This window comes from Perna viridis, chromosome 9 (genome assembly GCF_037379345.1).
Source record: "Perna viridis isolate PV_CMFRI_1.1 ecotype Kerala chromosome 9, ASM3737934v1, whole genome shotgun sequence".
NCBI lineage: Eukaryota > Metazoa > Mollusca > Bivalvia > Mytilida > Mytilidae > Perna > Perna viridis.
Genome location: NC_142453.1, coordinates 42581650 through 42642597, shown reverse-complemented (window position 1 = coordinate 42642597; position 60948 = coordinate 42581650). Strand labels below are relative to the sequence as shown.

Here is a 60948-nt window from a genome sequence, read left to right as displayed (position 1 = left end):
AACTGTCAAAGAAGGTCTACATCCTTAGCAGAATACTTGTTACTCCCATAGCGGTATTAATTCAATGTGGATCCTGAACAATTCGAAAGATTTTTTGCAGACAATTCAAGACTATCATCTGAATATTATAGCATTAAAACCTATGATTTTTCAACACTGTATACTTCTATTCCCCATACTCAGTTAAATTTTCTCGACTTAAAAACATTATATATCGTTGTTTTTTTTCCAAAAAAGATGGTACACCTAGATACAAATATATAGTTCTTGGTAAAGATTCCTCATACTTCGTAAGACATTAGTCCAAATCATCTTCAAAATATACAGAGAAAGATGTTTACAAAATGCTGGAATTTTTAATTGACAACATATTTGTCCAGTGTGGTGAACGTGTTTTCCAACAAATGATTGGCATTCTAGTAGGAACAAATTGTGCTCCTTTATTTGCTGACATTTTCCTTCATTGTTATGAGGCTGACTTTATAGCTGATCTGATCCGAAAGAAAAATATCGTTTAGCAAAGATCCTTTAATCTCAATTTCCGCTATATAGATGACGTATTATCTTTAAACAATCCTTATATCAGGAATTTGATACTCGCATCTACCACAAAGAACTTGAGATAAAGGATACTACGGATACTACAGACAATGTGAATTAAGCCTCATATCTTGACCTACAGTTAGAATTCGATGGTAAAGGAAAACTTTTGATCAAACTTTACGACAAACGTGATTTTTCATTCAAAATTTTTCAACTTTCCTTTCATCTATGGCAACATCCCTTTAGCACCTGCGTATGGAGTATTCATATCACAACTCATACGTTATGCCAGAGCTTGTCGAAACTACGCAGACTTTTTGTATCGAGCCAGAACTCAATAAAATAGGCTTCTAGAACAGGGTTATGTTGTTACAAGATTGAAGTCATCACTACAGAAGTTTTATGGTCATCATCATGAACTCATGAAAAGTTATGGTGTATCCATCTGCACCATGAAAACTGAATTATTTAACGGGTCATGCTTTGCCATTCCTCTTTTTTCAACCCCGGACTTGACTTTTTATAAGCAACTCGGTGGGTGTTTCTAGAAAAGCAGAGGACGCTTACCCTACTGGTACATCTGGTCCATGCTCTCAGTTTTTAGTTCTGTATTAACAGTTCGTTTCCATTCCTCTGGAATAGCACATACTAATTTCTAATATCTATGAACAATTTTGTCAATATCATAGCTTTTACATACATTTTGAACAATGGCATTAACTGGCAAAAACCCAGTTTTTACTTCATAGGACATGGCTTTCAAAGATACAATACCAGCTAAAATAAAATCCTTGTAAACAATTGCTTTGTCATCACTACGTATTTTAGGATTTCTGTAAAGGGGCTAGTCATAAATGTTTTCAATACTTAAATCAAAATAAATCTTATCTTTTCAAAAATACATAGCGTGAAACATTTCTTCATACACAACAGGATTGTGACGCAACTCACAATTAGGTACTTTCAAACACAATATATTCATATCTAATCCCATATCATTATATCATAGAAGCAGAATATCAAAAATAATGTTTCCATGACACATTATAATGTTCATGTATTAATTTACCTAAAAACTTAAATCTAAAGGCAAACATTTCACAATTCATACCAGTTGACTATAAACAACCATTATCTTTCAAGTCAATAATACTCTTATATTTTACAAGATGTGCCTTTTGACTTCAGATAAAATTGACACATAATCTTGTCACCTCTTTGTTACCCCAAACAGGTAAAGGTATCACAAACAAAGCATACCAACATTTTGAAATCATTAATGAATTTGCAACAATAACTCTGTCTTGTGTTGTTGAATATTTTTTTGACCACATATGCAATAAACGCTTCAATTTGTCTTTTTTTTATTTCCAATTCTTTTCTTCACTAAGCGTCTTGTCATTACCAATAAAAACACATAAAAGCTGAATTTTTTAACACCATACTCAGTTTTATCTAAATCAGACAGCAAACCACTGCCAATACAAAAAATATCTGACTTTTCTCTATTAATTTTTGCACCACAAACCCTACCCTATATTTTCAAATTCATCAAAAGCTGAATATATATACTTTTTATTACGAACAGACAAAGTAGTATCATCAGCATGTTGATATGTTAATCTATATTTGTCCCTATTTCGAATACTTATACCTTGAATATCATTATTCTGTACAATCTACTATGTAACGGTTCAACAGCAAGTACATACAACAAAGCACTAAACGGACACCCTCGTCGTATTCCATTTTTCACATAAAATATTTTTATAGAAATCCATTACATTTTACAGAACTACTTATTCCTTTATAAAATACTGCTATCCACTTTACAAACCTATCACCAAAACCAAACCTCTTTAAATATGCATTGCTACACTCCTTGAGACGTTCATGATTTCAATTGTATCGTTCATGCATCGTTTATCCTGCGTTTACACATTGTTTTGCGTTCGTTTAGACGCACGATAGAGGCATTCATTTAAACGCACGCTGGGAGCGTCCGTTTAAACGCACGATAGAAGCGTTCGTTAAGTTTTGAACTTTGATTATTTCCTTGATTTAACTGTTATTTTTATATGTTTCGCTATTATAATTCATATGATTTCATTAATTTTATTATCTTTTTTCTGCCTGCATAATATGTCAATATAAATAATTTTCTTCCTTCGTCCATCGTGCGTTTAAAAGCATGATAGGAGTATTCGTTTAAACAAACGATAGAAACGTTCGTTTAGCGTGCGTTTGGGTATCATGCCTAATCGTCTCAAAAAGTTTATGTATTACCATTCAAAGAAAGAGTCGATATATAAAGATTTGTAACTGCGACGGTTACAAAGATACAGTGAAACACAACAAACGCGTTTAAAAACACCTCCAAGTATGCTCTGAAAGGCTCTGGCAACAAACGTGTAAAATCCATAGGGACAGAACGATGACACTTCTTCAAAATAAACTAAAACGTAAACAAAGCAATTTTTTTTTCAGACAAGGCAACAGTCTGTACATGTATATTAAAGCACGAAAAGCATAGAAGTATTCATCTGATACTTATTTTGATTTTGACCCACAACAGTGAACATGTTAGCCTTTTATTTGTTCAGCATACGATGCGTACAAACTTAATAGAACGCCTAGAATTAATGTTTGCCCTTTGTTTTACAAAATGAGTAATCGAATTAAAGGATGCACTTAAATATGCAAATGATACTCATATTTAGAAACAGGTCGCTCCAAGTGATAATTTAAAGAGGTGTCATAAACATGTCCTGAAGGCGGGCCCGAACCACCGACCTTAGTTTGCATTATCAAAACATTCCACTATATAAAGTTTTCCTTTGCTTATCTTTGCTTAAATAAATAAGCATTTATAAATAAAATTGTTATTCTGAACGACAACACAATAGTCTATACATGATAATACACAAGTCTAATTAAATGGACTAATTTCCATCTGTTTTGTTTATGGTATTTTGTCACAAATATTAATTAGTATTAGTAAAGGGTTACGTTTTTATGTAGTTGCAGGATTCTATAAATATATCTAAACTAGATAAACATTCAGGTGTCAATTCATTTATATGTGTTGCAAATGTTTGTAACAATAACATGAACAATAGATGGTTAGTCGTCGGCAGTACATGTAGTTGATAGTATCCCAGTCTGTCACATGGTAGACCGGGGCTATAAGACGCCTCAGGGAGGATTTCCTGGTTCTTTTATTATTCGAACCTCCAAACCTTTTCGGTGTGATTTCTTCAAGCGTGGATTATCGCTTTTATCAATAAAATTTGAGTTTCTGAAGTAGTTCTGATTAAAATTAATTAAAAAGTCATACTTTCTCTGAACATAAGAATATAAAACAATATTATGTAGAAATTGAGAACAGTATTTTATTTTGAGTAATTGACCAGTGAGTGCAAATTTTTGTACACTGACTCAAAGAAACATGAAAAGCAAAGAGCTTTAAAATATCTAATATTGATTGAAATACAAATTAAAAAAACAAGACAAACGGTCTTTCAGGAAAGAAAAAAAAATGGTCTAAATCTTCAACTCGGCACGCAAGTGTTTCTGTTGATGCTTGTTTCTTGTTGCTATATTTTTGTGGAATAACAGTTTCATTCACCAGCAGAAGAAGGAACCTAATCTATAAATATGAGGTAAAAGACATGTGTTATTGTTTCCCTATAACTTTAATATATTTAAAACCCATGCATTTTGGTGTAATTATTTTCCTCTAATGTTTTTTTTTCAACGATCACCAAGTTAATGTAATGGTCATTATCCATTATCTAGTACTCCATCATTTCATTAATTTCATCTGTTGTTTGTACTTCTTCCCAATAGCAAATTTAAATATTTAGAATACTATGAAATTGGTTTTATTTTTTATGCGTTTGGTGCATATTTCGTAGTATTTTGTGAACAGAGTTGAACTGTAAAATTAAGATTCAAATGAGTGATGATTTCTGATGATGAATGTTTATTCATTTTTACCTCTGTATCAAACGAATTCAATAATCCAGTGACATATAATTTTTTTAATATCCAACCAAGAAAAGTGATATCGCTGAAAATAAGTGAACTATATTTTCAATAAAGTTATCACTGACCAAATATCGTCTGATATTAACAATTTCGATATGTAATTATTTAATGAACACATATTTTGTGTTTTATACGTTTTTTTTTTGTGATTGTAACGTTTTCTGATACATTGGATACAATCCCGTGTCTTAAATAAATCGGCAATTATTCACACCTAAAATAAAATTATTCAACCAATCTTACCTCGTAGATAGAATGCTGATTGCTTCCACGTTTACAGCGATTCAAGAGTCAGGAACACAGTTGAGTTTTTTGTCCAAACCGTCAAATTTACGAATCTGGAAAAACAAAGAGATCTTGATTTGTTACCGCATTACCATTATTATAAGGCATTGTATGTACAAGTGAATGTGCTAAAACGTATCAAAGGTTTTATTTTGTAGAGAATATGTAACAATCACGCATACGATAAGAAAATACTAAAATACATAATTATTGATATAACATTAACTGATTTATCATTATCAAATGAATCAATATCTTCTTTTAAGTGGCATTTGTATCATTCTTAGTCTAGCTAAAAAAGACAATCATCTCTTTAGCAAATGCATCATGTTGTACAATTACAGGATAGCTTTGACACACTATCAGCCAAATAAAGGTGTTCTTCTGGTAAGTCTTACACCTGGAAATCAATAAAAATATCGGAAATTAGTTCACATTTAAGATAATATCACAATGGTACTGAGTGGTATAATTTTTGTTTAAGTAATTTTTGCATTGAAACTCGCATAGTAGCATTATACGTCTAATTTCTAATTTATATTTCGATTGAAATAAATAAGATAACATTTCAAAAAAGTTTATCATACGAATAAAGTGAAAAAAAAAATATGTAGAAAATCGAATTAAAAATGAGCTGTATAAACATGCATCAACGTTACACGCACACATATGTTAATTTAAGCTAAAGCTGTTGTTTTCACATTAAACTGTATTGGTACAACATAAAATGGACATAAAAATAGTTTGTAAGCTTATATTATTTAGTGATCACCAAGCTAATCGTGTACCATGAACATTTGTTGACAAGCATGAAAGGCATATGATAAAATATGTCTGAATAGAACTCGTGATTTATATACATATTGATAACATATAAACCTACAACATATACACATTTGCTCTAAATATAATAAATTAAATTTTCATTATATTTGTTCAACAATTTTTACTTGTAAATAATAAATGCAGTAAAATATAAATGGTTACTTCATAGTTTGTATAAAATGTCTAGTTTTGGTTTTTTTAAAAACAATGCATACTTTGGATAACATTTTTAAACGTAGATTGTTCGTCATGCATTAGCATATCTATTTACCTGAACATGAATATTTAAATGTTTTATTGAACATCATGCGCGGGAACATTTTATTTTATAGTTGGTTACTAAAGTTAACGTACCTATACAATAGTTCTTATGTTTATTGAGACACAAGGCAATTCCACTTGTAGCTTCAATGTAGCAGACATCATTTCCACAATCCAAGGATGAACATTGACTCACTTTGTACAATGAACAATGAAATGCATTTAAAAATCGACACTAAGGCTGACAAATCGTCATTTTCGAATACTTTATGAATAAGTTTTGGAATGAACTTCCACTTGTTCTCCATAAAGTTTGTTTGAACACACACACACACACACACAAAATAAAACAAGTAAAAAACACATTAACACAATAATAGTTATTTGACATGTACGGGCATATCACGTATTGATGTTTTATGAAGGCTTTTTGAAAAATAAAAATAGAATAAATGAGTTTTTATATAATACGCTTTCGAAAATTCTAAGTTAGTTTTTTTTTTCTAAATACACTCAGAATCAACACTTACCTTGACATTTTTCTCCTGACCAATGTCCAATACAATTACAGGACGGTCTGTCGTTTACCGTCACACAAGTGCCACCATTATAACAATCACAGTCTACAATGCATATATATATATATATTAATTGTGACACTTAAATACCAATATCGAACATACCTTGTCATTGATTGGTCAGTAACTTTTTTTAAACAAACAAGTTATTATTCATTTGGAATTTTGTGTTTTCTTAAGGATCAAGACAAAATAACTTAAAGTGAATCAATATGAATTAATAGTAACGTTGATGTTTATTATTATTCTTAACTAAAATTGTCTTGATCTTATAACTAGGGGTGTTTGAAATGTGGCAATTGTTTAAATGATTTAATTGCAAACAGAAAAAAACTTGTAGGAATGTATGATAAGTGATAAAGAATCAATGCTTTTGTAAAGCTGAAGCTCACCTGGACATTTATCAAGTTCAGTTTGTCTTAAGTATATCACTTTTGTTCCATTTGCACATGTAGCAGAAGATGCGATTGACTGCGACTGAATTACCCATTCATAGAAAGAAACTATACTACAGTCACATGACAGAGGATTCCCGTCCAAGTACCTTTAAAAAAGTACAAAAATACATGGGTATTAAGCTAAAAGACTTATGTAAATCGAATAACATTATGTTTTATTCAGTAGCATATTTCATAGATATCAAACAGGAGGTGATTTATACATACAAGAAAATTGAATATTCTATAAAACTAGTATTACATTTGGTCAATGCAAAATTTCTGATGTATAGATACAATGTATATAAATCTTACATGAAACTGGCAAGTACTGGTCTAATAGTTATTGTTCTCGATTGTTTCATTCAAGTGCGATATGAATGGGTCTTGCCAAAATATAATTCATTACACAAAATTGATTATAATTACATTGAATAATTGTCATGTGAAAGTATTATTGTAGGTAATATCTTGACAAAGGTACGTCTGAGGGGTGTGTACGCGCGTGTTCAAAATAATTAGACCGACAAATGACCTTGCGCATCTCAAGGATTGACGTGTATGCCAAACTTTTTTTGTGTGATTAATTCCCTTTCTTTTTATGTAAAACAGCTGCAAAATGATCTATTTGTCATATACTTTTAAATTATACCAACTAAATTAAGTTGCTCTCAAATGTCGTTTTACTTTAAAATGGGTTATTTGCATGTGGAATACACTTCCAACCACCGGACCTTTAAATTTGTTCAAAGGATTCTATTGTAAATTGGGTTTGTAGTCAGTTTCTCTTTGATAACTTCAGTTCTAATCAAATTAGTGTTGATTATCATAATTATTACAAACATATGGTGGATTTCCATTAAATTATGTTGTCAGAACTATGATAACAAAATGAGCATTTTATTTTGCCAGTATCTTTTCGATTTTTCCTTTTTAAACAGGATATGAACTAATTTGCGAATCCATAAAATATTCATTTTTAAATTAACCACAAATCATAATATACTCACACAATAAAGATTGGAGAAGCATTGCTTTTCAATGGAGTTTTATACTGTATTGGTCATCTCTTATATTGGCAATGTACGTTTTGTATAGATTTATACATAGAATAAAGATTACTTTGATATAATATTTTGCATTAAGGTCATGACAACCAATAAATCCTGTAATATCAGTAAAAAAAAGATAACCGTCATGTTCAAATATCAGTTTTTGTGGTTTTCCACGTTATAGTATGGATTTCCTTCTCTGATTTGTATGGCGTAAGATGAATTCTGTTTTATATCGATACATTACATACGACGTTCTTCCTTTGTAAACTGCTGAATTAATTTATATCAACAAACTGACCTTTTGAGACCATATGCCTATTTAGAATACCTCGTTGGCCACCATCAACGTATATCTATTTCGTATTACAAATGTCCTTTTTGGTAAATTTACTATAGACAATCCATAATCAATGTCCCTAAGTGATTTCAAATTTAATCTCATGTATTCCATTAAGATCAAATATTATAAAACTCCGAAACATTTTTCACATTTGAAACATCTATTTTTGGAGGACCAACTGTTCTTCTGACACTTCGTCATCAATTATTTTTAAAGTTGCTCATCTTTTAAAACATCAAGACATAATTTTCTACTTATGAACATATATGTTTATTTTTACTTTTAAATTGGGGCCTGCATTGTTGATAGGTGTATTAAGACATCTGCACATACGTGTAGTGTTGGAAACACATTTTTAGTAAATTTGAACCACGAGCGAACAATTTATCATAAAAAAATGTATCTCACGAACAAACAATTCTACAAAGAACTCACAAATTTCGCAAATTCGAATTTGCATCAAAACCTCCTTGTATAATGGATATATTGTTCCATTTTAAGTCGCTGAAATAAGACAAAACATGATCGTATCACTTAAGTCATTTATGCAGATTCACGGTTGAAGTTAATAAATATGAACACCACTATTTTTTTTCTGTATTGTCAAAAACATTTAGAAGGGTTTCGTACTTCATGTTTTTTTTTTCGTTTAATCGGTACATATGTTATATGTCAAGTATTTATAGTGAATATATATTATTTTGTGTTGGTCATTTCCATATTCATAACTTAACTTCCCATTCTTTTATTCTTGTATGTATTCGTAATATGATTAATTACTTAATTGGAAAAAGTAAATAACCATCACCACGAGTGCCGGATAATTAACATGTTTACGGAACTATTTCTGCAAACGAGATCATATTTAGATTATTTAGGTTATTCACGACGCAGGATATTTAAGGCACTTCAAGTTTTTTTTTTCTTTTTCTTTTTCGCTACAATGGCATTAGCAATGTTTACGTCAACGTCTGCAGCGATTGTAATTTTCTATTAAGCAGTCACTTTTCAAAATTGTATCTAGATACATTGGAAGAAAAAAGAAAAATAAATAAAGGGTTTGAAGCATCACTTCAGTTTTCAGTTTTGATATTCATTGGATGTTTGCTTATTTCCAACTCTTTCCATTTTAGTAGGCGCGGCTTATTTTCCATATATGGAAAATAGCGTTGTTTACAAGCTTGAACATCTCACGGCGCCCTCTTTTAGTATACTTGTTTACTCAGTGTATCATTTTATATGAATATTACCCACATGCTCATAATGTACATTTACAACATTAAAACATCCAAAAATTCTGAACACCGGCATGTAAATTCAATAAAATGCATACATCTCTTTCACAACGTATATCAGTACTATATATATAAATCAACGAAATGCACACATATTACAAGCTTAAATCATTCACTGCGATGTAGTGAATAAGGTACGCATGTGCACAGTTATATTAAAGCACATCGATGAAAGAAACATTGGATATCTTAATCGTATAATCAACTGTGTCACTTAATCTTGAATCTAAATATAGATCATTTGGGCTGTTGTAAAAAAAAAATGGAAACAATGTTTGACATGTACTGTGTCGGTTTTTCATCTCGCAGGACCTGTTCGACTCAAACGAATTTCTTGTGTCATACATTGTACATTAATAGAATCGGAATGAAATAAGGAATGTATCTGCAAAAAAAAATCTGGCAGACAGGCTTGAGGGATAGTGTGAAAAATATATTTCGCCAATTTTGACAGATTAACAAATTTCACCGCACAACATATTTCTAATGTAATTTGCTTGGCAAATCTGACGATTCATAACAGTTTACAGCAAAATTCAGGGCAAATACTTAAATACAAACTATCCTGCCAAATTGTAATAAATCTAATTGCGATTAATAGGTCGGGCAAAATACATTTTATAGTTGAGTTAAAGATGTAAGTAATTGATCACATGATTCACAAGGGGAAATCCCCAAAAATTGAAAGTAGGAAAAAATTTCAAGTATTTCAAAACCTGTTATAAACCAAACCTCATAGAAAACATATAATAGCAATTTTAATCATATAAAAATAGTTTTACTACAGAATGCGCCTTAAACGATTTTTTTTTCAAAATTTCACCTAAAACCGCCTTAACTGTCCCGCTGATAAGCAATTGATTATCATATTTATTATATAGATTCGATTCATTCATTTTGTATTTTACATGAATTTTAAATTTTGTGAACGGCGAAATGATAATCGTTTTGTGACGTTTTGTAAAGTTTTGGCGGGAGAAAGTCCGAGAATGAATTTATCGAATTCATTTGACAGAATCCTCATTCGAATTTTTTACATTGGGAACAATTGGTAAATCACCTTTATGATAATTTGGTGGTAAATACAAAAATTTAAGCGTTATTACTATTGTATTGTTTGTATTCCTTTTAGTGTTAATTGACGAGTTATTGAAGTCATGTTTCACATTCTAATATTGCTATTTCTGCTATCACTGTTCAGCTTACAAACATTATATAAAATTGCCATATAAACTTTCAATGAACTGATTTTGTCTCTGATGTTCAAAGAATAAGTCATGAAAATGGGGTTGAATATAAGCATTTTGAAACGTATAAAGGAACACATATCAATTTTCAATTTGTCTGTACAAATATAAAACTGTTTGGATCAGAAAAAAAAAAAAAAAAACAAAACAAAAACTGCTTCGGTCCTTGTTAAATGGAATTGTAGGGGTATTTATGTAATGCTTACATTTCATAAATATAAGTAAGGTTTTTGAACTCTTCAGCATTTACAGTGGTCAACTTATTACCATATAATATCCTGAAATAAAAGTACAATATGATGTCTTAAGTAGATATTTACGCTAAGAAAATCAACATTAATGAATACGTGTCGTGATTTTCAGCCCATTGTCAATGCTTTTTCAAATAACTTACCTCGGGATTTCAGAGTCGCAGGTTTAAGAATTGTACATGTATGAATATATATAATTTGATTCTGATGGCACATAAAGTAACGAACGAACGGTCGCACCAACATGGATCGTCTGTTTTGTTGTGTTGAATGACCTCAATCATAATAAAAATAATGCCCAAACTATGGTTTAACTCGTTTCGCTTTCATTGAAATTATAATAAAAATTAAAAACTGAACATCGACTTTAAAATATCGTATGTACCGTTCGTTCGATTACGAATAAATACGCATCGCTTGTGGATTATGAAAGGGGAGGAAACTTTAAAATGTTAATTGTCGCACATTTTTTATTTTTCTTTTCTTTTAATTTTTTAAAAGTATTTCTTATATTTTATTACATAACGAGAGTAAAGAAAATACACTAAATGTATTTTGAATTTTTAAACAGTGAATTTGATTACCGCTATAACCTTGGTTCCCTTGATTACTCTTTGTAACTGTTTTTGCGAACTATTTGCAAAAGCTAAACATCATTTAAACATTAAAAAGACAATGTATTAACTTGCTGACCTATTCCTTCACTCTTATAAGGCTGACTTTATAGCTGATCTGAGGGAGAGAATATCGTTTGACTAGATCCTTCGGTCTCAGTTTCCGCTATACGGATGACGTATTATGTTTAAACAATCCTAGTTTCGGGGATTTGATGCATCGCATCTGCTTGAAAGGGCTTGTGATAAGGGATGCTGCAGACATCGTGGGGTTGGCCTCATATCTTGACCTACATTTAGAAATCGATGGTAAAGGAAGACTATTGACCAAACTTTACGACAAACGTGGTGAGTTTTCATTCAGAATTTTCGACTTTCCTTTCATCTGTGGCGGCATCCCTTCGGCACCTGCGTGTGGAGTGTTCTGTCACAACTCATGCGTTGTACCAGAGCTTGCCGAGACAGCGCAGGCTTTTTGTACCGCACTGGAGCTCTGACGGATAGGCTTCTGTAGCAGGGTTGTGTTGCTACAGAATTTGGGTCGTCACTGCAGGGGTTCTGTGGTCGTCGTCATGAACTCGTGGATCGTTATGGTGTATCCATCGGCACCATGAAAATTGATTTATTCAATGGGTCATGATTTTCGTTTCCTCGTTTGTCTACCCCGGACTTGACTTTTTATACGCTTACCCTACCGATGCACCTGGTCCATGGTCCCAGTTTTTAGTGGAGTCCGAGTTGCTCATTTGCTTTTGTTACTTTGTGTGTATGATTTTGGTTACTGTATGTTCTTTGTTCTGTTTGTCTGTTTTCCATGTCGAGTCTTTGTCCCTGTATTGTATTCTTTTGGTTGCCGCCATGGCCTTGGTTCCCTCGATTACTATTTAAAAATTCATTAGGCAATGATGGTGCATATGTAAAGGTTTATGAACTTTGATTATTTTTGCGCAATTCGTCCGAAGACATATTTCCAAAACAGTAAAAGTTGGGAAACCCTCCCAGATCCACTTGAGTTCTGACAGTACGTCTACATAGCAGCCCTGCCAATGTTCATCGGTAAAATATCCCGAGGCCTGGCTCCGCTACCAACACCAGTTGGTTCTATTCACGTGTACCACTAACATCGACAGTATGAGGCCAGTATTTGCAATTAAGTTTTGCAATTTGCAGAAAATATTTTTGAAACCATGACAAGTTTTATTATTATATAAAGCATTTTTATTACTACATTTTTTTTTAAAATAGTTTGCAATTACAGATATATAGCTATCAATATGAAACAGTGTTTTAACTTAATAATTTTAACATTTTATATTTATCGACCGCCTTAGTCTTGTATTGAAAAAAAACTTTCTATTGTACTCGGGATGTCATACGCATAAAATTCACCGGAACCTTTAAAATGAAAATTGTAAGACATCCATATGTATAAGCTTTCAAATAGTACCGCAAAACTGGTGATAACACTTGTGATTATTTAGTCAAATGTATGAGCAATAAACCGCTTACCCAACGAAATCGCTTAAATTGACATGTTACCCACGTCCAAATACCAAGAGGTCTGATGCTTCAATAAGAATTTGTGTTTTTGTTTTTTTTTGTTTGTTTGTTTTTCTGTTTATAACTAACGTCTTGGATTCTTAGTATAACTAAGATTTCCGGAGTCAGAATGTATCAAAAACTAAAAAAAATAATTGGAATAATTGCACGGAATATCAAATACTCATGTGTAATAATTAATAAATAGTAAAACATCAATAAGAAAAATACCGTAAAATCAACTTACAAGTATCGCAATGACTGCAAACCAACAAATGCGTTGACAGCTATCGTAGTGATTGAGTTATTGTGAAGGTATCTAAAAGTAAAAATTATACCCACACAGATAAAAAGCTCAAACTTTTATGATGTTTTAGTATTTGATATTTGTTGGATAAACTTTTCTAAAACTATAAGAAGAAGTTATATTTATAACATATTTAGGACACTTATATGGCCACTTTAAGTCAGATCTAGCAGAGGCAGCTTTGTTGAGCCGGCTCAACAACTCTTCTCGTAGTAATGTTCTCGTAGAGCCAGCACATCTGACCTACCGACCAAGCTTATTCTAGTGCCGTTCTATTTTTTTAAATTGTTTTTTTTAAGAGTCGACGTATCTGACACTTTTGCCAACTGTTAAATATCACAGAATATCTGAAGTTGCTTTCCAGATGTTGATTATATTTATCTCATATTCTTGGAAATGTGGAAATGTGCAAACGATCAGATTTAGTATGAGTATGATGAACACATTGTTTTTTGTTTTTATTTTTAAACCTACAAAGTATTCAAATTCATTTAAAAAATTTAGTTTTGATTGACCATTCTCTCACATTTGCTACATGTACATGTACATCTACCTAAATGACTAGTATACGTACAGATAATGAAGATTTGGCATGTCTTTAATTGCATGGTCTTCTATTATTGATATATTGTTGCTATCCAGGTGTCTGAAAGATAAAAAGATGATTACAATTATAAAACGATATCAGTATATGTATGTTACAAGGAAAATTGGAATCCAGGAAGGGGAAGGCGGAATTCCAATTTGTTCTAGAAGAAATTGAGGTACATTTATCCCGATTTGCTCTAGGAGGATTTCGCATCGTCCTGAGTTAAATGAGTTCCATGTAACATCAAATAGTCATAATACATGTAAATAAAGAACAAAAAAAGTGTATTGATGTTACATAATGATAAAATAATTGTCTAATCCTCTATTATAATAAAAAAAGGAGTAAAGATATTTTATTGATCCTAGATTTTTTTTTATGAAAAACTAGCGGAATATGAAGATTATTTGCCACGATGACTGTCAACTTTAATCAACATGCAATTGCAAGGGCAAATATAACACTTCGAGATGTTCGTCGGAAAGAATAACTAATATGTTCGACTAAATGCCACTAACATAATCTTACTTAGCATTGCAATAAATAAAGTGCACATTAAGTCAATTTAGAATTGTTCAAAATATTGATTTAGTTGGTTTTTTGTTCTTGATTTAGCTTGATAACATATTGAAGCTCAATTGGAAAAAAAATATAATGAATATTATATTTCGTGTTCAAACAAATTTTATAGATTTAAATGCCAGGACGATACAGAATCCTTCTAACCTAAATGTCTAGTACGATTCTGGATCTTATTAGAAATTCAATAGAATCCGCTATTCTCTAGGACAAATCGGGCTATCACAATTTGTCCTAGTAGTAATTGGGAATCATGATTTGTACTGGATTTCTTTGTCCTTGGCCACATGAAACATTACGTTCAGAAAACAATAATATCAATATCAAAATGATGGAATGTATTTATTACGTTACAAGTTTATAATCTTTTCGTTCAGTAGGCATAGCATTAAAACCATTTCTGTACTTTTAAAAATATCATTCCTATAATGCCGTTTTTTTTTCAAACGAACAATAAAAAGGAACGAAAGTCGGCAAATTCTTTGATTTAAATTTATGCTACATAGCTGATGTTTTAGTATTTGATATTTGTTGTATAAACTTTTCTATAACTATAAGAAGAACAGTTATATTTATAACATATTTAGGGCACTTATATGACCTCTTTAAGTCAGATCTAGCACAGCCAGCTTTGTTGAGCCGGCCCAACAATAGTAATGTTCTCGTAGAGCCAGCACATCAGACCTACCCACCAAGCTGGTTCTAATGCCTTTCTATTTTTTAAATTGTTTTTTTAAAGAGGCGACGTATCTGACACATTTTTTAAGCGTTAAATATCAGGGAATATCTGTATTTGCTTTCCAGATGTTGATTATATTTATCTCATATTCTTGGAAGTGTGGAAATGTGCAAACGATCAGATTTAGTAGAAATGTAGTAGTTTCATATTATGTGCTTTATTTCTTTGAAGTTATTCAGTTCCGATCTGATGTTTCCGATTCTGTTATGTGATAAATACCTAAAATCATAACATAAGTTACTAATCAAAATATCGAAATAAATAAAAAAAAAAACAATTAAAATATTTTTCATATGCAAAATCGGACCAATAAACATTAAAAATACAATAAAAGAAATGCTAGTCAAGCACTAATAGATTCGCGTGTGTGTGTGTGTATGTATGTGTGTGTGTGAGTATTGAATAATGGGCCTCTTTCGTAAGGCACTTCTTTGCAGTGGAAGACATATAGCTATTGTATCTGAAGTTAAAAAAAACAAATGTATCGTAGCCCTTTTGAAGTCTGACTCCTGATTAAGCTATTTATTTTTATGTATCTTTGTATTCTGTGAACGGTTGAGAGCCACAAAATTAAAAATAAAAAAAAATAAATAAAAAAAAATGAAATAAATAAAAATAAAAAAAACTAAAAAAAAACAATAAAAATAAAAAAAAATAAAAATAATTAAAAATTAAACAAACAATTATCTGCACGATGTATCAAAAACTGCTAAAATTAGGACTTTCGATTTTTACAGAAAAAGTCGTATATATTCGAGTCTTCATAGATAAGATCCTAGGTTTTAAATGTTTATGTTTATGATGCTAAAATGGTAAAAATATGCAAACCGATGATGATGTATGTAAAAGTTGTGACGTGAAGGTTTATTTTCAGAACAAGAAACGCATTACACAGTACTAGATTATTATTACATTATTTGCAACTTACAAGTATTTCAATGACTGCAAACCAACAAATGTGTTGACAGCTGCTATAGTGATTTTGTTAACGTGAAGATATATAAATTTGAAAAAAAAAACATACCCAAAAAGATATAAAGTTAGTTTTTTTTAATAAGCCGATACCCACCAACGGTATTAATTGGCAAAAAAACACACACAATTGATTAATTTTAAAGAAATTTGGATAAATTTCAATAATGATTGATTCAGATAACCCCCATTAACAATAAATCGCCGATAAAACGTTTAAAAAATAAATCAATAATTTCATCATGAAACATTCCATGTACTGCTCGTTTTATATCAAATGCAGTAAATGCATTTGAATTAAGAATTATCTTGTGTTATAAAAATATATCTAATATTGTGAATGCAAATCAGGTTATTGCCACAATCTGTATGTATTTTGAAACTCAGACCTGGTCGGATATAATTTGTACAAAACATCGACTTTGTCGAAAGTTTAGTTGAAACATTTATTTTATATAATTGTTAGACAACTGCCAACATCAGTGACAGACCTGAGTGTGGGTTAACAGTAGGCCATTAAATCTTAAACTACCTGGTTTGATTTAAACTAACTGCCAATCATTGTGAACCATTATTTTGCTATGCAGATTTCTGTTTTGTGTCATTTGTTTGTAGTTTTTTTTAACTAATAATTGATAGAACAAAAATGATTACAATAATTGTACGGAATATCAAATAGTCATGTGTAATAATTGATAAATGAAAAAAAATCAATTAGAAAAATACCGAAATTCAACTTACAAGTATACCAATGACTGCAAACCAACAAATGCGTTGACAGCTATCGTAGTGATTGTGTTATTGTGAAGGTCTCTAAAAGTATAAATTATACCCACACAGATAAAAAGCTCAAACTTTTATTTCAAATACCTGATACTAAATAACAACATACACACACGATTGAAGATACTAACGAGTGTTTGGTATATTTTTGTTTTTTTTTTTCGAAAAAAAGATGTAAGTATACACTAACGATTAAACAAGCATTTGCAAACAAACTTCAATATAGATAAAACTTCCTTGACCACTCAAAATCTAATAAAAGAATTATTTAAAGACATACATGTGAACTAAATGAAATACTTTCCCTTTATGAGCCAACACAGATTTGTGACCTTTTCCTGCTTAACGATTTGTGGTCATAATTTGGTTAACACGCAACAGACGAAATGAATCTCAATATTAAGGAACAATTGCAAACAGTTTAAACTGATAGAAAAATGTATTTCATATGTTTGTTTTTGCAATATTACTTTCCTTTTTCTTTAAAAAAATTTGGAAATTGTATATTTTCAGAGTATATTTTCTTTAAGAAAGCAACAGGTTATAGATTTTAGAACAAATCAATTTTATTCAATGTGGTATTGTAACTTTAAGTTCCAAATGTTACCCTGTGTGTTTAACAATATTTACTTGCAACTTACACAAATAGAAAACACTGAGTATGATGAACACATTGTTTTTTGTTTTTATTTTTAAACCTACAAAGTATTCAAATTCATTTAAAAAATTTAGTTTTGATTGACCATTCTCTCACATTTGCTACATGTACATGTACATCTACCTAAATGACTAGTATACGTACAGATAATAAAGATTTGGCATGTCTTTAAATGCATGGTCTTCTATTATTGATATATTGTTGCTATCCAGGTGTCTGAAAGATAAAAAGATGATTACAATTATAAAACGATATCAGTATATGCATGTTACAAGGAAAATTGGAATCCAGGAAGGGGAAGGCGGAATTCCAATTTGTTCTAGAAGAAATTGAGGTACATTTATCCCGATTTGCTCTAGGAGGATTTCGCATCGTCCTGAGTTAAATGAGTTCCATGTAACATCAAATAGTCATAATACATGTAAATAAAGAACAAAAAAAGTGTATTGATGTTATATAATGATAAAATAATTGTCTAATCCTCAATTATAATAAAAAAAGGAGTAAAGATATTTTATTGATCCTAGATTTTTTTTATGAAAAACTAGCGGAATATGAAGATTATTTGCCACGATGACTGTCAACTTTAATCAACATGCAATTGCAAGGGCAAATATAACACTTCGAGATGTTCGTCGGAAAGAATAACTAATATGTTCGACTAAATGCCACTAACATAATCTTACTTAGCATTGCAATAAATAAAGTGCACATTAAGTCAATTTAGAATTGTTCAAAATATTGATTTAGTTGGTTTTTTGTTCTTGATTTAGCTTGATAACATATTGAAGCTCAATTGGAAAAAAAATATAATGAATATTATATTTCGTGTTCAAACAAATTTTATAGATTTAAATGCCAGGACGATACAGAATCCTTCTAACCTAAATGTCTAGTACGATTCTGGATCTTATTAGAAATTCAATAGAATCCGCTATTCTCTAGGACAAATCGGGCTATCACAATTTGTCCTAGTAGTAATTGGGAATCATGATTTGTACTGGATTTCTTTGTCCTTGGCCACATGAAACATTACGTTCAGAAAACAATAATATCAATATCAAAATGATGGAATGTATTTATTACGTTACAAGTTTATAATCTTTTCGTTCAGTAGGCATAGCATTAAAACCATTTCTGTACTTTTAAAAATATCATTCCTATAATGCCGTTTTTTTTCAAACGAACAATAAAAAGGAACGAAAGTCGGCAAATTCTTTGATTTAAATTTATGCTACATAGCTGATGTTTTAGTATTTGATATTTGTTGTATAAACTTTTCTATAACTATAAGAAGAACAGTTATATTTATAACATATTTAGGGCACTTATATGACCTCTTTAAGTCAGATCTAGCACAGCCAGCTTTGTTGAGCCGGCCCAACAATAGTAATGTTCTCGTAGAGCCAGCACATCAGACCTACCCACCAAGCTGGTTCTAATGCCTTTCTATTTTTTAAATTGTTTTTTTAAAGAGGCGACGTATCTGACACATTTTTTAAGCGTTAAATATCAGGGAATATCTGTATTTGCTTTCCAGATGTTGATTATATTTATCTCATATTCTTGGAAGTGTGGAAATGTGCAAACATTCAGATTTAGTAGAAATGTAGTAGTTTCATATTATGTGTTTTATTTCTTTGAAGTTATTAAGTTCTGATCTGATGTTTCCGATTCTGTTAAGTGTTAAAAACCTAAAATCATAACGTATTTTACTAATCAAAATATCGAAATAAATAAAAAAAACAATTAAAATATTTTTCATATGCAAAATCGGACCAGTAAGCATCAAAAATACAATAAAATAAATGCTAGTCAAGCACTAAAAGATGCGTGTGTTTGTGTGTACGTGTGTGTGTGTGTGTGTGTGTGTGTGTGTGACTATTGAATAAGGGGCCTCTTTCCTAAGTCACATCTTTGCAGTGAAAGACTTATAGCCATTGTATATCAAGTTAAAAAAACAAATGTATCGTGGCCCTTTTGAAATCTGACTACTGATCGTACTATTATCGTATTATTACATTATTTCCAACTTACAAGTATTTCAATGACTGCAATACAACAAATGTGTTGACAACTACCATAGTGATTTCGTTAACGTGAAGATATAAAAATTTAAAAAAAACATACCCCAAAAGATATAAAGTTAGTTTTTTTTAATTAGCCGATACCCACCAACGGTATTAATTGGCAAAAAGCACACACAATTGAACATTTTAAAGAAATGTGGAGAAATTTCAATAATGATCGATTCAGACAACCCCCATTAACAATAAATCGCCGATAAAAGGTTTAAAAAATAAATCAATAACTTCATCATGAAACATTCCATGTACTGCTCGTTTTATATCAAAATGCAGTAAATGCATTTGAATTAAGAATGCAAATCAGGTTATTGCCACAATTTGTATGTATTTTGAAACTCGATCCTGGTGGGATATAATTTGTACAAAACATCGATTTTGTCGAAAGTTTAGTTGAAACATTTATGTGATATAGTTTTTAAGACAACTGTCAACATCAGTGACAGACCTGAGTGTGGGTTAACAGTAGGTCATTAAATCTCAAACTACCTGATCTGATTTAAACTAACTGCCAATCATTGTGAACCATAATTTTCTGTTTTGCGTCATTTGTTTGTAGTGCTTTTTTTAACTAATAATTCATAGAAAAAAAATAATTACAATAATTGCACGAAATATCAGATAATCATGTGTAATAATTGATAAATGGAAAAAAAAAGAAAAATACCGAAATTCAACTTACAAGTATCGCAATGACTGCAAACCAACAAATGCGTTGACAGCTATCGTAGTGATTGCGTTATTTTGAAGGTATCTAAAAGTATAAATTATACCCACACAAATAAAAAGCTCAAACTTTTATTTCAAATGCCAGATACTAAATAACAACATGCACACACGATTGAAGATATTAACGACTGTTTGGCATATTTGTTGTTTTTTTTTCGAAAAAAATGTAAGTATACACTAACGATTAAACAAGCATTTGCAAACAAACTTCAATATAGATAAAAGTTCCTTGACCACTTAAAACCTAAAAAAATAATTATTTAAAACCATACATGTGAACTAAATGAAATACTTTCCCTTTATGAGCCAACACAGATTTGTGACCCTTTCCTGCGTAACGATTCGCGGTCATAATTTGGTTAACACCCAACCGAAGAAATGAATCTAAATATTAAGTAACAGTTGCAAACAGTTTAAACTGATAGAAAAATATATTCCACATATTTGTTTTTGCAATATTACTTTCACTTTTCTTTAAAAAAAACATGAATAATTTCTTACTTTTATTTGAAAATTGTATATTTTCATAGTATATTTTCTTTAAGAAAGCAACAGGTTATAGATTTAATAAACAAATCAATTTTATTTAATATGGTATTGTAACTGTAAGTTCCAAATGTTTCCTAGTGTGTTTAACAATATTTACTTGCAACTTACACAGATAGAAAACACTGAGTATGATGAACACATTTTTTTTTTTTAAACCAACAAAGTATTCAAATTATTTAAAAAAAATAGTTTTGATTGACCATTCTTTCATATTTGCTACATGTACATGTGTATCTACCTACATGACTAGTATACGTACATCTGATAAAGATTTGGCATGTCTTTAAATGCATGGTCTTCTATTATTGATATATTGTTGCTATCCAGGTTTCTAAAAGATGAACGATTATTACAATTATAAAACGATATCATTATATGTTACAAGGCAAATTGGAATCCAGGACGATCATGCATCCTTCTAGGGGAAGGCGGAATTCCAATTTGTTCTAGAAGAAATTGAGGTACATGTATCCCGATTTGCTCTAGGAGGATTCCGCTTCGTCCTGAGTTAAATGAGTTACATGTAACATCAAATAGTCATAATACATGTAAATAAAGAACAAAAAAAGTGTATTGATGTTATATAATGATAAAATAATTGTCTAATCCTCAATTATAATAAAAAAAACGAGTAAAGATATTTTATTGATCCTAGACTTTTTTTTTATGAAAAACTAGCGGAATATGAAGATTATTTGCCACGATGACTGTCAACTATAATCAACATGCAATTGCAAGGGCAAATGTAACACTTCGAGATGTTCGTCGGAAAGAATAACTAATATGTTCGACTAAATGCCACTAACATAATCTTACTAAGCATTGCAATAAATAAAGTGCACATTAAGTCAATTTAGAATTGTTCAAAATATTGATTTAGTTGGTTTTTTGTTCTTGATTTAGCTTGATAACATATTGAAGCTCAATTGGAAAAAAAATATAATGAATATTATATTTCGTGTTCAAACAAATTTTATAGATTTAAATGCCAGGACGATACAGAATCCTTCTAACCTAAATGTCTAGTACGATTCTGGATCTTATTAGAAATTCAATAGAATCCGCTATTCTCTAGGACAAATCGGGCTATCACAATTTGTCCTAGTAGTAATTGGGAATCATGATTTGTACTGGATTTCTTTGTCCTTGGCCACATGAAACATTACGTTCAGAAAACAATAATATCAATATCAAAATGATGGAATGTATTTATTACGTTACAAGTTTATAATCTTTTCGTTCAGTAGGCATAGCATTAAAACCATTTCTGTACTTTTAAAAATATCATTCCTATAATGCCGTTTTTTTTCAAACGAACAATAAAAAGGAACGAAAGTCGGCAAATTCTTTGATTTAAATTTATGCTACATAGCTGATGTTTTAGTATTTGATATTTGTTGTATAAACTTTTCTATAACTATAAGAAGAACAGTTATATTTATAACATATTTAGGGCACTTATATGACCTCTTTAAGTCAGATCTAGCACAGCCAGCTTTGTTGAGCCGGCCCAACAATAGTAATGTTCTCGTAGAGCCAGCACATCAGACCTACCCACCAAGCTGGTTCTAATGCCTTTCTATTTTTTAAATTGTTTTTTTTAAAGAGGCGACGTATCTGACACATTTTTAAGCGTTAAATATCAGAGAATATCTGTATTTGCTTTCCAGATGTTGATTATATTTATCTCATATTCTTGGAAGTGTGGAAATGTGCAAACATTCAGATTTAGTAGAAATGTAGTAGTTTCATATTATGTGTTTTATTTCTTTGAAGTTATTTAGTTCTGATCTGATGTTTCCGATTCTGTTAAGTGTTAAAAACCTAAAATCATAACGTATTTTACTAATCAAAATATCGAAATAAATAAAAAAAAAAAACAATTAAAATATTTTTCATATGCAAAATCGGACCAATAAACATCAAAAATACAATAAAATAAATGCTAGTCAGGCACTAAAAGATGCGTATGTTTGTGTGTACGTGTGTGTGACCATTGAATAAGGGGCGTCTTTCCTAAGTCACATCTTTGCAGTGAAAGACTTATAGCCATTGTATATCAAGTTAAAAAAACAAATGTATCGTAGCCCTTTTGAAATCTGACTACTGATCGTACAATTTATATTTTGTATTTGTGTATTCTGTGAACGGTCGGGAGACACAAAAAAAAATTAACAAAAATAAAAAAATAAATAAAAAAAGAAAGAAATAAATAAAAATAAAAACAAATAATAGTAATAAAAAATAATAACAATAAAATTAAACAAACAATTATCTTCAAAATATAAAGTAAGCTATTTTCTTAAGGGTATTACATATTTTGATAGCAAAATGTTCAATTTCCTAGGCGACTGCAGGCATTAGAAAACACGTATCCTGGCCTACTAAATAAATATAAACCAATTATAAGATCCTAGTTGTGACGTTAGTGTTTATTTTCAGAACAAGAAACGCATTACACAGTACTAGATTATTATTACTTTTTATCCAACTTACAAGTATTTCAATGACTGCAAACCATCGAATGTGTTTAAAGCTGCCATAGTGATTTCGTTAACGTGAAGATATATAAATTTAAAAAAAAAACATACCCAAAAAGATATAAAGTTAGTTTTTTTTTAATTAGCCGATACCGACCAACAATATTAAGTGGCAAAAACCAGACACAATTGAACATTTTAAAGACATGTGGATAAATTTCAATAAGGATCGAATCAGACAGCCCTAACTAACCATAAATCGCCGATAAAACGTTTAAAAAATAAATCAATAATTTCATCATGAAACATTCCATGTAATGCTCGTTTAAGATGAAATGCAGAAAGAGTACATGAATTGAAAATTATCTTGTATTATAAAAAATATATTTAATATTGGAAATGTAAATCAGGTTATTGCCACAATCTCTATGTATTTGAAACTTGTTCTTGGTCTGATATAATTTGTACAAAAACATTTAAGTAATATAGTTTTTAAGACAACTGTCAACATCAGTGACAGACCTGAGTGTGGGTTAACAGTAGGCCATAAAATCTCAAACTACCTGGTCTGATTTAAACTAACTGCCAATCATTGTGAACCATAATTGTGCTATGCAGATTTCTGTTTTGTGTCATTTGATTGTAGTTGTTTTAAACTAATAATTGATAGAAAAAAATAATTACAATAATTGCACGGAATATCAAATATTCATGTGTAATAATTGATAAATGGAAAAAAATCAATAAGAAAAATACCGAAATTCAACTTACAAGAATTGCAGTGACTGCAAACCAATAAACGCGTTGACAGCTATCGTAGTGATTGCGTTATTGTAAAGGTCTCTAAAAGTATAAATTATACCCATACAGATAAAAAGCTCAAACTTTTATTGCAAATGCCAGATAGTAAATAACAAAATGCACAACCGATTAAACGTTTCAAGAAATGTGCAGAAATTTCAATAATAATCTATTCAGGCAGCCCTCACTAACCATTCACCACCGATAAAACGTTTAAAAAATACGTCAATAAATTCATCATAGCACCTTCCATGTACTGCTCGATTAAGATGAAATGCAGTAAAAGTAAATGTATTGAGAATTGTCTTGTGTTATCAAAATTTATTTAATATTGGAAATGTAAATCAGGTTGTTGCAACCATCTCTATGTATTTGAAATTCGATCTTGGTCTTATATAATTTGTACAAAACATCGATTTTGTCGAAAGTTTAGTTGAAACATTTATGTGATATAATTTTTAGACGGCTGTAAACATCAGTGACAGATCTGAGTGTGTGTAGGCCATTAAATCTACAACAACCTGGTCTGATTTAAACTAATTGCCAGTCATGTGAACCATAATTGTGCTATGCAGATTTCTGTTTTGCGTCATTTGTTTGTAGTGCTTTTTTTAACTAATAATTCATAGAAAAAAAATAATTACAATAATTGCACGAAATATCAGATAATCATGTGTAATAATTGATAAATGGAAAAAAAAAGAAAAATACCGAAATTCAACTTACAAGTATCGCAATGACTGCAAACCAACAAATGCGTTGACAGCTATCGTAGTGATTGCGTTATTCTGAAGGTATCTAAAAGTATAAATTATACCCACACAAATAAAAAGCTCAAACTTTTATTTCAAATGCCAGATACTAAATAACAACATGCACACACGATTGAAGATATTAACGACTGTTTGGCATATTTGTTGTTTTTTTTTCGAAAAAAATGTAAGTATACACTAACGATTAAACAAGCATTTGCAAACAAACTTCAATATAGATAAAAGTTCCTTGACCACTTAAAACCTAAAAAAATAATTATTTAAAACCATACATGTGAACTAAATGAAATACTTTCCCTTTATGAGCCAACACAGATTTGTGACCCTTTCCTGCGTAACGATTCGCGGTCATAATTTGGTTAACACCCAACCGAAGAAATGAATCTAAATATTAAGTAACAGTTGCAAACAGTTTAAACTGATAGAAAAATATATTCCACATATTTGTTTTTGCAATATTACTTTCACTTTTCTTTAAAAAAAACATGACTAATTTCTTACTTTTATTTGAAAATTGTATATTTTCATAGTATATTTTCTTTAAGAAAGCAACAGGTTATAGATTTAATAAACAAATCAATTTTATTTAATATGGTATTGTAACTGTAAGTTCCAAATGTTTCCTAGTGTGTTTAACAATATTTACTTGCAACTTACACAGATAGAAAACACTGAGTATGATGAACACATTGTTTTTTTTAAACCAACAAAGTATTCAAATTATTTAAAAAAAATAGTTTTGATTGACCATTCTTTCATATTTGCTACATGTACATGTGTATCTACCTACATGACTAGTATACGTACATCTGATAAAGATTTGGCATGTCTTTAAATGCATGGTCTTCTATTATTGATATATTGTTGCTATACAGGTTTCTAAAAGATGAACGATTATTACAATTATAAAACGATATCATTATATGTTACAAGGCAAATTGGAATCCAGGACGATCATGCATCCTTCTAGGGGAAGGCGGAATTCCAATTTGTTCTAGAAGAAATTGAGGTACATGTATCCCGATTTGCTCTAGGAGGATTCCGCTTCGTCCTGAGTTAAATGAGTTACATGTAACATCAAATAGTCATAATACATGTAAATAAAGAACAAAAAAAGTGTATTGATGTTATATAATGATAAAATAATTGTCTAATCCTCAATTATAATAAAAAAAAGGAGTAAAGATATTTTATTGATCCTAGACTTTTTTTTATGAAAAACTAGCGGAATATGAAGATTATTTGCCACGATGACTGTCAACTATAATCAACATGCAATTGCAAGGGCAAATGTAACACTTCGAGATGTTCGTCGGAAAGAATAACTAATATGTTCGACTAAATGCCACTAACATAATCTTACTAAGCATTGCAATAAATAAAGTGCACATTAAGTCAATTTAGAATTGTTCAAAATATTGATTTAGTTGGTTTTTTGTTCTTGATTTAGCTTGATAACATATTGAAGCTCAATTGGAAAAAAAATATAATGAATATTATATTTCGTGTTCAAACAAATTTTATAGATTTAAATGCCAGGACGATACAGAATCCTTCTAACCTAAATGTCTAGTACGATTCTGGATCTTATTAGAAATTCAATAGAATCCGCTATTCTCTAGGACAAATCGGGCTATCACAATTTGTCCTAGTAGTAATTGGGAATCATGATTTGTACTGGATTTCTTTGTCCTTGGCCACATGAAACATTACGTTCAGAAAACAATAATATCAATATCAAAATGATGGAATGTATTTATTACGTTACAAGTTTATAATCTTTTCGTTCAGTAGGCATAGCATTAAAACCATTTCTGTACTTTTAAAAATATCATTCCTATAATGCCGTTTTTTTTTTTCAAACGAACAATAAAAAGGAACGAAAGTCGGCAAATTCTTTGATTTAAATTTATGCTACATAGCTGATGTTTTAGTATTTGATATTTGTTGTATAAACTTTTCTATAACTATAAGAAGAACAGTTATATTTATAACATATTTAGGGCACTTATATGACCTCTTTAAGTCAGATCTAGCACAGCCAGCTTTGTTGAGCCGGCCCAACAATAGTAATGTTCTCGTAGAGCCAGCACATCAGACCTACCCACCAAGCTGGTTCTAATGCCTTTCTATTTTTTAAATTGTTTTTTTAAAGAGGCGACGTATCTGACACATTTTTAAGCGTTAAATATCAGAGAATATCTGTATTTGCTTTCCAGATGTTGATTATATTTATCTCATATTCTTGGAAGTGTGGAAATGTGCAAACATTCAGATTTAGTAGAAATGTAGTAGTTTCATATTATGTGTTTTATTTCTTTGAAGTTATTAAGTTCTGATCTGATGTTTCCGATTCTGTTAAGTGTTAAAAACCTAAAATCATAACGTATTTTACTAATCAAAATATCGAAATAAATAAAAAAAAAACCAATTAAAATATTTTTCATATGCAAAATCGGACCAATAAACATCAAAAATACAATAAAATAAATGCTAGTCAGGCACTAAAAGATGCGTATGTTTGTGTGTACGTGTGTGTGACCATTGAATAAGGGGCGTCTTTCCTAAGTCACATCTTTGCAGTGAAAGACTTATAGCCATTGTATATCAAGTTAAAAAAACAAATGTATCGTAGCCCTTTTGAAATCTGACTACTGATCGTACAATTTATATTTTGTATTTGTGTATTCTGTGAACGGTCGGGAGACACAAAAAAAAATTAACAAAAATAAAAAATAAATAAAAAAAGAAAGAAATAAATAAAAATAAAAACAAATAATAGTAATAAAAAATAATAACAATAAAATTAAACGAACAATTATCTTCAAAATATAAAGTAAGCTATTTTCTTAAGGGTATTACATATTTTGATAGCAAAATGTTTAATTTCCTAGGCGACTGCAGGCATTAGAAAACACGTATCCTGGCCTACTAAATAAATATAAACCAATTATAAGATCCTAGTTGTGACGTTAGTGTTTATTTTCAGAACAAGAAACGCATTACACAGTACTAGATTATTATTACTTTTTATCCAACTTACAAGTATTTCAATGACTGCAAACCATCGAATGTGTTTAAAGCTGCCATAGTGATTTCGTTAACGTGAAGATATATAAATTTAAAAAAAAAACATACCCAAAAAGATATAAAGTTAGTTTTTTTTTAATTAGCCGATACCGACCAACAATATTAAGTGGCAAAAACCAGACACAATTGAACATTTTAAAGACATGTGGATAAATTTCAATAAGGATCGAATCAGACAGCCCTAACTAACCATAAATCGCCGATAAAACGTTTAAAAAATAAATCAATAATTTCATCATGAAACATTCCATGTAATGCTCGTTTAAGATGAAATGCAGAAAGAGTACATGAATTGAAAATTATCTTGTATTATAAAAAATATATTTAATATTGGAAATGTAAATCAGGTTATTGCCACAATCTCTATGTATTTGAAACTTGTTCTTGGTCTGATATAATTTGTACAAAAACATTTAAGTAATATAGTTTTTAAGACAACTGTCAACATCAGTGACAGACCTGAGTGTGGGTTAACAGTAGGCCATAAAATCTCAAACTACCTGGTCTGATTTAAACTAACTGCCAATCATTGTGAACCATAATTGTGCTATGCAGATTTCTGTTTTGCGTCATTTGATTGTAGTTGTTTTAAACTAATAATTGATAGAAAAAAATAATTACAATAATTGCACGGAATATCAAATATTCATGTGTAATAATTGATAAATGGAAAAAAATCAATAAGAAAAATACCGAAATTCAACTTACAAGAATTGCAGTGACTGCAAACCAATAAACGCGTTGACAGCTATCGTAGTGATTGCGTTATTGTGAAGGTCTCTAAAAGTATAAATTATACCCATACAGATAAAAAGCTCAAACTTTTATTGCAAATGCCAGATAGTAAATAACAAAATGCACAACCGATTAAACGTTTCAAGAAATGTGCAGAAATTTCAATAATAATCTATTCAGGCAGCCCTCACTAACCATTCACCACCGATAAAACGTTTAAAAAATACGTCAATAAATTCATCATAGCACCTTCCATGTACTGCTCGATTAAGATGAAATGCAGTAAAAGTACATGTATTGAGAATCGTCTTGTGTTATCAAAATTTATTTAATATTGGAAATGTAAATCAGGTTGTTGCAACCATCTCTATGTATTTGAAATTCGATCTTGGTCTTATATAATTTGTACAAAACATCGATTTTGTCGAAAGTTTAGTTGAAACATTTATGTGATATAATTTTTAGACGGCTGTAAACATCAGTGACAGATCTGAGTGTGTGTAGTTTTGATTGACCATTCTTTCATATTTGCTACATGTACATGTGTATCTACCTACATGACTAGTATACGTACATCTGATAAAGATTTGGCATGTCTTTAAATGCATGGTCTTCTATTATTGATATATTGTTGCTATACAGGTTTCTAAAAGATGAACGATTATTACAATTATAAAACGATATCATTATATGTTACAAGGCAAATTGGAATCCAGGACGATCATGCATCCTTCTAGGGGAAGGCGGAATTCCAATTTGTTCTAGAAGAAATTGAGGTACATGTATCCCGATTTGCTCTAGGAGGATTCCGCTTCGTCCTGAGTTAAATGAGTTACATGTAACATCAAATAGTCATAATACATGTAAATAAAGAACAAAAAAAGTGTATTGATGTTATATAATGATAAAATAATTGTCTAATCCTCAATTATAATAAAAAAAAGGAGTAAAGATATTTTATTGATCCTAGACTTTTTTTTATGAAAAACTAGCGGAATATGAAGATTATTTGCCACGATGACTGTCAACTATAATCAACATGCAATTGCAAGGGCAAATGTAACACTTCAAGATGTTCGTCGGAAAGAATAACTAATATGTTCGACTAAATGCCACTAACATAATCTTACTAAGCATTGCAATAAATAAAGTGCACATTAAGTCAATTTAGAATTGTTCAAAATATTGATTTAGTTGTTTTTTTGTTCTTGATTTAGCTTGATAACATATTGAAGCTCAATTGGAAAAAAAATATAATGAATATTATATTTCGTGTTCAAACAAATTTTATAGATTTAAATGCCAGGACGATACAGAATCCTTCTAACCTAAATGTCTAGTACGATTCTGGATCTTATTAGAAATTCAATAGAATCCGCTATTCTCTAGGACAAATCGGGCTATCACAATTTGTCCTAGTAGTAATTGGGAATCATGATTTGTACTGGATTTCTTTGTCCTTGGCCACATGAAACATTACGTTCAGAAAACAATAATATCAATATCAAAATGATGGAATGTATTTATTACGTTACAAGTTTATAATCTTTTCGTTCAGTAGGCATAGCATTAAAACCATTTCTGTACTTTTAAAAATATCATTCCTATAATGCCGTTTTTTTTTCAAACGAACAATAAAAAGGAACGAAAGTCGGCAAATTCTTTGATTTAAATTTATGCTACATAGCTGATGTTTTAGTATTTGATATTTGTTGTATAAACTTTTCTATAACTATAAGAAGAACAGTTATATTTATAACATATTTAGGGCACTTATATGACCTCTTTAAGTCAGATCTAGCACAGCCAGCTTTGTTGAGCCGGCCCAACAATAGTAATGTTCTCGTAGAGCCAGCACATCAGACCTACCCACCAAGCTGGTTCTAATGCCTTTCTATTTTTTAAATTGTTTTTTTAAAGAGGCGACGTATCTGACACATTTTTAAGCGTTAAATATCAGAGAATATCTGTATTTGCTTTCCAGATGTTGATTATATTTATCTCATATTCTTGGAAGTGTGGAAATGTGCAAACATTCAGATTTAGTAGAAATGTAGTAGTTTCATATTATGTGTTTTATTTCTTTGAAGTTATTTAGTTCTGATCTGATGTTTCCGATTCTGTTAAGTGTTAAAAACCTAAAATCATAACGTATTTTACTAATCAAAATATCGAAATAAATAAAAAAAAAAACCAATTAAAATATTTTTCATATGCAAAATCGGACCAATAAACATCAAAAATACAATAAAATAAATGCTAGTCAGGCACTAAAAGATGCGTATGTTTGTGTGTACGTGTGTGTGACCATTGAATAAGGGGCGTCTTTCCTAAGTCACATCTTTGCAGTGAAAGACTTATAGCCATTGTATATCAAGTTAAAAAAACAAATGTATCGTAGCCCTTTTGAAATCTGACTACTGATCGTACAATTTATATTTTGTATTTGTGTATTCTGTGAACGGTCGGGAGACACAAAAAAAAACTAACAAAAATAAAAAATAAATAAAAAAAGAAAGAAATAAATAAAAATAAAAACAAATAATAGTAATAAAAAATAATAACAATAAAATTAAACGAACAATTATCTTCAAAATATAAAGTAAGCTATTTTCTTAAGGGTATTACATATTTTGATAGCAAAATGTTTAATTTCCTAGGCGACTGCAGGCATTAGAAAACACGTATCCTGGCCTACTAAATAAATATAAACCAATTATAAGATCCTAGTTGTGACGTTAGTGTTTATTTTCAGAACAAGAAACGCATTACACAGTACTAGATTATTATTACTTTTTATCCAACTTACAAGTATTTCAATGACTGCAAACCATCGAATGTGTTTAAAGCTGCCATAGTGATTTCGTTAACGTGAAGATATATAAATTTAAAAAAAAAACATACCCAAAAAGATATAAAGTTAGTTTTTTTTTAATTAGCCGATACCGACCAACAATATTAAGTGGCAAAAACCAGACACAATTGAACATTTTAAAGACATGTGGATAAATTTCAATAAGGATCGAATCAGACAGCCCTAACTAACCATAAATCGCCGATAAAACGTTTAAAAAATAAATCAATAATTTCATCATGAAACATTCCATGTAATGCTCGTTTAAGATGAAATGCAGAAAGAGTACATGAATTGAAAATTATCTTGTATTATAAAAAATATATTTAATATTGGAAATGTAAATCAGGTTATTGCCACAATCTCTATGTATTTGAAACTTGTTCTTGGTCTGATATAATTTGTACAAAAACATTTAAGTAATATAGTTTTTAAGACAACTGTCAACATCAGTGACAGACCTGAGTGTGGGTTAACAGTAGGCCATAAAATCTCAAACTACCTGGTCTGATTTAATCTAACTGCCAATCATTGTGAACCATAATTGTGCTATGCAGATTTCTGTTTTGCGTCATTTGATTGTAGTTGTTTTAAACTAATAATTGATAGAAAAAAATAATTACAATAATTGCACGGAATATCAAATATTCATGTGTAATAATTGATAAATGGAAAAAAATCAATAAGAAAAATACCGAAATTCAACTTACAAGAATTGCAGTGACTGCAAACCAATAAACGCGTTGACAGCTATCGTAGTGATTGCGTTATTGTAAAGGTCTCTAAAAGTATAAATTATACCCATACAGATAAAAAGCTCAAACTTTTATTGCAAATGCCAGATAGTAAATAACAAAATGCACAACCGATTAAACGTTTCAAGAAATGTGCAGAAATTTCAATAATAATCTATTCAGGCAGCCCTCACTAACCATTCACCACCGATAAAACGTTTAAAAAATACGTCAATCAATTCATCATAGCACCTTCCATGTACTGCTCGATTAAGATGAAATGCAGTAAAAGTACATGTATTGAGAATCGTCTTGTGTTATCAAAATTTATTTAATATTGGAAATGTAAATCAGGTTGTTGCAACCATCTCTATGTATTTGAAATTCGATCTTGGTCTTATATAATTTGTACAAAACATCGATTTTGTCGAAAGTTTAGTTGAAACATTTATGTGATATAATTTTTAGACGGCTGTAAACATCAGTGACAGATCTGAGTGTGTGTAGGCCATTAAATCTACAACAACCTGGTCTGATTTAAACTAATTGCCAGTCATGTGAACCATAATTGTGCTATGCAGATTTCTGTTTTGCGTCATTTGTTTGTAGTGCTTTTTTTAACTAATAATTCATAGAAAAAAAATAATTACAATAATTGCACGAAATATCAGATAATCATGTGTAATAATTGATAAATGGAAAAAAAAAAGAAAAATAACGAAATTCAACTTACAAGTATTGCAATGACTGCAAATCAACAAATGCGTTGACAGCTATCGTAGTGATTGCGTTGTTTTGAAGGCATCTAAAAGTAAAAATTATACCCATACAGATAAAATGAGAATTATCTTGTATTATAAAAATATATTTAATGTTGTAAATGTATATCAGGTTATTGCCACAATCAAAGTTTAGTTGAAACATTTATGTGATATAGTTTTTTTTCGACAACTGTCAACATCAGTGACAGACCTGAGTGTGTGTTAACAGTAGGCCATTAAATCTACAACAACCTGATTCTGACTAACTGCCAATGATTTTGAATCATAATTTGATATGCACATTTTTTTGTGCCTCATTTGTTCATAGTTTTTAACTTACAATTGATAGAAAAAAAAATAATTACAATAATTGTACGGAATATCAACTACTGATGTGTAATAATTGTTGAATGCAAAAAAAAAAAAAAAAGAAAAATAATAACGAAAAACACCGAAATTCCACTTTAAAGTATCGCAATGACTTCAAACTAACACATGCGTTGACGGCAGTGATTGCGTGATATGGAAAGTATTTAGAAGTAAACGTAAAACCCACACAAACATAAACCTTAAACTTTTATTTCAAATGCCAGATAATAAATAACAGAATGCACACACGATTGAAGATATTACCAACTGTTTGGCATATTTTAGAGAAAAAAATGTAAGTATACACTAACGATTAAACACACATTTGCAAACAATCTATAATATAGATAAAACTTCCTTAACCACTGAAAACCTAAGAAAGTAACTCATTCAAAAACATACAAAATGTGAACTAAATGAAATACTTTCCCTTTATGAGCCAACACAGATTTGTTACCATTTCCTGCTTAACGCAATACTTACATATAATACAGGTTTAATGTAAACATATTTATTCAGTCAAATATATTTCTGTTTGAATTTTTGTTTACACAGTACAATAATACACACTGGATCAGAAAACAAGCAAAGCTTATATTAATCCATCTCCATATAAAGTATGACAATTATAATATTCCATAACATAGTTTGATGCTCTGTGTACAAATTTTCTAAAACGATGAATTGCTGGAAGCTAATGGATAGTGGTACTGTGGAATACAGAGGAGAACATTTAACAATTTGAAATGAACAACAAATGTAGATAAAGACAAACAAATAGGGCGAGCAAGCAAAAAAATAATAAAGAGATTTAATTTCATCATTAAACATTCCATGTACTGCTCGTTTAAGATGAAATGCAGTAAAAGTACATGTATTGAGAATTGTCTTGTATTATGAAAATATATTTAATATTGGAAATGTCAGGTTGTTACAACAATCTCTATATATTTGAAATTCGATCTTGGTCTTATATAATTTGTACAAAACATCGATTTTGTCGAAAGTTTAGTTGAAACATTTATGTGATATAATTTTTAGACGGCTGTCAACATCAGTTACAGACCTGAGTGTGTGTAGGCCATTAAGTCTACAGCAAACTGGTCTGATTTAAACTAACTGCAAGTCATGTGAACCATAATTGTGCTATGCACATTTCTTTTTTGCGTCATTTGTTTGTCGTGTTTTTTTAACTAATAATTCATAGAAAAAAACAATAATAATTACAATAATTGCACGGGATATCAAATAGTCATATGTAATAATTGATAAATGGAAAAAAAAATCAATAAGAAAAATACCGAAATTCAACTTAAAAGTATTGCAATGACTGCAAACCAACAAATGTGTTGACAGCTATCGTAGTGAGTGCGTTATTGTGAAGGTGTCTAAAAGTATAAATTATACCCATACAGATAAAAAGCTCAAACTTTTATTTCAAATGCCAGATACTAAATAACAACATGCACACACGATTAAAGACATTAAGACTGTTTGGCATATTTTTGGGCTTTTTTTGAAAAAAAATGTAAGTATACACTAACGATTAAACTAGCATTTGAAAAAAAAAGGTATCTAAAAGTAAAAATTATACCCATACAGATAAAAAGCTCAAACTTTTATTGCAAATGCCAGATAGTAAATAACAAAATGCACAACCGATTAAACGTTTCAAGAAATGTGCAGAAATTTCAATAATAATCTATTCAGACAGCCCTCACTAACCATTCACCACCGATAAAACGTTTAAAAAATACGTCAATAAATTCATCATAGCACCTTCCATGTACTGCTCGATTAAGATGAAATGCAGTAAAAGTACATGTATTGAGAATTGTCTTGTGTTATCAAAATTTATTTAATATTGGAAATGTAAATCAGGTTGTTGCAACCATCTCTATGTATTTGAAATTCGATCTTGGTCTTATATAATTTGTACAAAACATCGATTTTGTCGAAAGTTTAGTTGAAACATTTATGTGATATAATTTTTAGACGGCTGTAAACATCAGTGACAGATCTGAGTGTGTGTAGGCCATTAAATCTACAACAACCTGGTCTGATTTAAACTAACTGCCAGTCATGTGAACCAGAATTGTGCTATGCAGATTTCTGTTTTGCGTCATTTGTTTGTAGTGCTTTTTTTAACTAATAATTCATAGAAAAAAATAATTACAATAATTGCACGAAATATCAGATAATCATGTGTAATAATTGATAAATAGAAAAAAAAAGAAAAATACCGAAATTCAACTTACAAGTATCGCAATGACTGCAAATCAACAAATGCGTTGACAGCTATCGTAGTGATTGCGTTGTTTTGAAGGTATCTAAAAGTAAAAATTATACCCATACAGATAAAATGAGAATTATCTTGTATTATAAAAATATATTTAATGTTGTAAATGTATATCAGGTTATTGCCACAATCAAAGTTTAGTTGAAACATTTATGTGATATAGTTTTTTTTCGACAACTGTCAACATCAGTGACAGACCTGAGTGTGTGTTAACAGTAGGCCATTAAATCTACAACAACCTGATTCTGACTAACTGCCCATGATTTTGAATCATAATTTGATATGCACATTTCTTTTGTGCCTCATTTGTTCATAGTTTTTAACTTACAATTGATAGAAAAAAAATAATTACAATAATTGTACGGAATATCAACTACTGATGTGTAATAATTGTTGAATGCAAAAAAAAAAAAAGAAAAATAATAACGAAAAACACCGAAATTCCACTTTAAAGTATCGCAATGACTTCAAACTAACACATGCGTTGACGGCAGTGATTGCGTGATATGGAAAGTATTTAGAAGTAAACGTAAAACCCACACAAACATAAACTTTAAACTTTTATTTCAAATGCCAGATAATAAATAACAGAATGCACACACGATTGAAGATATTACCAACTGTTTGGCATATTTTAGAGAAAAAAAATGTAAGTATACACTAACGATTAAACACACATTTGCAAACAATCTATAATATAGATAAAACTTCCTTAACCACTGAAAACCTAAGAAAGTAACTCATTCAAAAACATACAAAATGTGAACTAAATGAAATACTTTCCCTTTATGAGCCAACACAGATTTGTTACCATTTCCTGCTTAACGCAATACTTACATATAATACAGGTTTAATGTAAACATATTTATTCAGTCAAATATATTTCTGTTTGAATTTTTGTTTACACAGTACAATAATACACACTGGATCAGAAAACAAGCAAAGCTTATATTAATCCATCTCCATATAAAGTATGACAATTATAATATTCCATAACATAGTTTGATGCTCTGTGTACAAATTTTCTAAAACGATGAATTGCTGGAAGCTAATGGATAGTGGTACTGTGGAATACAGAGGAGAACATTTAACAATTTGAAATGAACAACAAATGTAGAAAAAGACAAACAAATAGGGCGAGCAAGCAAAAAAATAATAAAGAGATTTAATTTCATCATTAAGCATTCCATGTACTGCTCGTTTAAGATGAAATGCAGTAAAAGTACATGTATTGAGAATTGTCTTGTATTATGAAAATATATTTAATATTGGAAATGTCAGGTTGTTACAACAATCTCTATATATTTGAAATTCGATCTTGGTCTTATATAATTTGTACAAAACATCGATTTTGTCGAAAGTTTAGTTGAAACATTTATGTGATATAATTTTTAGACGGCTGTCAACATCAGTTACAGACCTGAGTGTGTGTAGGCCATTAAGTCTACAGCAAACTGGTCTGATTTAAACTAACTGCAAGTCATGTGAACCATAATTGTGCTATGCACATTTCTTTTTTGCGTCATTTGTTTGTCGTGTTTTTTTAACTAATAATTCATAGAAAAACACAATAATAATTACAATAATTGCACGGGATATCAAATAGTCATATGTAATAATTGATAAATGGAAAAAAAATCAATAAGAAAAATACCGAAATTCAACTTAAAAGTATTGCAATGACTGCAAACCAACAAATGTGTTGACAGCTATCGTAGTGAGTGCGTTATTGTGAAGGTGTCTAAAAGTATAAATTATACCCACACAGATAAAAAGCTCAAACTTTTATTTCAAATGCCAGATACTAAATAACAACATGCACACACGATTAAAGACATTAAGATTGTTTGGCATATTTTTGGGTTTTTTTAAAAAAAAAAATGTAAGTATACACTAACGATTAAACTAGCATTTGAAGAAAACTTCGATATAGATAAAATTTCCTGAACCACTTAAAACCTAAGAAAGAAAATTATTTAAAAAAACATAAAATGTGAACTAAACGAAATATTTTCCCTTTATGAGCCAACACAGATTTTTTGCCCTTTCCTGCTTAACGAATCGCGGTCATAATTTGGTTAACACCCAACAGAAGAAATGAATCTAAATATTAAGGAACAATTGCAAACATTTTAAACTGAAAGAAAAACAGATTTCACATGATTGTTTTTGCAATATTACTTTCCCTTTTCTTTTAAAAAAAAACACGACTAAATTCTTACTTTTATTTGAACATTGTATATTTTCAGAGTATATTTTCTTTAAGAAAGGAACATGTTATAGATTTAAGAACAAATCAGTTTCATTTAATATGGTATTGTAACCGTAATTTCCAAATGTTTCCCATTGTGTTTAACAATATTTACTTGCAACTTACACAGATAGAAAACGCTGAAAATGATGAACATTTTTTTTTTATTTATAAACCTACGAAGTATTCAAATTTACTACAAAAAATTACTTTTGATTGAACATTCTCTCATATTTCCTACGTGTACATGTACATCTAAAGTGCACCTTCATAAAATTTAGAATTATTCAAAATATTGATTTAGTTGTTTTGTTGTTGTTGTTGATTTAGCTTGATAACATATTGAAACTTAATTGGATAAAATATAACATGTAGATTATATTCGGTGTTCAAACAAATTTTATAGATTTAAATGCCAGGACGATCCAGAATACAGAATCCTTCGAACCTAAATTTCCAGTACGATTCTGGGTCGTACTAGTAATTCAATAGAATACATACACAGTCTGTAGATTGTAACAGGAAGCAAACACATCAACTGTGAAGTTGAAAATCTGGTTTCGGCTCAAATCTCTATAAAAATAAGTAAGTACCGATTGTCAATGATTCGATTGTAAAATATAACTGAAAAAAATATAGCATTCAAGATTATCTTCACTGTCTGATAAGTGAGATTTGTTTTGTTTCTGCTTCTTAGTGATTTTTTTATAAGTAGTTTTTGCGACTTCAAGAATATATTCATTTAAAACTATGTTGTTGGTTTTACATACTAAACACGGTTTTGTTTAGGTCAGTATAAGGTGTCGTCATTGTATAACAGGGGAACATATAGGCAATGTGTGAATTATATGAGCACATTGGCAAATTTATCGTTTTTATTCCGATAGTCAGCCAGGTAAAAAATAGATGTATTTTAACGTACGCAAACACATGGTTTGTTGTGAGAAAAAATAACAAAGAAAGCAAACAAAACCTTCAAGCACAAAACAAACATTAACAAAAACAAAACCAAAAAGCCCAAAAAAACAAATCAAATCCTGAACTTTTTTTTACCAAAATGAAATGTTGTTGAATGAAAATATTATAATACGATTTTATAAGACAACAATTGCAGTAGTTTTAGTGTGTGCATAACAAAATATTGGGTAAAACCTCATACCAACAAGGAACATACCAAAAACAAAATCACTGTTAGTTTACATTTTCCACCGTTTCAAGATTTTCGTTTGTTGCAAATATAATATATGATCATAATGCAATGTAGACAATCATAAGTGTTGGTTGAGGTAAATGATATGAACCTGCATTAACTTTTATGCCTTACATTGAATTAGATGGAGTTAACAAGTGATGCTACTAATGGTATATTTTTTATTTATTGTATTGTTTCTTCGATAAACCCTTTATGTTTGAATTTCATTTGTAAATGAAATCTTGTAATAACTAGTATTCTTCAATAATATTCTAATGTATTAATAAAAAAAAACATTTGATGATGACATTAATAGACGATGAATTGACTACACAAAAATGGGATTCCGTCTGTATTATGTATAATATTATATTAATGTTGATAGACATATTATTCAAATAATAAACATTGACATACTATGTTTTGATACGGAAAAAGAGTAATCAAAGGAACCACAATTCTAGCGTAAACCAAAAGAACGTAATCCAGAGACCAAGACCAGATCTAGTGAACAAACAAATGCAACAAACAACATGAAATAACTAAAATGATCCATACAAAGAAAAAGTGTAAATGTGCAACTCGGACTTCGCTTATACCTGGGAGCATGGACCAGGTGCACTGGTAGTGTTAACGTCCTCCGATTTTCAAGAATCAACCGCCGAGTTGCTCATAAAAAGCCAAGTCCGGAGTAGAAGAAAGAGGAAAGGAAAACTATGACACGTTGATAAAACTAGTTTCCATGTGGCAAATGGATACGCAGCAAACTGTTCCAGAAGCCTATCTTTAAGACGTTCAGTGCGATACAAACAGTCTACGTAGGTATGGCTAGCTCTGGTATAACGGCTTAGTTATATTAAAAATTACATACGCAGGTGCTAAATAAATATTGCCGCAGATGAAAGGAAAAATGACAGAATGAATGAAAAGTCATCACATTGGTCGTACAGTTTCGTCAATAATTTTCATTCAGCATCGAACACTAAGTGTAGTTCAATTTATCAAGAAGCTGACTTTACAGAATCTGTAGTATCCTTTATCCAAAATTCTCTGGGATAGATGCGAAGTATCGAATTCCCGAAATTAGGATTGTTTAACAATAATACGTCATCTATAAAGTGGAAACTAAGATTAAAGGATCTGACTAAACGGTGATTTTTAAAAAAAATATATTTCACTTACAGTGTTCTTAAGCCAGGTGCCAAACTACACAGATCAATATCCACAGTTCTAATTGAGTTATAAGCGAGAATTCTAAAAGATAAGTTAAAAGCCATTTTTTGTTATAAAAAAGCACGATCATTAATTGTTTTATGTGCGTTTCCGTTTACTTCAATGAGGTGTGACCTTTAAAAGTCTTACTCGTGTGTTTTAGGGTTCATCAGTATAATTCAGTTAAACACGTTTTCGTTTATTGACTAAACTGTATATAATAGATTTATTATTCAGCACAGTATTTTATTTTCTATAATAACTATTATCGAAACATGCATCATTTGGACAAACATAATGTTCAGTCATTATTTTGGATAAACTTCCCAGTTTCCCCAGATCTCATTGCCCCATCCTCCATTCCCCATTGCCCCATCCCTCATTCCCGATTGCCCAATTCCTCGTCCTATTGCCCCATGGGATAAATGGGAAGTTTGTCCTATACAGGTACTGTATTTGCAAGAAGGTACAGAAATGCCATTTTACTTTAAAAATCAATATACATACTCTTAAACGAATAACGGATATGGAATATCGTAAAAATACAACCTATTGCTACCCTTTATTGTAATATCTTACATAGAATATGTGTCATTGGGAATACTATAAGGAATATATCTTAATCCCCTGTTGTTACAGTCGACCCTTGTTGCAGTATTTTCCCAATTGCAGTTGCATAACAGAGGGCATGATAACGCATACTCATACCAGATAATATATAACAGAGAGGCAAATACATGCGAAGAAGTCATCCTGTGAATGTAACCAAACACGTCTGTCCTAAAACAGAATATAATTATATAGCACAAGTAAATATCAATTTTATTTTATAGTCTGTCTGAGTAGAATTCGAAATGTTTAAGATGTAAGATTCATGTCCAGTTCCACAAAGGTGTCCGATGCCCCAAACCGACCCCGATCATATTGCCACGTCTATTTGCCTCTTGGAAATTAAAAAAAAAATTCGAAACAAAACAAGTACGTCCTACAATGACGCAGTCACTCCCATAATCATGTCTAAATTGATAGCAAAACATTTACAAATATCTCACAAAACCGTATATATTTGGTTGGTCTTTTGATCAATTCAGCAGAACGGTGTACCTTTCAACTTAAAACAAGATGCTACCTACTCGGGTGTCACGGGATCTGTCATTTTGATGGATCAATTGATAATGTATTTAATAAAACACAATATAATATCCGACACGTGGTTGAATAAAGGTTCTCATAAAGAATTTCAGTATGATTTGTTTTATTTCATGATATTTCGTCCAATTCGTTGAGAATAAAAGTATACAGTGTTGAAAAAATCATAGGTTTTAATGCTATTATATTCAGATATTAGTCTTGAACTGATTGTCTCCAAAAGATCTTTCTAATTTTTGAGGATCCACATTAAATTAATATCACTGTTGGAGTAACAAGTGTTGTGGTATGACTGAAAACCCTCTTTGACAGCTGTGATTATAAAAGTTAAAAGTTTTGAAAGAGGTTTGGAGGTACATTTTGCAGATTCAGCTATGAAACGTTGTTTGTATGGATTCTTGTGAAGTTTAGGAATCCAGTACATAGACGGTAAATCACAATCATCGTCCTTGGTAGAGAGACCAAAAGAGGATAGCACAGATTATGGTTTTCCACAATCTCTTTTTTGGAGAGAGTGGTAGCAATATAGGTCTTCTCACTGCTATTATTTTCTACGTCCACCTCTGATAATAAACATTGAATATAAAACGTTTTGCAGACAAAAACAATGTTGTTTTGGGCTTTTTCTGCTGGTACGACAACATATTTGTCATGTATAGTAGACAATGTTTTTGTTACATCAGTGTCTTTGAAAACTGATGTAGCCTTGGCACATATTAACCTACTTAAAACTTTCATTCGTTTCACAATTAAAGACTTAACGGCCTTTAACCACTCTGATGTCTTCGTGTTCTCGTTTTATCCATTTTCTTGCTTAGTCCTCGACGGCATCCATAAGAACTTTAAAGTTATAATTCCAATTCATGGAGGATGGTTCACTGTACTGTAGAAATTTTGAGACCTTTAAAAAGGATATTACGTAGAGATTCGTTTTCGATAATGGTTAAATCTCCCGTAACGACGTGACCAGAAGGACCATTTTTGAATGGGGAGGTTTTGCAAGAACAGTCAGGTGGTTTAGCCTTGAAGTCCTCAATCTCGAGGTTCTGCTATAGCCTTTTATAATTGAAAATTTTGAATGCAATGGGTGAAGTATAGGAATATGAAATAATTGGTATGGATTTGTCTTTGAAATATGTGGGGTAACGTTTTTGTGATAGAGGATATTAGCCAAATTAATTGCATCTCTACCTTTGTTGACAAACGGTAGTGGAAGAAATGATCGTATTTCTTCATCTTGACTTTTCACGCAAACTGGTTTAAAGAGTCTGTGGAAACCAATATCCAAAATGATGGCAACAAGTGTATATAATGATGAGGTGGGGTCAGAAACAGGAGTATCAAGACTTTTGAAGCACCTAGATGATATAGGGTTTCAGATATTTAAAAGGATATACGATAAATATTAATTAATAAAAAGTTTAATGTATGCACTCATATAAGGTAAACATGTTTACCTTCAAATAAAGTAAATTAAAGGTTGGTGTCTATTGATCAATTCAACAGAACGATGTACCTTTCAACTGAAAACAAGATGGGATCATCAGTTTTTTGTTTGTTTTAAAGGATCACAATTTTATCGAAATTTTTAATCAATAAATGAATGGATACATTAGGTATGTCCTTTACATGTAATTAGTTCATGTCTTGTTTAAAATGCCAGGTAACTACTTCTTTGTACAATAATAAATCTTGTATGCGGACTCTAACGCCCAACACAAGTATGTTTTATCAAATCATTCAATCTGCTCTACCTACTGGGGCGTCACGGGATCTGTCATTTTGATGGATCAATTGATAATTCATTTTATAAAACACAATATAATATCCAACACGTGGTTGAATAAAGGTTGTCATAAAGAATTTCAGTATGGTTTGTCTTTTTTTTCTTTTTGATGATAGTTCGTCCTATACTTTAATTTAGAGAAAAAGTTAAGCTTTTGTAATGTCGTTATTATAAAGTTAAAATAAATAAGATGAACTATTACCATATATGTACTGTGCAGGTATACCTTTTTTGTTAAATTGAGGAGAGCTATCAAATAATAGATAGCAGTATATCCCGAATTTCTGATGTAGAACGTACTGAAATCCGAAGACCGGTCTGCATTTTATTGTTTACTTCCGCGATCTCGAAACGTTGTATGACAATGCAAAATCTTCTATTTTACGCTTTTCGTACCACTATTGTTATGTTGAGATAGATATTTGTTATTTTTATTGGTATTTTTACATGATAAAAATGTTTTGCTTTTATATACTGAATCCAATGCTCTGAAAATGACAAATCTTTATGCATTTGAATGGTATACTATGACCCATTCTCGTGAAACCATGGAGTCACATGACGAGACTTACAAACCCTATGACGAATCTTTCTTGATGTTATGTCAAACTAAATGATTTTCTATATTTAATTACCATATTCTTTATTGAACAAAATTAACATACAGACAGTGCATCATATTAAAAAAAAATGATGGTTTGGAAAATTCAGATGAAAAATTTAATTTGCAAACAAGTTATGATTTCCTTTATCATTTTCTCCTTGTTTGACAAATGTAAACATGGCTGTGCTTAAAATAAAACTGCTAGGTACATATATAAACAATTTGAATGTATCGAGAGTTATCAACGGAGGCCAAAAACACCAAAGAAAAAATAAAAACAAAAAAAAAAACAGAAGTTAATCAGCAACTTGTACCAGTAGGGTAAGGGTACTCTGCTTTTCTAGAAACACCCACCTAATTGCTTATTAAAAGAGGAAAGGAAAACTTTGGCACGTTGAACAAATCAGATTTCATGGTGCAGATGGATGCACTGTACCAATAGGGGGGTTTATGTGTAATTTTTTGTCGGCATTAAAGAGTCACCAATGATAACAAAGAATCCAAGAAACTGAAACCGTTCAATTTCAAAATTTATCTTTCAAGTTTACTTTGATTCAACTACATATTTTGTCTAGCACTTCCTACCATGGTGAAGTCTCCGCTACACTTCAGTCAAGATTTCTAGGTGATGTCATTTGCGAAATAAATTCAATAAGCAGTTACAATGTTATATTTGGATTGACCTACAATTTCTTCTCACCCAGTACAAAGTTCATAAGATATATTTTGTCAGATGACAGTTGTTTTGTAAATGTGCTTTTAATAAATAAAAACGCGTCAAACAACCATCGTGACACGGAATTAACATAACATGTATCGAAAAATCTTCAAACATATGAGATAAATAACACTTACCCAAAACAAATTGTGTTATTTACTGTGTGTGCATTGCAACTGGATATATATTTGCTTAAACTATAAATAGAGAGTTACCATGGTGCATTGAAAGGTAAATTATTAAACCTTTGGAGATGGTTGAGTAATAACAACAAGTTGACCGAGATTTAAAGTTGTTTCAATATCAGCTATATTGGGTTAAACATATTTTAAATAAATAGTTTTAGAAGTGTTGACAGGGATAGACAAATAAGACTGTTACTGCGTTTGTTGTGTTGTGAGGTTAAAGTCGTTATTGATGTCGGGACGATTATACTGTGGTTAAAAGAATGTATTTTAATGATTGTTTATGTGTAGAGGATAATTTTCTGCAACAAACCGTTTAAATCTTCTCAAACATATTTTTTTTTCAAATTGAAACTTGACTCAAGCGGGTATCAGAAAACTCTTGTAGTCCCGTATGTGAGTTTGTTGATCTGATACAAAGGAAGGCACATCGTTTAGCCAGATTATTTGATCTTTGTGTACGCTATATACATTATTTATATATATATAGGTCGGTCTGAAAAATTCCATACGATGTTAGAACTGTCAAAATTTGCGATAATATTGATTTGTTGTGACATACATCATTAATTTGATCCTTTATCCTACATAATAACCTATAAATGAACTGTCCCGTACTACCAAACATCGTGTACTAGGTTACAGCCATAGATTAATCCTGCGAGGATGAATGGCCTGGCCAGTGAAAGCTATATTTTTATATAGCCTAGCTGTCCGAGTGGTTTAGGGCGCTGGACTTTGTGCAGGCGATGTTGCCATAGTTGTCACAGCGGTACAAGTTCGAGTCCCGCGGAGGGAATGACCGAAAATTTGCATCGCAGATTTTGACAGTTTGAACATCGTCGGGAATTTTTCAGACCTTTCTATAAGTATTCATATCTTCCCTGTATCAATTTGTCTGATGGAGCAGTGTAACGATTAGAGTCGTCACATTCAAAGACGTTTATATATATATATATATATATATATATATATATATATATATATATATATTCTTTCATCTTTGGCAACATATTTCAACACCTGCGTATTAAGTTTGCACATCACAATTTCTACTTTATTCCAGAGCTTGCCGTTATAACGCATGCTTTTTTATACCGCTCTAGACTTCCCACAATAAGGCTTCTGGAACAGAGTTATTTTGCTACAAGATTAGAATCATCACAACGGAAGTATTATGATCGTCCTCATGAACTGGATCGTAATTTTATATGCATTTTGGTGTTTCTAGAATGGCAGAGGAGGGTTACCAAACCGGTGCACCTGGTCCATGTTCCATCTCAGTTGTAGTTTTTCAAATAACTCACTTTACTTTTGTTGCTTTGTTGCTTTCTACGTTTCATTTCGGTAATTTAATGTTCTTTGTTGTATGTGTCTATTTTTCTTGTCTGGTCATTTTTCCTGGATTACATTACAGTCGAACTGCACTCACTCGAACTCAGATGGCTCGAACACCCGGGATTTCTAGAACACAATTCAAAGTACAAAAATTTGTTCCTGTATAATCAACATGAATAACAAACACTCGAACTGATTACTCGGTCCTATCGGTAATAAATCTTAGAGAATAACCCTCACTAACTCGAACATGTCAGCTCGGGTAATAAAAGGTGTGAAAAACTGAAACCTTATTATAAATCAGTGTCATTGTAGTTAATTACAGGTAAAATTTAACTCATAGCTAATTAGGAAGTTTTGATCTAATCGTAACACTGATTAAAGTTGTAGAATATTCCGAAGTCGGTATAATGAAAGCATGAAAGAAAATTGGATGAAAACCAAAGAACTCTGAACTTTTTTTTAAAGCAAACAGCTTAATGTCCACAAATCAAAATAATCTTCCAAAAGCGAATGAAAAAGATTCAGGCACTAATTCAACTTCGAAGTAAGAAATTTCTAACGATAAAGTTGAAATCGGACCGGCAATAAAAAAAAAAAAAAAAAAAAGAACGGAAATATACGAATTTCATTTTCTAGAACAACTGATAACATTTCAATGGTCTCCTTTTGGAGTTCGAGCTACCGAGGTTAGACTGATTTTGATTTCCACAAGAATCATGCTTCCCTTGATTCCTCTTTTAATGCATTTTATGCATATTGTGCTTGAATTTAAAACCGTAAGTACGGGTGGGGGTTGTTTTGAATCAGTTTTCATTTTATTTTCTAAATGTTTATGCTTTCAAAATCTTATTTTAATACAACATTCATGAGATGGTTATTATACCTCTTGTAACCTACATGTTTTATTTATACACATCATGTTACTATATTCAAATAAAAGTAAAAGTATATAATAGAACGTTTTTTGTGGGATAAGTTTTAATATTGTACACGCCAGAATTCTATTTTCTCTCTCTAAATTGCATCCACACAAACATCATACCACTGTAACTATTTTATGATACTTTGTTTGAAATCGCAGATGATTTTGGATATTAGTAAAAAAATAATAATAAACTGATATAAAGTTATACTGGATATCATTGTAACAGAAAATTAAATCAAAGGATAGTCAACTAAATTGATTTTAGCAATACCCTGTGCGTTTATTCTGATTCATTACAACATTGACGATGCATTGGCGTTTGATTATCAATGAAGTATAGAATGATGTGTAATTTATCACGTTAACTTTATGGGTTTGTTTCCTCAAATTCATGGCATGTAAGGTATATTTCGTCAAGCAATGTACGAATTGTCATGCTTATCACCATCTGATACATGTCTTTAATTACATGTTCACGTTGAACATTACGACAAGTTGATAAAATATTTATTTAAAATATCAATTTGAAATTGTATTATGTAAACATTTAATTATATACCTAAAAGAAGATACGCAAAAAAGGTTGGATGTTTGCCAGTAAATATAATAAAGCCCACATAATTATTCTTTCACTCGTTTTACAAATCGAAATGAATACAGTTTTAAATCTCCTCTTAGCGTTTAGATACCTTACTTTACCATGTTGATTTAACAAATCAAATACATGTATTATATTGCTACCCAGATTACAATAATACTGTAAGAATATAATGCTTATTACATTCTAACAATGTAATGTAATTAAAAACGCAGGAGAAATGTGTGCGCCATTTTCCTGCATTTTTTTTTTACAATTCTGAACGAACATATATACAAAATAACATGCGAATGAAACTTGTCTATACAATGTCCCTTATTTAGTAAGAACTTATAAAGATATTTTAGCATATGTTAAATCATGGTAGAGTTTTGAATTAAAAGAAGTTATATTTAGGTACAATACAATTCCTTTAGTCCTGCGTTTACATTCAACCAAAACCCGTTAATTTGCAGAGAAACAAAATATACATGCATTTCAACATGATCATCACTCAACACTCCTTTATTAAACCATTCCATTCATCTTAATGACAGATGCACTCAAATACATGTAACATGTGGTTAGTTGTGAAACCTTTTACCAATGAAATTTTGAAGTCTCTTGTAGTAAAATTAACAACATAAAAATGAATGCAGGTAGATCCTGTATGGCATACAAGAACTTAAAAAAAACCTTTCAATTGGTAATTAAACAAAAAATAAAATAAAATAAATGTATATAAACATGTGCTCTTCCTCTGACCAAATTATGGCTTACAAAAACACATAGGAAAAAACACATTGCCTTATTTTTTGAATTTACCAATTTCAACGCAAATTGTAAGTAATCGTAGATATAACCATTATATATACACAGTATATAGATTCGTTGTTGTCCGAAATCAATGTACTCTATTTCGTGTAATGTAATTATTAATTATTTCCTTAATTGGGACATAAAGTCTAGAGTGTTTACATTTATGCAAGTAATGAGTGAATATTTTGAACGACCTCTACGACTGATCATGTTTATTACATGTACGTCTTTTTATTATAATGATATAATTTCAGATATTTAAAAGGATATACAAGATAGTTACACTGGTGAAAGATGTTTAAAGTACTCTCTTTATTACTAATCAAATCCAGTCATATAAGGTAAACATTTACACAATGAATAATAGATAATCATGGGTTATAGTTCACTGAATTTTCAATGAAAGATGTAACACAGGTTTTATTAATGTTCTTTAAATATGTTTTTAATGTGTTAATGTCATATGGAGTACAGATTTAAATGTTAAGCGTTGTGAAATATTTTAATAGGGAACATGTGCAGTAATAACACCAGTCACACACCCTAGCGGGAAAATGAATGTGAATAGCAGTTTGATCGTGTTGGTTTCGTTGGACAACGTGAGAAAGTTCATAATTTAAAAAAAAACGGGAGTAATTCACCAATTTTGTCATGAAGCTAACAACTCCGACCTGTAAAAACACTCGTTTCAGAAACTGCAAGTAAACGGACTCTGGCCATACTAATGCCAGTATGATCACGGAGAGTGCGATTAAGAGTCTACTAGGACTCAAAAACCATCTTAAAATAGGATCATGGAATGTTCGGACCATGTGTGAGCCATCCCAAACAGTTCAGGGCACTAGAGAGATATCTTCCAGGTGTGAGTGAAACCCATTGGACAGGATAAGGAAAGAGTAAAGCTAATGATGAAGCCGTCTGCCTACACTCAGGACACCAAGATAGACACATGCATTGTCATGGAGAAAAACACCCTGATGGTATGTGAACCAATCAGCGACAGATTTTTGCTTGCCAGATCTTATTCCAAATACAACAAACTTATAAACTCACAGTGTTATACACCAAAGAATGATGCGGATTAGGTAGAAAAAGATGACTGGTACGAACAGCAGCAATCAGCAATGTTTAAAGTATCTCAACATAATATCCTTCTGGTTATAGGCGATTTCAATTCTAAATTGGGTAGTTACAACACCACATATGATAAAACTATAGGAAGACATGGACGTGGAACCATCAACGACAATGGGGAGAGACCCGTCAATACTTGCCAAGACAACAGCTTGATTGTAGGAAACACCATCTTCCCACATAAGGATATCCATAAACTTACTTGGAAATCACCAAATGGCAGAACAGTCGACCAGATCGACTATGTTATAATTAGCGGCAAACGGAGGAGATTCCTGAAAAAATGTAAGAATTTATCGAGAAGCTGACATCAACTCTAACCACTACCTTGTTGCTGCAGCATTAACACTTAAGTTAAGAAAGAATCAGACAAGCCAACAAACAAATGAAATTAACATTCATAAGGTAAGATCAGATGATACTGCAAAGAAAGTAGTTTATTATAATTGGAGATCTAACTACATGTATGTTGTAGGGCGCTGTTTTTGACTCTTCTAATTTCGAGATAATTTGCGGACAAAATGTGCATATTATAGCTTTACTCCCTTTCCATGAAGACCTTTGAGCCCTTTTTTTTCAAATACCCTAGTTTCGCCCCGGAAGGTATTTTAAAAAAAAAAATCTGAAAATAAACACCTCTGAGGTACACACAGAACCAGATGAAGACAATCAATTGACTAGATACCTGTATGTGACGTTCATCATAACACTTGAAAAAAATATATACGAGTATTAACGCTATTTAGACAATATACCGTACAACCACTCCGATACGTGGCAGTGTTCTTACGATCCGCGAAATCACAATATACCCATTACTCTAATCTCATAAGAGATTAACAGGGTGACGTATAAAATAATAATTTTCAACCATAGACCTTCAATTTTGCTACATATCTATGGTGTTCCTATGAAAATCTAATTTAAAAAAAAATAATAGTTTTCTTTTTTTCTCTTCTTCTTGTGTTTTTTTTTATGTTCAGGCCTCAAATAAAGATATGAAAGATGAGAGATGCGTCCCAACATAGCAGAAGAAAGGAAGTACGGACGGACGGAAGGACGGACACTCCATCACTGTATTTCCCAACTTTGCAAGTTTGGGTATAAAAACGATCTATAAACATCTGACCATTTACTGACAAGGTTTAACTTCCCGTAGCAGAAAGAACAAGAATGACTCTACCAATCGAATAGGCCTTGCTCTGAACTAGTCGTACAGTCAAAATCAATGATGTTGACACTCTCGCTTGCACTTAAAGCTATGTGCCTGGCTAGGTATTTATTAAGATATGTAACATACAAGTTTTAATGGACGCGTATTCAAAATCTGTATCGGATGTTTCACGTGTGATGTTTAGATGCAAACCTTTGCATGGTAACGCAAAAAATAATAATAATTAACTGTGCAGTTGACGCTAATACGCCTCCGTGGTTATATGTTTGACACCTGCCTATACAAAAGATTTGTTAAATATCCCACTTTTTGTCCATTTGTCTAGTAAGAAAATGTTGAATCGATTATGGAACTTGTTAACTGCAAAACCAATCATCATATGAAATGTAAGCGGATTGCTTCTATGGTTTATAATCTTTTCATTTTTAAAACGGTAGTTTAGGTAAACTACTAAGATTTTAAGTAAACCTGCCTTTTGTGTTTATTGGTGTCATTAAGGAGATAATAACACGGGAGTATAGATGTTAAAGATGTCTTTTCTGACATAGTATAGTTTTTGACCTTTAATAATTCAAAGGGACTTCGTGTATATACATGTTCCTGTTTGTTGAATTGTCAACGTACCGCTGATGCCCATTTTTTTATGAAACTGTGTTTCTATATATAAGTCTTCATCATATTACACGTATGTTTTATTTTTAAATTTAAGTCGATAATTTAAAAATTTTGTCAACATCTTATCATCAAAGTACTCATTTACTGAGTCAATTTACATCGATCGTTTGAATGTTTACGCCTTAAATAGTCGTCAAATTGCAAAAATATTGGATAAAAGCAGGGATAATAGGATAGTTCAGGAATCGAAGCCAAACGTTTAACTAAACGCAAGGCTATGTTGTAATGTTAATATTGAACTCTTTGAGTTGTTTTTCAATTCACAATTCTGATAACATCTACGAAGGACATTTAATGAACACACAAGAATATTCGTGAGGCATCGTAGCAGTGCGCCAGTTTGCGAAATATTTAGGTTTGATGATGGTTTACATGAAACACTTATATGAATTCACACAACATATTCATCATACTGCATAACTGAACTACAAACTACTTGTTGGCCTCTCTATGTTAATAAATTTTCAAGTCGAAATTCAACATAAAGATCTCCAGGTCGAAACTATTTGTTAATTTTTCAAACTTCAACCACAATCATAGAAATAAAGCATGCCCTTAGATACATGTCTTTCTTAACTAGCTACATGTCTCAGTTGATAAGCTATATGTAAACGTAAGAAAACTATATCCTTATCACGATCATTGGTCAACCTACTCTCAGACCGATAAAGTGGAGGACTCGTGAGGTCTAGGATTAGATCAACGGCAATATAACGGGAATCATACTATTCGGTACATATTCAAGAAAGCACTACACACGAACCTCGGCGCTCTAATACATTATGCATGTAAACAATACATGTGATTTACCTCCGTAGCCAGTTGTTTCAAAAGCTGGGTTCCGCTACCAACATCCGTTGGGTATCCACTAACAGCCAGATATACCGCTAACCCAGTTAAGGGGCGGAGGTGAGAGATCCGCAAAGTCGTTCAAGACTAAACGGTTCTTACATAAGTATTTATTAGAGATCCAAGATCGCTTCCACGACTGTTAAAAATCTAAAATGACGTCCTTAACAGGCTTTGAGACGAGACCATAACTGTCATTGATTTTTGATTGTCATATAAGCAGCACGCGACTTATTAGGCGTGGCTTTGGGCGTGGCTTGTGAGCTTGTAAATTACTGTCCAATTCAATCAGGTAAAAAAACACACGTATCATTTCGATGTGATCAGCTGTTTTCATTCCTTTCAGCAGCGTGAATGAACATCAAATTTATATTTAATATTTAATATAGATATTAGACATTATGTTTATAAAAAAACTATAATAAACAATTGTTAATGAATAGAACCGTGTACATGTCCTTGTGTGAATACTGTGACCTGATAATGCAAACGACCATTGCCATATATAACAACGTTCTACTTAATTCGCCCTTTACTTAATATCATTTATAAGTATACAAGACTTAAAACCACATTTCATGTGTGTAGAAATGCGTTTTCTAAATCCAGGATCTTTCATTTGGTGTTATACATGCATAAAAAGATTAAAACTTATTTTTTTTTAAATTGAACATTAATCAATGGTACAATATTTTTTTATAACAAAGATGTAAGACGAGAAATGAGTCAAAACCTGACACAGGTGTTACATGTAATTCGGGAATTTATTAGGCCTTAATTTTCGAAAGTGACATTACACAGCATTATTACGTTCAGAAAAATACATGTACATATGTACTAGGATAAATTAAGCAAGTGGACATGTTATTGCTCTATATTCAAGTCCTTCATTAAAACTAAGACAGACAAATAAATGGAAATAAAATCCGATTTTGATAAAGAACATTTTAGTATACAAGTTGGGGTTTAAGTATGTGTATTGTTTTTGGCGGTTTTAGATTATTTCATTATATAACTGTCAGGAGTTGCTGTTATAGTAGTATACCATTTTATACACAAAAATATGATGAACAACCCTTGTCAGACCCTCCCCCCCCCATAAAGAAGTGTCCCTCCCCGCAATTAAAATTAGTAGGTTTTAAGAAGATTGAATTCTCATGGGAATAATCACACTTCATAAAACAGAACACCAGCATGCATGCGCTGACGGAACATAGTTGGAAATCTGTATGTACTACATGTACATGCAACGGTGTATTTTGTAATTAGATAACTGGGTGTTAGTATAAATCCAAACTTGTTTCACATCTAATTGCAATTAGAAAAAAAACCCGTGCAGTTCAAACTCTAAAATAGATCAAGAACAGAAGTGATTTTAAAATCAATCTTCAATAAAATTAAATGTTTAAACGGTAATTATATACCTACATATTGAGTATGGTAGGTGTGCAAGAATTAAACCACATTTGAGTGTGGAAATGTGCATTTCTAAATTCAAAATCTCTATTTGGTGTTATACATGTATGACAACGTTAAATCTTAAATCTTTTCAAAATTTAACATAAGCAAAATGCACCTATAAAATGTACAGAAATGTTTTCCCTTTCAGAAACTGTTTAAATTGTTTAAATAAGATGAGAACTTTTTTCACAGCACTATGAGGAACAGGGGTAATTTCTGCGTAGGACTATTTTTGCGTACGTTCCAAATGCTCATTGGTTGAATTGGTGGTCTGTAACCTAAAGAGTCACTTTTTGTCTTAGAAAAAATAAATAACTATACAGGTATCTTCCTACACACATACTGAATGCATTTGCAAAGTTTCAGTGAAATGTGACAAGCACTTTTTTAAATATTTGATTTTTAAATATAGGGTAACCAAGTTGTGCGAGCAAAAAAGTGACAATATTCTACCATACTTAAATGCATTAGATATTTGCAAAAAACTTTTTCTGACTTTTCAAATAAAAAATATCAATCACAACTCGTTTTTTAACAATATTAATGAAGAAATAGTTTAAAAAGTAATCATTTTCTGAGAAATTGGTCTATTTTTAAAAATTCATTTCTGACATGCCTCCCCCTTTTTCTTGATCACATGTCAAAAATCCTAAATCTTTAAATTTTCACAAAAGGTGATATATTTGGTTTTAGATTTGTAAATACAGTGTTTTCACATTAAAACATGACCAGTAAAGGGCACCTAAAGCAAAAAAAGTACTCAATAATGGATTTTCCATGTTGCCATAGGGGAATGCTTATATGGCCTTAACCGCAGTAATGAAAGTGAGTTTTTCCTCATTTCTAACCTAATTTTTGCTCAAATCTACACAAAACTTGATTTCAAGTGCTTATTACCACCATATTTAGGTAAATATAGCCCTCAAAGTTTAATATTTGATATTTTTACTAAATTTTCTACACTTTTTACAAGATAGGACATAAAAATCAGCCAAAAAGACCAATTTTCCATAATTTGGACCTATAACTTAAAAAAAAATGCATATTTTGAAGGATTTTTGTAGTGTATTCCTCTCATGGCAAAGTTAACAAGATCTTCAAGTAGTTTAAAGCCATTTCAAGAAACTTTTCATTTTGCCATGGCTTCATCTTAAGGCTAAAAACCACTAATTCCACTTTCCATAGGCTTCTATGCTAATTTCACAATATTCAATGGCTTCTCTAGACTTTACCTTAACTTTAACCTGCAGAGGACTATATATCAGCATGATTCTACATATGTCAGCTCACAATCCTCAGAATGGCATGTGGGGTTAGCAGACTTGCAGTGCAGTACTGGTCACCGGAAGTGAAGGGTCTATAAATAGCATGGGAAATCCCAGTGTTTTCACAAGACAGGGGTATATTTAAAAATCATTACGGAGATTAGGCTTCACATCACAGGAAGCAAAATGCACCTATAAAATGTACAGAAATGTTTTCCCTTTCAGAAACTGTTTAAATTGTTTAAATAAGATGAGAACTTTTTTCACAGCACTATGAGGAACAGGGGTAATTTCTGCGTAGGACTATTTTTGTGTACGTTCCAAATGCTCATTGGTTGAATTGGTGGTCTGTAACCTGCATTAGGCTATATTTTCGATAGTGACATTACACGGCATGATTGCGTTTAGTACAATTCATATACAAGTGTACCAGAAGATATTAACCATTTGTACATGTTATTGCTTTATATTATTTCAAGTCTTTCACTATTTTAATAAAAACGAAGACAGACAATTATCTGAAAAGACTTCGTTTTTGATCATGTTAATATGCAAGTAAGTACTTTATTACGGTTTTAAATTATTAAATTTACCTTATTTCACAAAAAAAAATGTATTTGCTATTAAAAAAAATAGAAAGTATGCATTAGTATCTGTGGTTGTACGTAGAAGTTTGATATATCCCATATTGACATAGATTTACTGATTCGTGCACAAGCCATACATTAAAGCAGCCTGACTGGGGTCGGCTTGTATTTTTCCGAAAGATACATACATCAGAAAACCCAGATTGGTAGCTCGTTTTTTTTTATTTTGTTTGATATTGAAATATGACTCAGTCCCGATACATCAGCACTGAATTATGTAAAAGTCGAAATATTCCAGTCGAACGAAGAACTTTTAAGATGTGCGACACACGATCAGTTGAGGACGAGATTTATTTCCTTATTCATTGTTCAATACTCAGACAGAAGAAACAAACTTTTTGATGATATTCGAGTAACTTTTTTGTGATATATCAGACATTGATAAATTATGTGAGCTTCTGTTCAACCATAATTATATATTAGCAGTGCAAACTTGTGGCAAACTTTATTAAAGGCATTTATTGCATAAGAACTGTAATCTCTTGATAATTTAACTATTTTCTTTTTTTGTAATCTAAGGTTGAAAACGTAACACCCTTACAAAACATGTATTCAAGTTCGAATTTAAAGTTTCAGTTTTAAAATGTATTTATAATTTCGACCTGATAGCTCCTACACGTTTGGCTTTGTTAAACGTTCGCACAACCCGCCTTTTAGTTCGCTCATTCTAATTTTATATAAACCATGTAGGCAACTTGGTTTTCATTTAAGTTTTGAAAGATGTGTGATTGTACAAACGTATATCTAATAACATGTACCTTAAAGACTTGATATTTACATACGACCACAGAAGGCAAATGGTAGTTGACGAAGAAATGTTAATTAGAGTAATATCACAATATACCATATAGTCTTAAAAAGTACATGTATATCAGGGGCGGATGTAGGATCTCATGTTATCGGAAAGTGGGGGGGGGGGTCTAAATAGAATTAAAGATAAATTAGTGGGTAACATTTGTGAAAACTCAAGATTTTATGCCAAAAAATATAATGTGACTGCTTGCAGGGAAGAAACCTACAGATATGTTCTGTCTATAAAAAAAGGTAATTTTAAATATATGTGTAGTATTTAAAAATATGTCCATGAGCATTAGACGGTTATCTTGGGATATTTAATAGTGCAATACACACACACAAAGAATTTAATCATTTTGCATAGCTAATTGTGTTAAATTTATCACTATCATGCATTTTAATTAATGTATGTCTAGCTATAGCTACATTTGTATATAATTGAACAAAATTTATTAAACACAATTAGTATTTTAAATAGACATTTGATAGAAACAGTTCTGATAACTTAAACTAATACGCACTTATTTGATAAATGTACAGGGTGGTAGGGTTCCAAACAGAACCTCAAATTAAAAAAAAAGTTATTTAAAAGTCATTTTAAATGAAACTCTGTTCAACACAATATTATTACTAATTAATCTTGCTAATATTGTAAACTTTGTATTGCAGATCTGTTGATAAGCCCTATAAGGCTTTATTATTGGTAGAGTGAGAAACTTCTTCTATTTTTCAACGGTTCGACAGTCACATGTTAAAACAATATCGACGTGACGCCATCAATTTAGTACGCAAAATAAATTGATATTAAATAATTCAATTCGAAAATTTCGAAAACAGTAAAGTTACGATTTAATACGTCTAGTTAACGTTTGAAATAAATCAGCATTTTTGTTTCAAAATCAAAACCATGATATTGTAATTAGCATAAATTACTTATATCTTAAATGACTGCACGACGAATATTTAAAATATTAGTCAGCATTACATTTAAATTACAATTAAACAAAAACAAACATTGATAGAATAAAAAATACAAAAATAAATAAATAAATAAAATAAAAGCAAAAACAAACAAGCACAAAAAGCAAAATATTACCAAACAAGTTGTTTGAGTAGCTTGCATATGTAACGTACATTTGTAAATTATTTATTGGAGGTCAAAGGGAGATAACAGAGCTACTATTTTCTTATACTGAATCACACTGAACAGGCTCAACTCAATCACTTAACATTGCTGAACAGTTACTGACATACTGAATTTGCTTTGAAGCGGACTACTGAGCACGCTGAACGGTATACTTAATACACTGAACACGAACCGGACAAAACGCACTGAATTTGCACTGAATAATTGAATTATACTGAATGATTTTATTTTCAGTAAATTCTGTCTATGTTCAGTGGATTTTGGTCGTTTAGTAAATATATGGCCTACTAGTGGTATGTGTGCAGTGTTATCCTAAATAACAGCACATCTGATTGCTTCTAGGTCGAATCATGAGTTAGACAGGGTTGCATCACCTATTCTTTTTCTCTTGACCATTGACTGGGTAATGAGAAAAACAACAGAAAGACCGAGAGGGATACAATGGGACCTGATGTCACACCTTGAGACAACCTCGATTTCGCTGATGACTAGCCATTCTCTCCACAACGTTTAAGAACATGGAAGGATAATCAGACAACATAAACAAAATTTTCCGCCGAACAGGCCTTAACATCAGTACCACAAAGACAAAAGCAAAGAAAATCAACGCTAACTCTTCACCAAAGATCAATATCGGAAATACCTAAATAGAGTTTGTAGAAGAATTTACCTACTTAGAAAGGACATCAAAGCTAGACTAGGGAAAGCACGGACAACGGTCATCTGTATCTGTTAAGTCAGCATGCGGATGATTCAACATGAATTTTAGATGACGACACGAAGAGTTTAAGAAGAACCCTCCTTATTTTTACTATTTATGCTTGTGCTTGTGCTGGACTAAAGGTTATCCATGAAGAAACTGGGGCAATATGGGTTGGTACAAGAAAGGGAACGATATATCTAGTACCGAATAAACAACTATGCTGCGTGTATGATTACTTAATACCTGCTAAATGTACTTGCCCGTGTCATATTTGCCTTATATTATGAGAGTATATGTGTGTGCCCTGATATGTGCACCTTTCAGAAAGGTGAAACAACCGCTATTTACTGCAAAAGCACTCGTTTAGAATATTTTCTCACTAGAATGCCGGATAAAACTTGTACAATTATGACGCAGCTTACCTTTATCACAGATTCGTATCTTTGGGAAAAGTAATTAATGCTTTAAATATAATAATAAGGTGATGATGTGTTACGTTTCCAGTAATAGTCTAGCAACACATGCAGCTGATTGACACAAGCCAATAGGTCCGACCTTAAGCGTTTCAAATATATGAAACAAGAACATTTGTTTAGATACAAAAAAAGATATACTGACATTGTGAAATACTAATTTACAAATACGTTTAATCCAACCCTTTTTCAAATTTCATTAGTACATGAGATGTGAAGAGAAAACTATTTAAAATGTATTTGAACTGTATAGATCACACGTGTAGATGTTTTTTTTCTTTAAACAAAGTATAAAACGACTCCACGTATAATATGGCTCCATATTTGTGTATTTATAATAGCATCGGAGTATTAAAGAATTACTTTATAAAATACAATTGCATACCATAATCATCAACCATTTTGTTGGTAAACAATTTTGCCTTTATCAAAAATTTATATTCAAACCTCTTGAAAAAGGATTTACCATAATATAGACAATACACTTTTCATAACATATTGTTCATACCCTACTCCTGCTCAATATATGTTTGTTTGTTTGTTTGTTTGTCGGGGTTTAATGTCCGAGCAGCAATATTTCAGCTATATTCAGACGATGAACATGAAATTGATGATAAAATGAACATGAAATGATGAATGGAAAAAGGGGTGGGACACAAGGACAATGAGGTCGACAAATTTTGATTGCCACTGGAAATAGGGAAAGGTGGGTAGAGTCGGGCAATTTAGCCTCCTGAGGCACTATTTAGTCGCCTTTTACGACAATTTTAGCGCTGCTGCAGGCCTATTCTGTTAACACCCGGACCTGCACGGGGCTCCTGATCAATACAATCATCGTTCTTATTTCATCTGGTATTGACACAATCGAGGAGAACATTTAAAGCTGTGTTAATTTTGGTTAAGCTGCGCATAATTATAAGGAACAAACATCTCATTATATTATATTTAATGAGTGTCAATGTGAATGACTTTTTTTTTGTTTTTTTTTTTCATAATTTTTTAGTGTTTCTCCTATTATTAGATAAAATATGCATACGTGCATATAAAACACGCATGGTGTCAGTAATTGATTGTCCTAGACTTTAAAAAGCCACATGGTCTATATTTATACGACTTTGGTTCAATAATCCAACACAAGAAGTGCACAATTTCAATTGATTTCGTTTATACAAATGTCATTTCAGACTTCGGACATGTATTGACTATAAAACACCAACTTAGTTATTATCTTTTAAATATTATTTCTGGTCTAACAGTACTATACTCGTTATTCATTTTATTTTATATGCACGTATGCATATTTTATCAATGAATAGGAGCAAAGGCCGTGAGGTCTTTAATTTTGAAACGAATGAAATGCTACCACCCTCTCCAAAGAAGAGATTGTGGAAAACCATAAATCTGTGCTATCCTCTTTTGGTCTCTCTACCAAGGACGATGATTGTGATTTACCGTCCAAGTACTGGATTCCTAAACTCCACAAGAATCCACACAAAGAACGTTTCATAGCTGGATCTGCAAAATGTACCACCGAATCTATTTTAAAATTTTTAACTTCTATACTCACAACTGTCAAAGAGGGTCTGCAGTCCTACCACAACACTTGTTACTCCCGTATTGGTATTAATTCAATGTGGATCCTGAAAAATTCGAAAGATCTT

The 60948-nt window shown here is 31.0% G+C and overlaps 1 protein-coding gene across 35 annotated transcripts; it reads right to left on the bottom strand.

Annotated features, from left to right (window-relative positions):
- Window positions 1-4003: 4003 nt before the first annotated feature.
- On the bottom strand, window positions 4004-45358 carry LOC148608613 (uncharacterized). Of its 35 annotated transcripts, none has more exons than XM_088545842.1 (25): window positions 45255-45357; window positions 41440-41640; window positions 40831-40902; window positions 38958-39029; window positions 36165-36236; window positions 33510-33581; window positions 32753-32824; window positions 29763-29834; window positions 29162-29233; window positions 26171-26242; window positions 25317-25388; window positions 24561-24632; window positions 21569-21640; window positions 20714-20785; window positions 18092-18163; window positions 17248-17319; window positions 14202-14273; window positions 13568-13639; window positions 11123-11194; window positions 8810-8878; window positions 6935-7086; window positions 6495-6587; window positions 6058-6159; window positions 4837-5278; window positions 4004-4192 (listed from the first exon to the last, which is right to left on the bottom strand). In XM_088545842.1, the coding sequence occupies exons 2-24, from the start codon at window positions 41610-41612 to the stop codon at window positions 5241-5243; spliced, it is 1851 nt and encodes a 616-aa protein (XP_088401968.1). In that variant the 5' UTR covers window positions 41613-41640; window positions 45255-45357; the 3' UTR covers window positions 4004-4192; window positions 4837-5240. The 35 variants fall into 35 exon arrangements, with proteins under 35 accessions (XP_088401968.1, XP_088401969.1, XP_088401966.1 ...); XM_088545843.1 differs by having other exon boundaries at window positions 4837-4931; XM_088545840.1 differs by having other exon boundaries at window positions 4837-6159.
- Window positions 45359-60948: the final 15590 nt, after the last annotated feature.

Coding starts and splice junctions, on each gene's coding strand:
- LOC148608613 (XM_088545840.1), bottom strand. CDS start 41,612: ATGACTTCTTCGCATGTATTTGCCTCTCTGTTATATATTATCTGGTAT. Junction 33,582..36,164: donor TTGCAGTCATTGCGATACTT/GTAAGTTGAATT, acceptor TTTTACTTTTAG/ATGCCTTCAAAACAACGCAA. Junction 18,164..20,713: donor TTGCAGTCATTGCGATACTT/GTAAGTTGAATT, acceptor TTTATCTTTCAG/ACACCTGGATAGCAACAATA.